At 39.6% G+C, this 72,089-nt stretch overlaps 1 protein-coding gene across 1 annotated transcript; it reads left to right on the forward strand.

Annotated features, from left to right (window-relative positions):
• Nucleotides 1-26,167: 26,167 nt before the first annotated feature.
• On the forward strand, nt 26,168-43,091 carry LOC308609919 (dual specificity protein kinase CLK4-like). Its single transcript, XM_081259195.1, has 9 exons — nt 26,168-26,221; nt 29,168-29,284; nt 29,377-29,543; nt 29,750-29,844; nt 30,095-30,224; nt 32,999-33,081; nt 41,968-42,047; nt 42,770-42,860; nt 42,941-43,091. Coding segments are annotated over exons 1-9 (906 nt in total). The 5' UTR covers nt 26,168-26,219; the 3' UTR covers nt 43,082-43,091.
• The last annotated feature ends 28,998 nt before the right edge of the window (nt 43,092-72,089 follow it).

Consider the following 72,089-nt stretch of genomic DNA (forward strand, 5'->3'; position numbering starts at 1 on the left):
AAATCTGAATGAGATCCTTGCTGGGTAGAGTAATCTTGGTTGCAGGTTTTTCTCCTTCTTCACTTGAATTATGTCCTGCCACTCCCTTCTGGCATGTAGAGTTTCTGCTGAGAGATCAGCTGTTATCCTGATGGGGATTCCCTTCTGTGTTATTTGTTGTTTTTGCCTTGCTGCTTTTAATATGATTTCTTTGTGTTTAATTTTTGACAGTTAATCAATGAATTTGGTAAAGTTGCAGGATACAAAATTAATGCACAGATATCTCTGGCATTCCTATATACTAATGATGAAAAATCTGAAAGTGAAATCAAGGAAACACTCCCATTTACCATTGCAACAAAAAGAATAAAGTATCTAGGAATAAGCCTACCTAAGGAGACAAAAGACCTGTATGCAGAAAATTATAAGACACTGATGAAAGAAATTAAAGATGATACAAATAGATGGAGAGATGTACCATGTTCTTGGATTGGAAGAATCAACATTGTGAAAATGACTCTACTACCCAAAGCAACCTACAGATTCAATGCAATGCCTATCATACTACCACTGGCATTTTTCACAGAACTAGAACAAAAAATTTCACAATTTGTATGGAAACACAAAAGACCCCGAATAGCCAAAGCAATCTTGAGAACGAAAAATGGAGCTGGAGGAATCAGGCTCCCTGACTTCAGACTATACTACAAAGCTACAGTAATCAAGACAGTGTGGTACTGGCACAAAAACAGAAAGATAGATCAATGGAACAAGATAGAAAGCCCAGAGTTAAACCCACGGACATATGGTCACCTTATCTTTGATAAAGGAGGCAGGAATGTACAGTGGAGAAAGGACAGTCTCTTCAATAAGTGGTGCTGGGAAAACTGGATAGGGACATGTAAAAGTATGAGATTAGATCACTCCCTAACACCATACATAAAAATAAGCTCAAAATGGATTAAAGACCTAAATGTAAGGCCAGACACTATGAAACTCTTAGAGGAAAACATAGGCAGAACACTCTATGACATAAATCACAGCAAGATCCTTTAATACCCACCTCCTAGAGAAAAGGAAATAAAGACAAAAATAAACACATGGGACCTAATGAAACTTAAAAGCTTTTGCACAGCAAAGGAAACCATAAACAAGACCAAAAGACAACCCTCAGAATGGGAGAAAATATTTGCAAATGAAGCAACTGACAAAGGATTAATCTCCAAAATTTATAAGCAGCTCATGCAGCTCAATAACAAAAAACAAACAACCCCATCCAAAAATGGGCAGAAGACCTAAATAGACATTTCTCCACAGAAGATATACAGACTGCCAACAAACACATGAAAGGATGCTCAACATCTTTACTCATTAGAGAAATGCAAATCAAAACTACAATGAGATATCATCTCACACCAGTCAGAATGGCCATCATCAAAAAATCTAGAAACAATAAATGCTGGAGAGGGTGTGGAAAAAAGGGAACACTCTTGCACTGCTGGTGGGAATGTGAATTGGTACAGCCGCTATGGAGAACGGTATGGAGGTTCCTTAAAAAACTACAAATAGAACTACCATATGACCCAGCAATCCCACTACTGGGCATATACCCTGAGAAGACCATAATTCAAAAGGAGACATGTACCAAAATGTTCATAGCAGCCCTATTTACAATAGCCCGGAGATGGAAACAACCTAAGTGTCCATCATCGGATGAATGGATAAAGAAGATGTGGCACATATATACAATGGAATATTACTCAGCCATATAAAGAAATGAAATTGAGCTAATTGTAATGAGGTGGATAGACCTAGAGTCTGTCATACAGAGTGAAGTAAGTCAGAAAGAGAAAGACAAATACTGTATGCTAACACATGTATATGGAATTTAAGAAAAAAAAATGTCATGAAGAACATAGGGGTAAGACAGGAATAAAGACACAGACCTACTAGAGAATGGACTTGAGGATATGGGGAGGGGGAAGGGTAAGCTGTGACAAAGTGAAAGCGCGGCATGGACATATATACACTACCAAACGTAAGGTATATAGCTAGTGGGAAGCAGCTGCATAGCACAGGGAGATCAGCTCGGTGCTTTGTGACCGCCTCGAGGCGTGGGATAGGGAGGGTGGGAGGGAGACACAAAAGGGAGGGGATATGGAAACATATGTATATGTATAACTGATTAAATTTGTTATTAAAAAAACTGATGAATTACTAGAAACAACCTTTTCAGAACTCTGGAAATTAACTAAAGGTATACAAGTTGAGAAACATTTATTCAAGAAAAACTACTGAGCCTCGGTAAGAACAATAGGTTCTGTGACATTTTAACTTGGAACTTGTTCCATCCTCACTTTCCCCGACTCAGCAACATGGTATTATAGGCCTTGCTGGTGCCAGAAGGGATTGATATGATTTGGAGTTCCAAGGAAAATCTCCATGTCCACAGCTCTGTTCAAAACAATAGTGCTTGGTAGCAAACAGTCAAAGGCCAACATGGAAGCTGCCTAAGGCTGTAATAACAATTGAGGCAAGCAAGAGACCAGCCAAACCTTTAAAATGGAGGGAATAAGACAGTTGAAATAAGGATATGAAAACTCTGACTTTTTCCTGCTGATTTGGAACGCTGTGCACATGGGTAGGCCCTACATTTACACACAGGAATCACCAGAGAGGACCCCAGTCTACTGTTCATATCTGACTGACATTTAGACCCTGTGCAAGCAAGAAGTGAAAGCCCAGGCAGACTTGTTAACTCCCTGAATTTTGAATGCATTTCCTAACCCATACATAGATCACCTTTGCACAGAATGGAAGCCTAACCAACTCAAAGTGATAGAGTAGGGTAATTAAATGGTTAATTTGAATATCCCACTGGAGGATTGAAGACAGAGAGAGAATTTTAAGGGAGTCTGCAAGACTGTTGTAAGCTAATGACCATGCAAGAAAAGAATCCAGTAACCTAGCAACAATCTACACTCCTTGAAGGAAGACCAGGCACATTCAAGCACCAGGCACATTCAAGCCACAAGTCCTGATAATTAAAAAGCAAGACAGTAGATATGGGTTCTGAATCTTGTTACATGAATTCAGGGAGTTAATGGTTCTTGAAGAGTAGCATTTCTGCATGTGGCCAAGGCAGGAATATAGGTGAAAGGGGAAAAAAATCTAGGTGAAAGGGGACATTATACTGAAACCTGATATGAAGTACCATATTTTAGTATATGTCACCACCCCTCTGCTAATATACATATGTTTAACTAGTACCATGACAGTCCCATTTAGACCATATAGGGCCAAAGGAGGAACTAATGATGTAAGCCTTGATAGCTACCACAAAATGAGGAAGAAGGTGGTCGTCTCCCCTCCCCACTTTTTCTTTGATTATAAAAACATAGCCTGCTTTGTTCTTGGGGCTGCTGTGCTCCCTTGCCTGCCCATTTGTCAAGCATCCTATGCTAATAAGCTCACTCTTTGCCAAACATTTTGCCTCACACTGAATTCTTTCTGCATTGAGAAAAAAGAACCTGAGCTTCAATAAGTCCTGACACCAGGTGAGCAGTTTCAATTAAAAGACAGTGGGTTTGAGTCCTCTCCTCATGGGTTCAAGTCCCTATCTGAGTTTTGGTTGAGTTCAAGTCACATTCAAGAAGGAGTGTGGTTTCAGCAGCATTCAATCTGACTGACTACTAAGCTATGCTGACCCAAGGTAATCCCTAGGAAGCCAGAAATGACAACAACCCCAGGAGGTGGTATCAGAACAATATATTATCTAAAATGTCCAGTTGTCAACAACAAAAATAAGACGTGCAGATAAACTGGAAAGTGTGGCTATACACAGGATAAAAAGGCAGTCAATAGAAACTGTCCCTAAGGAAGCCCAGATATTGGGTACAATTCATAGAGACATCAAATAAGTATTAGAAATATGTTTAAGTGAAACCATATTTAAAGAGTTAAATGAAAGCTTGACAAAAAATTCACACACACACACACGACCAAATAGAAATTCTGGAGTTGAGAAGTAAAATAACTGAAATGAAAATTTTACTAGAGGGGCTCAACAGCACAATTGAGGCTGCAGAAGAAAGGATCAGCTGAATTTGGTGTAGATCAATGTAGATTATTCAGTCTAAAGAACAGAAAGTTAAGGGATGAAAAAAAAATAATGAATGGAGTCTCAGAGACTTGTAGGATACCATTCAGCATATCAACCAACGTGTAATGAAAGTCCCAGAGGAGAAGCAAGAGAAAAAAGGGCAGAAAAAATATTTGAAGAAATAATGGTTGAAATTTCTCAATCTGATGAAAAACATTAATCTACACACCCAAGAGTCAATGAAATTCAAATAGGATATAATCAATGTTACAACACTTTGACACATCACTGTCAGACTGCCAAAGGACAAAGAGAGAATCTTGAAAGTGTGTGGAGTATCTTTTGATGTGCTTCTCAGTCATTTGTATATCTTCCTTGGAAAAAATGTCTATTCAGATCCTTCACCCATTTTTTAATTGGGTTATTTGCCTTTTTATTATTGAGTTGTAAGAGTTCTTTACATATTCTATATACAATGCCCTTATCAGATATATGATCTACCAATATCTTCTTCCATTCTGAGATTGCCTTTTCACTTTCTTGATGGTGTCCTTTGAAGCACAAATGCTTTTAGGTTTGATGAAGCCCAATTTATTTTCTTTTATTGCTTATTCTTTTGATATCATGTCTAAGGATATATTGCCAAATCTGAGATCCTGAAGATATACCCCCATGTTTTCTTTTAAGAGTGTTATAGATTTAGCTCTTAGCATTTAGGTCTTTGATACATTTTGTGTTAATTTTTGTATAAGTTATGAGGTAAAGGTCCAATTTTATTCTTTTACATGTGGTAATCTAGTTGTTCCAACATCACTTATTGAAAAAATTACTCTTTCTCTATTGAATGGCCTTGATGCCCTTGTCAAAAATCAGTTGAGTATGGACCTATGAGTTTCTGAATGCTCAGTTCTATTCTACTGTTTTAGATATCTACCTGTATGCCTTTACCCTTCCCCCATCTTCATTACCATTGCTTTGTAGTAAGTTTTATATGGAGAAATATGGATCCTCCAACTTTTTTTTCAGACTTGTTTTGGCTATTCAAGGTCCCTTGCAATTCTACATGAATTATAGGATCAGCCTGTCAGTTTCTACAAAGAAGCCAGCTGGGATTTTTATGCGGATTCCATTGCATCATTAGATTAATTTGGGGAGTACTGTCATCTTAACAATACTGTTCATCTTCTGATGAACATGGGATATTTTTCCATTTATTTAGACCCTCTAATTTCTTTCAATGATATTTTGTTATTTTCAGTATACAAGTCTTCCACAAAAACTGTGCAATTTGCACCTAAGAATTTGATTCCTTTCAATGTTATCATAAATTGAATTGTTTTCTTATTTTCATTGTTAGATTATTCATTTAAGGTGCATAGAAATACAATTGATTTTTATTTATTGATCTTGTATCCTATGACCTTGCTGGACTCATTTATTAGTTTTAATAATGCTTTATTGGATTCCTTGAGATTTTCTGTACATAATTTCATGTCATCTGTGAATGGATATAGTTCTACTTCTTCTTATTCAATACAGATGCCTTTTATAACTTTTCCCTGTCTAAATTGCCCTGACTAGAACATTCAGTACAATGTTGAAGGAAAATGATGTGCACAGACATCCTTGTCTTGTTCCTGACATTAGGTAGAAATCATCCAGTCATTTACCATTCAGGATCATGTTAACCATGAATTTTCATAGGTGCTCTTTATCAGGCTGAGGATGTTTCCCTGTATTCGTAGTTTCCTTCTATTTATTTATTTATTTATTTATTTATTTATTTATTTATTTATGGCTGCATTTGTTCTTCATTGCTGCTCATGGGCTTTCTCTAGTTGTGGCGAGTAGGGGCTACACTTCGCTGTGGTGTGCAGGCTTCTCATTGTGGTGTCTTCTCTTGTTGTGGAGCATGGGCTCTAGGCACATGACCTTCAGTAGTTGTGGCTCACGGGCTCTAGAACGCAGGCTCAATAGTTATGGTGCATGAGCTTAGTTGCTCCACAGCATGTGGGATCTTCCTGGACCAGGACTGGAACCCATATCTCCTGCATTGGCAGGCAGATTTTTAACCACTGCACCACAATGGAAGCTGTATTCATAGATTCTTGAGTGCTTTTATCACATTGAATTTTGTCAAATGCCTGTGTCTACTGAAATGATTAAGTGGTTTTTATCCTTTATTCTATTGATATGATGCATACCCTTTTCTCCTCAAATAATTTTAAAGACAACTGCATAAAACAATAATTATAGTGCTCACTTCAGCAGCACGTATCCTGAAACGATTATAAAACATTTTTGGGCTCATAATGTTAAAGATATACTTTACATGAAAATAGCACAAAGGGGGGAGTAGGAAGAGAAACATATTTGAACAGTTTCTGTGTAATATTGGAATTAAGTTAACATTAATCTGAAATTGTTTTTTAACTTAAAATGCATATTTTATTCCTCACTTGAAAATATCTGTTTAACACAAAAGAAGAAAGTAAAAGAGGACAGAGGCACAAAAAAAGATATGAGATATATCCAAAACAAATAACAGGAACACCCCACCCCCACCTCAGTCAAAGCCTCCGCCAGGCAGCACAGGTCCTGGTGACCTGCGTGCTGCCCCCGACAAAGCCTCCTTTGGCCATGCAGGCCCCAGTGGGCTGTGAGCCATCCCCCTCCAAAGCCTCCTTTGGCCATGCAGGTCCCAGTGGGTTGTGCCGTCCCCTGTGGCCATGCCCATGGGAGCCTGCACCCCAGATGGCTTACACTAGCACACATGCTCCAGGCCAGCTTCAGGAGCAGAAGCTGGTGAGAGGAACACACGCAGAGGTGGGTCCGACAAAGCAGGTCCAGAGACCTACCTAGAGGTCTTTCAGGGCCTCCTGGGGAGTCAGGGGTTGACTGTAGCTCTCTGTGGGGGCAAGGACAATAATAGCGGAGGCACCAGGGAAATTTTTACATTTTAATTTTTTTTTATCTTTTAATTTTATTTTTTAATTTTATTTAAAAAATATATTTATTTCTAATTTTTTGAACATAATCATATAACGCTTTTAATAAAGGCAAATAATATAAGACAACAGGAGCAAGATAATTCAAAGAAACATCTAGGAACAAGCTTCCCAATGTCCTTATTTGCCTGAAGACATGATTCATCATCTCTGAATGAAACTGCTGTTATTTGTGCTGATGTACATGTGCTTGTAGAAACTTGGTTTCAGGAGAGGTCAGGCAGAAGTTTCCTACAGAGTCTAGTCACCTAGTGAAGATAGGATATCTAACTGATTACCTCAAGTGAAAATTATCAATAAACAAATTAGGCATACGTTCCAATCAGGAATTCTTTTTTTTTTTTACAAATTTATTACAACTTTATTGGAGTATAATTGCTTCACAATGGTGCATTAGATTCTGCTTTATAACAAAGTGAATCAGTTATACATATACATATGTTCCCATATCCCTTCCCTCTTGCATCTCCCTCCCTCCCAACCTCCCTATCCCACCCCTCCAGGTGGTCACAAGGCACGGAGCTGATCTCCCTGTGCTATGTGGCTGCTTCCCACTAGCTATCTACCTTACGTTTGGTAGTGTATATATGTCCATGCCACTCTCTTGCTTTGTCCCAGCTTACACTTCCCCCTCCCCATATCCTCAAGTCAGTTCTCAAGTACGTCTGTGTCTTTATTCCTGTCTTACCCCTAGGTTCTTCATGACATTTTTTTCTTAAATTCCATATATATGTGTTAGCATACGGTATTTGTCTTTCTCTTTATGACTTACTTTACTCTGTATGACAGACTCTAGGTCTATCCACCTCATTACAAATAGCTCAATTTCATTTCTTTTTATGGCTGAGTAATATCCCATTGTATATATGTACCACATCTTCTTTATCCATTCATTGGATGATGGACCCTTAGGTTGTTTCCATCTCTGGGCTACTGTAAATAGAGCTGCAATGAACATTTTGGTGCATGACTCTTTTTGAATTATGGTTTTCTCAGGGTATATGCCCAGTAGTGGGATTGCTGGGTCATATGGTAGTTCTACTTGTAGTTTTTTAAGGAACCTCCATACTGTTCTCCATAGTGGCTTTACCAATTCACATTCCCACCAGCAGTGCAAGAGTGTTCCCTCTTCTCCACACCCTCTCCAGCATTTATTGTTTCTAGATGTTTTGATGATGGCCATTCTGACTGGTGTGAGATGATATCTCATTGTACTTTTGACTTGCATTTCTCTAATGATTAATGATGTAGAGCATTCTTTCATGTGTTTGTTGGCAGTCTGTATATCTTCTTTGGATAAATGTCTATTTAGGTCTTCTGCCCATTTTTGGATGGGGTTGTTTGTTTTTTTGTTATTGAGCTGCATGAGCTGCTTATAAATTTTGGAGATTAATCCTTTGTCAGTTGCTTCATTTGCAAATATTTTCTCCCATTCTGAGGGTTGTCTTTTGGTCTTGTTTATGGTTTCCTTTGCTCTGCAAAAGCTTTGAAGTTCCATTAGGTCCCATTTGTTTATTTTTGTTTTTATTTCCATTTCTCTAGGAGCTGGTTCAAAAAGGATCTTGCTGTGATTTATGTCTTAGAGTGTTCTGCCTATGTTTTCCTCTACGAGTTTGATAGTTTCTGGCCTTACATTTAGAACTTTAATCCATTTTGAGCTTACTTTTGTGTATGGTGTTAGAGAGTTAAGTGTCAAGACACTTTTTAAGAGGGACCTCATAAAAATGGAAAAGGATTTCTCATTTGACGTAGGTATTTTTTATGAAATTGCCATGACTATCTTTTGAAATGGATTTTATTACTTGAAAAACTTTATTTTTTTTTACCTAGAGTTTGATGAAGAGATGCTAAGTAATACTGAAGAATTTATAGATAGTATTATGCACTTCAACAAATCAAATTGGAAGGTCAATTCTCAGTTATCAATTTTATGCCAACACATGTTCAGTATAGTGGGTCATAATGCTGATTATGAGAGTCTTTTTTCACTATAGAATAGTAGTGGACAAAAGAATGAAATAAGGGACTTCCCTGGCCGTCCAGTGGTTAAGACTTCCCCTTGCTATTCAGGGGTTGCAAGTTCAATCCTTGGTCGGGGAGCTATGATCCCACATGCCTTGCAGCCAAAAAAAAAAAAAAAAAAAACAGAAGCAGTATTGTAACAAATTCAATAAAGACTTTAAAAATAGTCCACATTAAAAAAACTTTAAAAAAATGAAAGGTTATGTACAATTTAAATGGAACACAGATTATAACTGCATTAAATGTCTAAGCAAATTCTACAAAACCAGGAACTGTTGAGATCCAAACCATCAGGGAAACATAATTAAAGAGATGTAATTTAGATATGTAGAGTTTGTTTCAGATAAACAATAAATTATTTTGTAGTAGAAGTATGTCCCATGTAATGTTTCTTTTATTTTAATATATGTAGTTGATTCTCGTTATTTGCAGGAATTAGGTTTTATAATGTTGCTGAAAACACTGAATTGGTGACTAGTTACTCATCACTCCTAGGAGAAATAAGGTTGGGTTTCTGTGAGCCTCTGGTTCACAATACTTTCATCAGCCAATCAGCCCATAATTTTTGAAATGTGGTTTTCTGTTGACAAATACCTCATCTAGGGCTTCCCTGGTGGCGTAGTGGTTGAGAGTCCGCCTGCCGATGCTGGGGACACGGGTTCATGCCCCGGTCCAGGAGGATCCCACATGCTGTGGAGCGGCTGGGCCCGTGAGCCGTGGCCGCTGTGTCTGCGCGTCCGGAGCCTGTGCTCTGCAACGGGAGCGGCCACAACAGTGAGAGGCCGGCGTACCGCAAACACAAACAAACAAACAAACAAACCTTATCTAATAAACCTTGTTGATTCATTAACATTCACCTCATGACCAAAAGCACTATTACTCATGTCTGAATGAAGCTTATCTAACATTCATATTTTCTCCATAAGGTGCATGATAACTTTCTTGCTTTTAGAAACACTACATAGCACTTCAGCACCACACTTAGGGGCCATTTTAAACAGGGAAGTCACCAATAAAAAGCACAAAAATGTACTATTAAATAGACTGTGAAAAAGGCACTTCTTTTCAGTATGAGAACTGGAAAAGAAGGCAGAGCATTGCCTTGCTTGACTTCAGCTGGGAATGTACACATTGAGAAATTTTTTGCTGCTTTGCTCATGCCCATGAATAAGCATGAAGGCACTATGAGTATTGATTTGGGGGGTTACAAATAAATTTTAATGAGTAGCTGAATCCATCAATAATGAGGATTGGTTATATATAAGTATTAATTGGCATGACCTATTTCCACAATACATTTAGAAGAAAAGTTACAACATGAAACTTAACTAAAACTTTAGAAGCATTCCCTTTACAAACAGGAATAAGGCAAGGATGTCCCTTATTGTTGCTTCTAAGAGAGAGAAGGTGGTGAAACAGAATAAAGAACATAGCCCTTTGGGTCCAGGAAAAAACCCTCACTGGTGGTGAACTGGGATGAGGTTCAGATGGAAGTGAAACATCAGCTTATGCAATAGCTGGAGGCACTTGAATAGTATGGGGACAATTGCAGTTGTAAGAGTTATTGAGTTGTCTGCCTTTGGTCAGTTGTTTTAAAAGCTCTGAAAATGGAAACTGAGAAGATCAGGTCAGCCAGCTGTCAACTTAAGGCACACTATTGACTCAGCTGTCTCCTGTAGCCACAGGGAAGACTGTGTTGAAAATTAGACCCAGGGCAACAAAGCTACAAAGTAAACTGAGTGCATAGCCTAAATGGTCTCCTAGGCTAAAGTTCAGAACTCTGAGAAGCACGTCTCTAGTGTATTTAATATATTGTCTTTCCAATCCACTCTCTAACATTTATTTAAATATATACGTATCCTCGAAAACATGTGGTGTAGTTGCAGTTTTTAAATATCTGCCTAAATGATATTGTTTTATAAATCACATTTTCTTCTTCATTCAGCATTAACTCTTTAGGTCTATTTATATTGCTATATGTCAATTTAGCATAAATTTAGCAAAATTGTTCATTGCTTTTAACTAATGTGTAGTATATATCCATTTTACTTATATCCATTCCCCTAGTTGAGTCCTAAGGAGATGAAAGCCAGTAAGAAATTATCTGTGATAAGAAATGATTGGGACCTTCAGAATTGTGAATTCTGATACAAAATTTCAGTTCTTTTTGTTTCTGTGCTGTACCCACCCTCTGGTATTCTCAAAATTTTAAGCCTATTCCTCATAAAAGGTACCTAGTCTTTGGAGAATCAAGGAGAAGACTGTGTCAATACTTGGTACAAAATGTTATGAAGCAAGGACAGCAACTGCAGATGAGATGGTATAAGGGAACTGAGGGATAGAGCCAGGAATGGGAATTTAGAGTGAGAGGTGACAGGAAGCCACCAGAGAAGTTAACACCTCTATAGAAATCATCAGAATACTCTGAAGGATACTGTACTTCCTACAATTACATGAAATAGGAGCTTGATATTTATACATTAAAATAAAAGGTAACCCCAGAAGATTTGGAGACAAATATATATTACATGTTTTCATATGCTTATGTAGGATTCTACAATATTCATAGGAAATTTAGAACTTAGGAATTTACTTAGGCAAATATATTTTCCCTTCAGTGGTTTCACTGGATGGCTGGTAGTTGAGACTATTGGTAGCAGGTGTTGAGAAACTAATTTATTAACCTAGTTCCAAAGCCCTTTCACTAGAGGTAGTGAAAATTGACAAGGAGATTGGAAAGATCAGCTTATCCTATTCCCAAAAGAACCTCTGAATTAAATCACTCCTGGCACCCCTCCATTCCCCACCTTTGATACACTGCAAAGTGCACTGTGTATCAGGGAATGTTTCTGGCACTGTTTGATGATTAGATCCTGCTTCATGGTGTGCTGTGTGACTCTCCTCACAACCAGTCTCAGGAAATATTGGAGAAACCTGGGATGTTATCCATCTTAGGCAGCATGGGATGCATGGGAGACCCTTTGTGACTTGCTGTTGAACAGTGAATAAGGCACCCTGGGACCTTTGATGACCTTGGTGTGCTGGAGATAAACTGAGTCATTGTTTCATCATGAGGAGCCCTTGATGATATATCACCTTGAAAAGTGCTTTTTTTAAGACGAACTCCTTTGATCTTGCTGAAAGATGAACTCAGCCTGGTTTCCCTAATGACTAAGTAAAGTAAGTTGCTTTGTACTTTGCTGTATGAGTTGAAGCAGCCAGTAGAACGGGTTAAACACAAGAGCTTTGGAGCAAGTAAGTCCTGAGATTGAATCTCGGTTCTGGTACTTGATAACTTGACTGCAAGCAAGAAACCAATGATCACTTTACAGTGTTGTTTAGATTATTAAATGAGATCATGTATACAAAGTAGTTAGCACATCATGAGTATTTAATTGATAGCTAAAAACACAAAAAATCTAATTAAATACAGATTGGTAATTATCAGTAATAGCAACTTAGAAATTATAAACCCATAAAGGTTTATACCTTTGTAAAGATTTCTCCATATAGCTGACAGTCTTTTGTTAAACGTAATTTACACAACAATTTAGACTTTTACTCTGGAACTCTGCTTTCAGAGATGACTGTTTCCTATATCTGAAGTTAAACTTGTAGAATGTCTGTGCTAGAATATATGATAAGAATATTCCTCTGGTTGCTCTTCAAAGCTAAGATTTTCTTTATATATGGTTTAACTTAAGGATTTCTTAGACATACTTGTTCTTGTGTTAAGACAAAGTTACCAGATTAGACAGTTTTTAGGGTGTTAGTAGTAGATTCTGAGAAATTAGACAGACTTTTTATTAAATCCTCTGATACAAGGTATTCATTTTCCAGGTAACTGACTTAATAGAAAGGGTTAAGGTGCCAGGTAAGATTATTAAGCCAACTGGCCCAGGGATTCTGGGAGTAAATTTCAACCTTTGATTTAATCCAACTTAACCCAACTGAGCAAAACAACCAAAAGCAGCTTCCATAAACAACCTACAAATATGTACTGGGTTGTACCACTGAGATACCAAAGAGAGTATAAATCAGGTCCTTGTCTCCAGTCAAAGCACATAAGCCACAGAGAGTAAATAGGAGCACCATACATGTCGACCTCCTCCTGATCATGACACACTTTCAAATATTAGACCTTAATATTTAAGTGGCAGACAAACTTGAATATTCAAAATGACACTAAAATAAGATAGCAGCAACTACAAAGCAGACTCCACTACTGGGTAACGTTGTTTTGTGATGTCTATAAATCCCTCTGTAGGGGGCCTTTCCACTTGGCTGTCTTTTAACTTTATATTGTTGTTTGAGCAAAACTGTGCACTGTCCTGACCACATTCTCTTTTAGCCTCACAAGACAAAGATCCTTCATGTGCCAGGAAAAAAGGGGAACTTTTCTTTGCTGCCAGCTTAATTTATGCCTCTATATGCCTCAAGCTGAGTCCCACTTTACCTCGCAAGATGGCCCAGTCTACTCAGATAAACATTCCAACTGATAGATGTCCCTGAAATAGTAGGTGTAATCAACTGTAGAACCAATACATTTCACACTATGGGCAAAATTGGTCATCATATTTTGGTGGTTCCAGGCACACCAGTGTGCCTTGGCCAACTGATTAAGGACCTCATCTCTAACCAGAGTAGTCAAGAGCAGGGAGATGGGTGGGAACTCATGTAGTCAGAGATAGCATCTTAGAGACAGACCTCAAAGGATGGGTAAGATTTACAATTGTAGATGCATAAATGGTGGCTATTCCAGGTGAGGAGAATAACGTCTGTTTCATTTACAGCATAAAGGATTTTCACTTCCAATTTTCCAATTATCTTTTCAACTTCACTTCTTCACTTCTTAACATGGGGTACAATCTCCATAACAATTCAATTTATCCAAAGTAGGTGGCACAAGTTTTCTACAATATTAGATCATGAAATGACAGGGCCCTCCTTTCACCTAACAAGGTACAAGGTACAAACCCACATGCTATTGGATTTATGCCTGCAAGAGTCCAACCGTGCCCTCCCAAATCTGATTTCTGACTTTCTCTTTTATCCATTGAATGTTTGTCAGAACACAAAATCCCCTTGACACTTTTCAGGACCAACCCTACCTGACTCCTTCCCAGTATTTGTCACTGTTAGCCTTTCCCTCATTTAAACCCTTCTCTCGCTTACTCTGACACCAAACTCTTGGTTCTCCTCTCCTTCTGATCATTCCTTCTCAGGCTCTTTTCCTCTGTCCCTTAAGTGCTCCCCAGGGCTCAGATTTTGGCCCTCTTCTCTCTTCTCACTCTACACGCTCACAAAGGGAAACTGTCTGGGGATCCTTAGAACTGTGAAATACCTTATTTGAGGTAAGCAAGCCCCTTAACGGGGCTCACTAGCTCTCAGACATTACTCTGCATTGGTTAAATAAAACTGACTCACAGGAATAAATAATGGGGAAAAGTTTGTTAGGGAAACTTCCAGCTACCGAATCTGCCCAGGAGGCAGGGACCACAACAGGAAAAATTTTGTAAGGAGTCTCAACTGAAACTTATTTTTTTGTTTTTATCAGGAACACAGGCCTTAAAAAGATAAGCACCTCTGAGCTTGTTTCCTAAGACATCTTATTTATCAGAATCCATTTTTAGACAGGACGTTCCAAGCGGGCTGGACTACACAATCGCGTTCACTGAGCTAACCCCAGCACCAGCCTGGGCCTAGCACCGAGCCGGTTAGGGGTTTGTCTATTGCACGGTGGCTCTGCCTGACAGTTCAGCCGTGCTGCGGCCCACTGGGGCGGGAGAGCAGGGAACGGAGCTAAGGTTGGCTCTGCTGAGAGGTGCTGCATTCAGAATAACTCCTCGAGTAGCAGCAGACACCTGCCACAGGCTTAAGTCGTCTCCTCCTGACTTCACCCAGGTTCTCCCGCAACGAAAACAATCTAAGGAGTCGCCTCAGCCACAGCACATCTCGGGGCCGGGACTGCTCTGCCCACGCAGCAGCGCGGTGGAGGGCCGGGTGCAGCCCTGACGTCACGCTTGACCCCGCCCCTTAGGGGAGGGGCGTGAGCGCGGGAGCTCTGTTACATAGGCGCCTTCGTCCTATATAAGTGGCGCTAGAGGCCGACGGTGGGGTTTTGGGGAGATGGTTTTGCCGCCATTTTGTAGGGTGTTTGTTGCAGCGACAGGGAGAGAAGACGGCGGTTTGGTGACAGTTTACCAAAGGGCCTTTTGCTTTTGAGGAGGTAAGGTTTCGGATAGGGTGTTCTGGGCTGGGCGGTTTCCCAGTCTTTTAGGTCTCGAAAGCTAGGTGTCAGAAAAACGACGGGATTCGGGGCCTCGGCGACCGGGGTTTCTTCGGGGCACAGCTCTGCTCGTGGCATTTGAAACCTAAAGTTGCCCCGGTGTCATGGTAGATTTAAAATCCAAGGGCGGAAAGGCCTCGGCTCTGCCATTGACTCGTCTCAGAGAGGCCAGGCCACTCATATCACGGCTCCTTAGGCCCGTGACCCGTCCCGCCGATCAGAGTGATACCCTGCAAGAGCCTCCTGGGGCAAGTGTTGTCCTAGATCAAGCCTTACTCTGGGTCCCTGGCCTCGGCCGTTTGTAGTATTCTGGGATTTTCCGAGGTCAGACTTCTGCCTCTGAGTGCGCCAAAGGCCCTGGCCAGGTGCCCTGGTGGAGAGGCAGGGGGTGGGGACTGGGCGTCTGAGGAACTGCTAGTTTGCAAGTCCAGGTGGTGGAATTTAGCTCATGCTTGTGAGAGGTCAATACGGAGAGGCTCATCCTTTGTGCAAACTGTTTTTTTCCTAAAGTGGAGCATAGTATTGTTGCATCAGATGTGCATTTCTGATACTTTTGGATCACCCTGTCCTTGATTACTTAAGTAACCATGAAATGCTTATACTATTCTTAGGAAACAGCGCTCCAAACTGACCACGTCAACCACCTGGTCTTATTTTATAGGTATCTTTGTATGATTGTGCTCCATACATACACCCACAGGCTTCTTGTTATCCATTACATACAGTACTCTTGGAGCCATCTAATCATAACTTTAACCTATATAGATATTTTTATATAGATAACGTCAAATTGTCGGGTAATATAGGGTGTTAAAGGGCAGTAGAGAATCAGGTTTCTAAGATGGATATAAACATCTGATGTTTATTGTATCTGATGTTTTTATTGAAGGACGTCCAATGATTCTAACATGTAGGATTCTTTGTTAATAAGAAATAGTGTGATAATTCTAGATAGTTTTTCTTTTTTTTTGTATGCGAAGGAACCTAATCTGTATAACCTGGATCTGGGATTCTTCTCTTGGCCCCCTGAGAAAATATCTCTGAACAGTAGTGGTGGTGGTGGGGGGGACAGCTTCCTAACAGCTGAATTAAATTTAAAGTAATGAACTTGGCTAGAGAAATAAAAACCTTTGGCTCTCCCAAGATGCTTATTTTAATACTTGCATATTGATAACTGTGGTTATTTAAGAATTCTGCCTTGGTGAGCTAGTTATGGCCTACTGATAGTAGAAGGAAAAAAACAAAACTGAAGCAGGCACACGTGTTTTGCAAAAAATGCATTATAATAATCATAGTAATAAACCTCAGTCATCAGATGTTGTAATTTTGCTTGCTATGATTTAAGAATGCTTAACTAAACATTTTTAAAGAGTTCCTATGTGGTTAAAATATAATTTGGGTAATTGAAGGGTTAGAAGAATTCCACTAGAAATATAATTTTTTTGATGGCTTTTCTGATGGTCTTTTGGCTCAGGTTAATTTGTAATGTCATTTATTTCAGTTTCCCATATTCAAATGACTATGTAAATCAGAATGCTCACTTATCAATTTCCAGTGAGAACCCTGACTAGAGTTTTAGGATTTTTGTTGGACCTAAGAATCAACAAGAGAAGTGAGTTAAAAGATCTAAATATTTGGTGGCTTCGGTCCCTGATGGCATGATACCTACATTTTCTTAGGGAATACCTCCCAGGAGATGCCTCATTTTAAAGTCTTTTAATTCATTTGAAATCTTTTAAATTTTTTACTTGAATTTGTTTGCTTGTTACTGAGTCATTTGGGCTAACTGAAGGAGGTTAACTAAGTTGGTTTTGCTCCATTTTACCTGTTTTCAGCTCCTTGCTGAGTTGTGAACCTCACCCTCTTCAACAGTTTGGACATCACTGTTAAAAACTTAACTGCTTTGTGAAAGAATTAAGATTTGAAGAGGCAGAATGGGATGACATTGTTAGAACACAGATCCTGATCCTGAATGGAACCTGTGAGGATGTAGTTGGAGCCAAGGAATTGTCACAATTATCTGATTTCAGTGTGACCATATTCATCCTTATAGGTTCATTTCTTTAGTCACCCCAGATCTACAACAAATATGTTTAATTTTAAGAATGGTTGCAGGATGATCTGAAAATAAACAGTCATCTCCCATATTCTATCCCTAAGTGTTTCTCTGACTTCAGTTATTTGTATCACAGTATTTCAACAAAGCTGCATGACACTTGTGATATTTGTTTTAAATTAGTTCACATTTAAAGTTAACATCAATAACTTAATAATTTGACTATATCAATAACTTAAGAGATTAGTAATAATTTACCATAGAAAGAAGGTAATGATAAAAATAAAACCAAAAAAGTTATTAATTTCTAGCTAGATATTGTTGTCTACTGAAGGCTGTAAGCCTGAATCCTGACTCTTTTTTAAAAAATGGCAGTTAGCCAGTGTTAGTTGAAGATATGCACCAAGCTGAGAATTTATCCAGAAGAATGGAAAGAAAATGCATTAAGGTCTCACAATGTTATCATTTAGTTCTAGGTGTGTATGCCACTTAGAATCATCTGACATACCAGTGGGATAGTGCCTCCATGCCTTGGGAACCATTACCTATGAAGATTTTAGAACCTGTATGACCCCATGTGCTGGTTTTTTTCTATTTAATTAATATTAATGTGAAATATTTTATTTACTAAATATAACCATCTGTAAATTCCACAACTCACTTTTCATTTCCATTAACAGATGAGGCATTCCAGAAGAACTCACTGCCCTGACTGGGATAACAGAGAAAGCTGGGGACATGAAAGCTACAGTGGAAGTCACAAACGGAAAAGGAGATCCCACAGTAGTACACAAGAGAACAGACATTGTAAACCACATCACCAGCTTAAAGAATCTTATTGGTAAATTACGCTTGAACTAGTACCATTTTAACACTAATAGTTGTAATGACTTGTCATTAGCTTATATAGCTTTCATCTGTCAGATTGTTTTATAAATCAGTCAACAAATACTCATTCAGAAAATATTTACTGAGTGCCTCTTATATGCTAGACACTGCTGTGAATAGAACAGAGTTCCTACTCTCACATATCTGTGTACATTTGGGAGCTGTAGGAAACAGTTGCTGGAGTCCCAGCTGTCAGTAATATAGTTGTGGGAAATGAGACACACGAAAGTTAAGTAAGTGATTAAAGGACCAGTGAGTGCCTTTAACTTGTATGTAGTAGGGAGAGCTGTACATTGGGGCACTTATTTAGGGTTCCACAAATGAGAGCTAATGAAGGGTCGGGAGGAGTTCATCCAGATGGAAAAATAGCATGTGGTGTGTGAGAATGTTAAAGTGTGTTGGGGATTAGTTGCTTATACTGTATTCTACAGGTTATATTTGTAGATAAGGCCAGTGGATATGTTTGGGACTTTTAGAAGCTTGGCTGTTGTAAGAAGGACCTCATTAAAAATTTCCAATGGCATGTGTCCTGTTCTGTTGTATTCTTACCAGTGTAAAATTTGGAGGTACTACGTTTATATAGAATTGAAGGAATTTTTCAAGTTCCTAAATGATTAAACAAAGCCTAGGTGAATAGAGTTTCTTTCATTCTGTCCTCCGTTAATTTCCCTTTCTCATTTGTTTTTGGTGGTTCTATGTTTTCTCCTTGTTTTGTGCAGATGTTCCACTGGGACTGTTTGCCAGATTGCTTTCTAAATTAGCCAACTGGCGTTATTTAAAAAACAGTATGCAATTTTTTTCCTTCTCCATGCCAAAACAGACTTGTTCTGTAGAACAGTGAGCTTGTTGTTAATCAGTGCAGACTAATCATTCTTCACACACTATCATATGGAGGGAAGAGGGAGAATCTATGCCAGGATTTCAATGACCTGAGCTAATTAATGTATTATACAAGAATATCTGTACCCTATATTATGATAACTACAAAATACTCTGTAAGCCTTAACATATAGTACTAACCATTCATGGATTTATTATGCATTGTATGTGTCGCAAGGAAGTGATATGAATGATGAACAGTTATTCATATTCACAATTAACCACATCAAGATGATACTGAGTCAGTGCAATAACCACTAGGCCAATAGTTTCTTCTTTGATACTGGCACCAGAGATGTCTGGTGGTAATTGCTCTCCGTAATCTGGAGTAATCTAATAGTCTTTTTCAAGATTCAAATCTTCATAAGAGTTTTTCTTTTGTAAAATTATTGGAAAAAAAATGAAAAATACAGAAGCATATAAAGAAGGTACTCTTGGTAGGATGCTAGTCCCTCATTTGGATGTAAAGTTATTTCTTCTGAAAAATATCTTTGTATACAAATCTTTGCCTCTGAATATTTCCTGAAAATAGGTTCTAAGAAGGGACAGTTTCAAGTGAAAGGGTGTGACCTCTTATAAGGCTCTTGCTACATATTCACATATTTTTCCACATATTTTTCTAGAAAGTTTGTACCAAGTTACACTCCCTACGACATGCTGTCACTAGTCTTGTGTATTTTGAAATGCCAAGAATAGTGTTTTCTTTTCATTTGAATGTTTAAATTTCTGCTGAATTTGTCCTCTGTCATGTGCTTATTGAACACTTGAATATTTTTTTAATTGAAGTCTAGTTGATTGTGAACATTATTTTTGTATTCTTAGCCTATTTTTTCTATTAAAGCATATTTTTCTTACGATTTATCAGCGCTTTTATTGTATATCAATTATCTTACCTTTTTTCCTATATATTTCAGAGTGTCTTTTCTTTCTGATTTGTAAGTAGCCTTGAATTGCTCCCTTCCTACAAGCTTAATCAATTAATTCTACACAGGAAGACTGATGTGGCTGTGAACACTGTGAACACATTTTATATCCTTAAATGTCTTGTTGTAACATAGAGTATCAAGCCTTAAACCAGTGATTCTCAAACTTTAGTGTGAATAGAATCACTTTGAAGGTATGTTTAAAATGCATATTACCAGATTATTCAGTGAGTCTGACCTGGGGTCCAGGGATCTTCATTTTTAAAAATTCAGTATTTCGATATTGTTAATAAACAGACCACCCTTTGAGAAACACTGTTTTAAGCCCTTTAGCCTGGCATGCAAGATTTTGGATGATCTGTTCCCAGCTTATTTATTTGCCTATGTTCCCCTATGTGAAAATTGCTCTTGCTGAAATTGTCTACTTACTATTTCCTAAGTAACATGTAGACAAACTCATCTCTAAACCATTCTGGCTAAAAGTACTCTATAAATGTAAGATGGTCATATGCCATTTTTCTTTCCTGGCACTTCTTCTACTTCCTACTTTATCCAAATCCTGATGTCCCTATAAGATGCAACTCTTCCCTTCTTTTTCACGAAATCTTCCCTGACCATTTTAAGCATTATGAGCTTTTTCTCCTAAGCACTCATATCCAGGCTTTCGGCATTTCCTGCATGGTTGAGTTTTGTTTTATTTTTGTGTGAGTAATCTCAAATTGAACAGTTATTTGTTGGCAGGGATTTTGCCTCATATATTTTTTATCTTCCACAGGACCTGTGTGGAAATAGAAACGAATGCCCATAGCCTCATTAGTCTTGGCTGTTTTAAAGAACTACAGTGAAATATTCACTGGACATTCAGTGACTATTTTTAGAAATTCAATCAGTCTGTTCATCCTATTCACTCTGTCCATATAGCCTTTATAATTCTGTAGACTTTGTTTATATAATCTCTAAGGCTCGGTTGTTGTAGGCTGAAGAGGTCCTCATCTTTTTAGTTTATCCTCATAGTATTACTTCACTCCATGTTTGTTATTCTATAGATTATTTATGGATTATCAGCAGCTCTAATTTCATGCACTAGTCCCGCTAAGGATTATTAGTGTTAGAGTTTTCCGATACATTTTAGACTTTTATGGGAAGGATGTCTTACAGAATTAAACAGATGCCCTTTAGAGTATGGTAATTTCTAGTTTGACGTATTGTAGGTCTCTCCCTTAACGGTTCCAAGCAACTGATCAGATCCCTGACTTAGACCCAGATTTAGACCCTAATATCCTGAGTTGTTTCTCCAATGGCTAGAACTTAAGGCTGACACTGGGGAAAGGGGGTTTCTGCATCTCCCCAGCCTGGATTTGATGCCAGCCCTGTTGAGTAGCAGTTTTAGAGATGCTTCTCCTTTATTTTTGCATAAACCAGCCTCCTGAGAAAAAAGAATGACAACATATTCTGGGAAAAAGAACGAGGTTAGTGAGGGCAGTCTAGTTAACATCTGTCACTCCATTACTTGTCAGGATTATTTTAGCTGGTGTGTCTGACTGGGCAGGTGTCCCCTCTCTCCCTCAGTGCTCCACGTGCATCCCTCTTGAAGCTTCCCACTGTTGGAAAGGATACTCATCCCAGGTAGAGAGGGGGACAGGAAACTGGGTCAGTTGACTCTGTCTTTTTCTTTCCATCAAATCAAGGCTGCTTAACTGGAATCCATTGACTTCCTGAGGTCCATGATCTCTGAAATTCCTTGCCAAGTTTTGTTTACGCATTTGTGTGTTTCTTAGGGAAGAGGGTCCATACCTCTCAATTAGATTTTCAAAGGGATCTGTAGATTCAGCAGTTAAGCACTATGGGGCTTACCTGGTGGTGCAGTGGTTGACAGTCCGCCTGCTGATGCAGGGGACACAGGTTCGTGTCCCGGTCCGGGAGGATCCCACATGCCACGGAGCGGCTAGGCCCATGAGCCATGGATGCTGGGCCTGTGCATCCGGAGCCTGTGCTCCACAACGGGAGAGGCCACAACTGTGAGAGGCCTGCGTACCGCAAAAAAATTAAAAAAAATAAAAAAAGAAGGTAAGCACTATGGCACCAGATGATGCTGTTTTCCCTGAATTCTTGTTTATTTCACAAGCAGGAGTGACAGGAAATTCAAAATGCAAAGGGAAGTAGGGGGTTGGGAAATCCTAAGCAAGCAATGACAAGAACCTTTTCTCATTTGAGGGGCATATATTTTGGATATTTTTGGCACATGAAGCAGCCTTCAAAAACTGTGTTGCCTATTTCTCAGAAAGATACAGGAAGCTCGAAATAGAGGAGAGGAGATGGAATAGGTGGTGTGTATAATAATACTGGCACATACAATAGGATTTAGAATGTGCTCTACAACCATGGCAAATCGTTTTCCTTCTAGGGATCTCAGTGTAGTCATCTGTAAAATGAAAGGCCTGAAATATATTTAAGATTCCTTTTAGCTCTAATACACCTTTTGTGAAAGAACTCTGTGTGCCAGAGATACCTAACTTACATTAAGAAGGAAAGGAATCCTGTTTTGCCTGCCTCATGTTGTGTGTGGCTCTGCAAAAAGGAAGAGAGCTTAGTTACAGATGCATATATCATAAGATTGATGAATTTCAGAAGAGCAGTTTTGTGAATTTTTGGTTTTAACTTTCACCAGAAGGTAAAGGGACACTTAATCAAGTAAACACTGAATATGTTGAATGATTTGACCCAAGGTTTGTTCCTTCATAGCAGTATATATTAATAGAGATATATGTACCCATTTGCTTGTTGGTTAAAGTAAAATTATTTAAGTTTTGTGAGTTAAGTATAAATTCTAATACATCAATTTGTATTTTTTTCTTTTATTGAGTTAGCTGTTGAAACCAGGAATTCTTGAGAGAATGTTTTATTTTAACCACATTAAAATGTGGTTAAACGTTAAAGCATTCTAGAATGAAAAGAGTAATTTTAAATCCTTTAATGTGTTTGCAGTCATTATTTAGAAGCAAGGTTCTTGATTGAGAGATATTATCGGGACCTGAGATACATTGATGAATACAGAAGTGACTGCTGCAAAAGATATGTTCTTAACATTGATGAATACAGAAGTGACTGCTGCAAAGGATACGTTCCTAACATTGATGAATACAGAAGTGACTGCTGCAAAGGATACGTTCCTAACATTGATGAATACAGAAGTGACTGCTGCAAAGGATACGTTCCTAACATTGATGAATACAGAAGTGACTGCTGCAAAGGATACGTTCCTAACATTGATGAATACAGAAGTGACTGCTGCAAAGGATACGTTCCTAACATTGATGAATACAGAAGTGACTGCTGCAAAGGATACGTTCCTAACATTGATGAATACAGAAGTGACTGCTGCAAAGGATACGTTCCTAACATTGATGAATACAGAAGTGACTGCTGCAAAGGATACGTTCCTAACATTGATGAATACAGAAGTGACTGCTGCAAAGGATACGTTCCTAACATTGATGAATACAGAAGTGACTGCTGCAAAGGATACGTTCCTAACATTGATGAATACAGAAGTGACTGCTGCAAAGGATACGTTCCTAACATTGATGAATACAGAAGTGACTGCTGCAAAGGATACGTTCCTAACATTGATGAATACAGAAGTGACTGCTGCAAAGGATACGTTCCTAACATTGATGAATACAGAAGTGACTGCTGCAAAGGATACGTTCCTAACATTGATGAATACAGAAGTGACTGCTGCAAAGGATACGTTCCTAACATTGATGAATACAGAAGTGACTGCTGCAAAGGATACGTTCCTAACATTGATGAATACAGAAGTGACTGCTGCAAAGGATACGTTCCTAACATTGATGAATACAGAAGTGACTGCTGCAAAGGATACGTTCCTAACATTGATGAATACAGAAGTGACTGCTGCAAAGGATACGTTCCTAACATTGATGAATACAGAAGTGACTGCTGCAAAGGATACGTTCCTAACATTGATGAATACAGAAGTGACTGCTGCAAAGGATACGTTCCTAACATTGATGAATACAGAAGTGACTGCTGCAAAGGATACGTTCCTAACATTGATGAATACAGAAGTGACTGCTGCAAAGGATACGTTCCTAACATTGATGAATACAGAAGTGACTGCTGCAAAGGATACGTTCCTAACATTGATGAATACAGAAGTGACTGCTGCAAAGGATACGTTCCTAACATTGATGAATACAGAAGTGACTGCTGCAAAGGATACGTTCCTAACATTGATGAATACAGAAGTGACTGCTGCAAAGGATACGTTCCTAACATTGATGAATACAGAAATGACTACTGCAAAGGATATGTTCCTAGACGTTATCACACAGATGTTGAAAGCAGTTATCGAATTCACTGCAGTAAATCTTCAGTCCGAAGCTGGAGAAGCAGTCCTAAAAGGAAGTGTAATAGACACTGTTCAAGTAATCAGTCACTTTCGGTATGATTGATTTTGTTTTTATTTTGGGTGGATACTTATTTGTGTGTAAAAGCTCTTACTGAGCCAATAAGTTTGAAAAAGTTTATAATACTATATGAATATAATTGTGTTTATATTACTTGAATCCTTAAAGGAAACTTCCAAATTCTTACAACTTATCTGCATTTATTAGTAAGTCCTCATTTGCCCACATTTACTCATTTTCTGCAGACCAGATCATGAGGTTCTTGATTTTAATGTTAAAAATATTTTTATCTTTTATAACATAATCATATGAAAAGATGAAGCACCCATCTTTTCTTTCATCTTAAACATTTTTTACTTTAAAAGAAACCCCTTTTCTAGTACTTGGAGACAAATGTAGAAAGTTGCACTGGTGGATACTTACCCTGTGTATAGCACAATCTGCAATTAGTTCCATTGGAGTTCTGAAAGTGGGTGCTGAAGGGGAAATTATTGTCCAGAAAGCCTGCCCTTTTTTTTTACACTCATGAATCTTCACTTGTTTGCAGTAAACTATGAATTATTATTTTCCTCCCCAAGTTTTCTTCACTAGAACGATCATTGATTAGATCAAACATTGACATTAGCCTTTATTTTCCCCTTTTATTTTAATAAGTATGTTTAAAAATATTGCTCAGTATCAATTTGTACTAATCTTGACATTTTAAAACATTTTCCTGCCAAACTAGACATTTCAACTCACAGCATAGGCTATTTTATAACGAGATTAATAGATCATGACATTGCATTCTTTAAATTTCAGACTTCAATTAAGTCAGTATTTTAGAGACAATTGTGTTGTTTTTTCTATTGCCACTTTAAGTAACTTATCTGAAAATCTTGCCATGTTTTTCTTCTGTAACATAAACTGTGTCCTGTGAATTTCTGGGGACTGAATTTGAAATTGCTCCTGCCAACTGTTCGTGGCCTGGTTCTTATCTGAATGCCTGAATATCTGCCCGCTGAATGAATTGCGTATTCTGCCCTGAATTCACTCTGCTATATTGATTGGCAGGACGATCTTGGTGCTGCCCACTTGCCATTCCAGAAGAGCCACCAAAGGAAAAGATCCAGGAGTATAGAAGATGATGAAGAGGGTTACCTTATCTGTCAAAGTGGAGACGTTCTAAAAGCAAGATGTATAGAATATTTTTCAACACTTTTTAAACTTTGCAGACAGAATAATCTTTTTATGAATAGTTTGTCAGCGGGGGGCTAAAGAACTCTTCATTGTTTTTTTGTTTTTTTTTTTGTGGGTTTGTTTGTTGTTCTTTTGTATTTCTTCTTTTCTATAGAGTTTAAATATTTCTACTCTAAAGTTCCAAAATAATCAGTGGAATTTGAGATTAGAGCAAGAAAGATAGCTCTATCTAAATTATTTTTGTAGCAGCTGAAAATAAAATAATTTGAGTGCTGGAACCTTAATTATGCTTTAATAGAGAGCATTTGAAAAAATTCCACACTTAAGCATTCATTATTTGAATAACTGATAATTTGTACTCATGTACTTACACTTCTTTCTCCCCCCTCACTTTAGATGAAATCGTGAACACTTTGGGAGAAGGGACCTTTGGCAGAGTTGTAGAGTGCATTGATCATGGCATGTAAGTTTGTTGTTTTTCTTTTTTGAACATTCTGATATTTTTGGTGGAGAAGGATCCATAATTTAGATGAAATGGAATTTAAGTGGTAGCTATGTGTTTTCCTGGGAGGTATAAGTATTCAAAAGTTCTTGGACTGTGTATGATTTATTTACCATAAGTATGGATTTTGACCAAGAATGTTGAAAATTTTTATCAGATGGAGTTCATTGAAATTAATGTCTGTGTTCAAGTGAAGACTTTCCCAGAACTTAGGTCCTTAGCTTTCTATAAGAGATTTGGAGTGCTTTACCCTACTTTTGAATTGCAGAGACAATAAATTAGCATGTCTAATCTTCTTGGTTCAAAAACTTTTATTTCCAAAGGATAATATTTGCACGTTAGGGTTAGCTTCTCAAACTATAAATAAATTATATTACTTGAAGCCTACAGAATAAAGTCCAGATTCTTTAACGAGTTATACTAAACTTTTTGTTATTTGACCCTCTCTGCTTCATTTTCACGTTTTCCTCTAGGATCTCTATTCTGCAGTTGCAAATTTTTTTGTAAGTGAACGTCTTACAACAGTTTAGTGGAAACTGCACTTTTCTAAATTGACATCTCAACTTTTCATCATAAAATAGTTGAGGATGTAATTTCCAGCTTATTGTAAATGGAGATTTTTTTAAAAAAAAACATAACTCTCTTTCTAAATATGTTTGGGGGACTCTAAATACAGTAGCTTGATACCTCCTGTCATCCATGAACAAACTTTTCTTGAATACTTAGAAATGCTTTATCTTGAACTTAAATTTTACTTCTCTTTTCATAAAGAATATTATCCTAAGTGTCTTTTATTATCACCCTTTCCTCTCTATGACAAAAATGTGACCATAAAGTAAAATTTTAAGATATTTTGAAATACTTTGACTTAGGAAAGTTGCTAAGAATTCCCATATATTCTTCACCCAGATTCCACAAATGTTAACATTTTACAGTGTTTAATCATTCTCTATATTTACATGTTATATGCATTTTCAAGTTTTGCCAGCTTATCTACAACCTGGTTCACATTTCACTAGTTGTCCCATTTAGGTCTTTTAAAAATTTCTTGAAGTTCCAAGACTTGAGTATTTGAGATATTCCAATGAATAGTATTCAATTGATCAAGTAAAAATCTGTTACAAATTTTGATACTTATTAGACCTAAAATATACAATGTAATTGAAAATATATCTTTTATTGAGATGGTTGGGGCCTTTGAAAAATGAGTTCCTGTGTCCATAGATAAATCTTACTGTTTTAACATTAAGTTTCCATTTTTCTTTTTTTTAATTGACAAGTAATATGAAAGCTTATATGTTTAAGGTGTATAAGGTTGGTTTGAACATTTATATACTGCAATATGATTACTATAGTAGCATTAGCTAACACCATTATCCATTTTTCATTTTTATAGTTATTAGCACTGTTCATTTTTATAGCTTATTAGCAGTTAGAAAACTTGTCCATATGATGAAATAGATGAGACTAGAAGAAGTTTTGTCACAGCAGTTTTATATAATTCTTTTAAGTCTGGACATATATGCTATACATCATAGGGAGATAAATCATTAAAAATTTATTTTGATGATTATATATCAGCCCACAACTTCATTGGGACCTTGTCAAAAGAAATGAGTTTGGAATCGGTTTGCTATCCAGCAACTAGAAAAATTTTTGCCTCAAAGAATTTTTTCTTTCTTTTTTATAAACAGCCTGGTGCACAAACCTTGCCATATTAATTTCACGTGCATGGGGTTCTCTTTTGTAATGTGGGAAGGCCATAGTGAAAAATGCAGGGTTGACTGCTGGCTTGTATTCAAGAAGATCAGGTTTAGAAAAGAGGACCGAAGGAAGCTGAAGATTTGGAAATCCTTTTCCTCAAAATCATTTACGGCTTTTTTTTTTTGGCCGCGCCACATGGCTTGCGGGATCTCAGCTCCTCGACCAGGGATTGAACCTGGGCCCACGGCAGTGAAAGCTCATGTCTTAAGCCACTGGACCACCAGGGAATTCCCTCTGTACTTTTTAGGAAGTACTACAGATGCCCCGGTCTAAAACACGCTACCCTACATTGTTGCTATTTATACCTATTCGCATCCGTGAATTCACTAAACATTTTTTTGGCTTGATGACTTATTGCTGGTGTCTCCTTTGCCAGAATTATCTAACAAACTGATAGTTGTCTTTCTTCTCTGAAGAAGTCTGAGCTCCCCTAACTCTGATGGTTAGGTTCTTTCTTCTCTCTATTCCTTATACCAGGCACTTCTAACCTAATGATAAGTTGTTCAAGTGTCTGTCTTTTCCATTAGACTGTGAGGTACATGGAACAAGCTCTTTCTAACAGTGATTCCAATGCAATATCTGGCACATTCGGTGCAGCCTGGCGAATGAGTGAATGTTTTCAGCAGTAGTATGTTCAAGGTTTATATTTTTATCCTTTTTTTAAAAAAAACTACTTATAATATCTAGGTAAATTTTAACTTTTGGAAACAAACATTAACGTTCATAAGTATTAAGAGAAATCATCACTCTGTATAATGTATATTTTGTCAAAATGTTTTGAAAAAAATGTTTATAGATCTGCTATAATATACCCTGAAAGATTATTTTAGGAAAATAGCATAGAGTGATTGGTACTTAACAAGATGATGCTTTAGAGCAGGGGTCCCCAACCCCTGGGCCGTGGACTGGTAGGAACTGGGCCTAACAGCAGGAGGTGAGCAGTGGGCGAGAGAGTGAAACTTCATCTGCTGCTCACCATAGCTTGCATTACCACCTGAACCATCACACCCTCCCCTCAACCATGGAAAAATTGTCTTCCATGTAACCGGTCCCTGGTGCCAAAAAGGTTGGTGACAGCTGCTCTAGAGGATACATGTCTTCAACGCACTTCTGTACATTTACCATTTTCATTTTGTTTTTAAGGGGTGGCATACATGTCGCAATGAAAATCATAAAAAATGTGGGACAATATCGTGAAGCAGCTCATTCAGAAATCGAAGTATTGGAACATTTAAATAGTACTGATCCCAATAATGTCTTGTAAGTAAGAAACTTGGAACTGTGATCCATTATGTTACATGAAATAATCAGAATTCTGTGAACTGAATTATTTGTATTCTGATCTGTTTCAGCCGATGTGTCCAGATGCTAGAATGGTTTGATCATCATGGTCATATTTGTATTGTGTTCGAACTCCTGGGACTTAGTACCTATGATTTCATTAAAGAAAATAGCTTTCTGCCATTTCAAATTGACCATATCAGGCAAATGGCATATCAGATCTGTCAGTCAATAAATTGTAAGTATACTTGTTAAATTTTTAAATACCAGTAAATTAAAGGTTTTATTGGACAAGCAACATATCAAACCATTGTCACTAAAAATGCACGTTGCAAGTAAAGATGAAACCACTTTTGATCCCTACCTCTACTACTAATTCTCCTTTCCCCCGGTACAGATTAAATTTGTAAGTGAAACTAATAATGTCTTTTTGTTCTTTTGTAGTTTTGCATCATAATAAATTAACCCATACAGATCTGAAGCCTGAAAATATTTTATTTGTGGAGTCTGACTATGTAGTCAAGTATAATTCAAAAATGGTAAGTTACACTTGTTTTAATTTTGGTAGTTGTCTTTAAAATTAATTTAACTTGGTGATCCTTGGATGAGGAATTTTACCTTTGAGGCTTATTATATCCTGACGTTTAACCCAAAAAGGGTAATCTTTTGCCTTTCTCATGGGGTTATTTTGAAAATCAAAAAGAGAATTCATGTGCAAGCCTTTTGGATAGTGCTATAAAATATTTCATATCTTTATTGATCTTTCTGTTTACTTAACTGTATCTCTAGAAACGTGATGAACGCACACTGCAAAACACAGATATCAAAATTATTGACTTAGGAAGTGCAACGTACGATGATGAACATCATAGCACTTTGGTATCTACATGGCATTACAGAGCTCCAGAGGTCATTTTGGGTTAGTAGATACCAGACTTCCTGATATTTTAATTGAAAAAGAGATTTTTTGTTCTCTATAGCTTTTATTGGGGGGCAGGTAGTTGGGAGATAGCTGTAATTTTCTCAGCAGTGTACAGAAAATGTTTTCTGTTTTCATAAAAGCTGTCTGGACATTGCTATAAATATTTTTCCTGAGTGGGAAAAATGTGATATCATCTGTAAGGATATTCCAGGTGGTGGTTCTTTTTGAACAAGTCAGTCTTACAAGATCATAAGAGAACAAGCTGTATTGGCTAAGTCCATGACAGCAGTGTGATTTTGAAGCGATGTGGGCACCTCTTTTCGTCTCATCACAAAGCATGGTGCTGGGGAAAATGCTAAAGATTTGGCTGGCAGACGTCTAGATGTAGGGTGGATGGAGGTTAAGAGGAGAAGAAAGAGGGGCTAGTCTATGAGGAGAGCTTCTTTGATCATCTTTGACATGGGACAGCATGGAAAGGAAAATTAGTTAAGGTGCAGCATTTTTCAATATTAATAAAAGGGAACTCAGTGAGGGAGAGCACATCTTATGCCTCAAAATTTAAAAGTTCGAGACCGAGTCATGTTGATAGAGCAAGGAAGTCAGGGATGGATTTGGGGGCTTGGAGACAGTGGGAAAAATTCAGATCAGGTGATATTGGGAGATAGTTAAATGGTATAAGCATATTACTTTGCCAAAAGTAAGTTTCAACCGAGGTTGATAGTAAAACATCTTTGTGGAATCAGTCTTTTCCACTTTTTACCTTTTGTCTAAGAGGACTTGGTAGTTGAGAATATGAGTGTGAGAGCAAACTAATGATGTTTACCTAGAGTAAAGAATTAGTAAAAGGGACAGGAAATTAAGAATAGTTTGTAGTGCTGGCTAGTAGAACTTTCCATGATGATAGAAATGTTGAATATCTGCACTATCCAACATGGTAGCCATTAGTAGCCACACGTAGACTACTGTGTACTTTCAGTATAGCCAGTGTGACTGAGGAACTGAATTTTAAATTAATTAAACTTTTCGATTTAAATAACCACATGTGGCTAGTGGCTACCACATAGGATAGCACAGGTTTGGAGCTCATCTTTGAGAGTGATGTTACTAGGATTTCTGCTTAGTATGGTCTGAAAGAAGCTGCTGTGTTGCAGTAGTTTAGAAAGTGTATTCATGGTTGAGGACTGAAGCCTGCAATGAAGGTAAAAGAAAAGAGTGTGGGAGGAGATTGTGGACAGATAGGTATTTTCAGAGCTTAAAAAGAGATAACTTGCTGTGTTTTATCAATTTTAAGAAGAAGATTTTTCTCCACATTTTAACATGTGAGGAAACATAAGACAAAACGGCATTTTTTCTTGGTTATTGGTTCATAAAACAGTAGTGTATCTTACAGTTAGTTAATGGCCTCCTCCTAGATTGTGTAAGATACAGTGATTCCTAGTAATAATACAGTCCCATGTGTGGCCAGGCTGGGGATAGTTGATATAAATCTGAAATTGGGGTTATTGGTGTTTAGGAAAAGAAATGAACAGATGGGAAGATTAGAAGGGTTCTTTGTGTGTTTGTGAAGTGTTACTCCTGAGGATTAAGGCAGAATTAGGTTGAAGAGGAAGATGTTGTCAGGTGCCACCACTGAGGAGGGCAGTTGGTCTCATGTCTTGGGTGTTGGTAGTAAACAGAAGTTGGTAAAAGTGAATGATGTGAAATTCCAAAGAGTATGAGAGCTGAGCCATAAGAGAATGAGGTAGTTTACAGTCACTTGGGAGAAAGCTGGACTGGGAGACAGGAGTGGCTGGAAAAGAAAACTTTCATCTTAGATCCAAGCTCTATCATTTGCAGATTTTGTATGTGTTACTGTAAGTAGAAACCATGCTCCATTATCCTTTTGTTCAAGTGATAAGTACCATGAGGGTTAACAAAAATGGCTAAATCATAGTCAAGTTCCTTGAATATATTGTTTCTTCCTTTGTCTTTAAATTCAGTAATGTTACTGAAAGTAATTGAAATGTCTTTTAAAGTAGGTTTTATTTGTACATTATTTTTTTATTAAAAACTTAATCTATAAAAGGTTAAAACATCTGTATGGTTTAGGTTTACTCTTTTCCTTTCTAATTAGATAGAGACTTAAGGCTAGGTGTTTTTTTCTTTTCTGAATAATGTTACTATTGAGAATTCTGAAGGAGAAAATATATGATCATGTATAGACAACCTGCAAGTACATATATAGATACCTCTCTATGTGAACTTTAAATATCTGTATAATTCTGCTTATGGGTGACACTGCTTATAATATCCATTATAATTCTTACATAATTTATGTGACACTACTATTTCTTTTAATGGAAGAAATAAACTCAGATATCAAGCTGATGGTAATTGATAAGGGGTTAGTAATTACACTCTGAGGATAATTATTGACCTATGTTTGCACTAATAAAATGTAAAATTTCATAGAACAACCGTTAAGTGGGTATAACAGTGCTCCTCATTGCACAAGCAATTCAGAGACTATGGAATATTTGCTAACCCCTCTTACTTTCCATAAAATGCCTCCTCCCCCAGGTTAAAATACTGTAAGTTGATACAAGGATATGGAGGACTCTGAAAGCATACTGAATAATGTTTGGTAGAAAACTAAAAATGTAAACCCTGAATTTACTATCATATTCTCCTAAATGGGCTATATAAAGAGAGCACCCACATAGGAAAAGATATTGTGTATTGGCAATTAAAAATGGTTGCATAATAAAATGTTTGGTTTTGTTTTTAAATAGCTTTAGGTTGGTCTCAGCCATGTGATGTTTGGAGCATAGGTTGCATTCTTATTGAATATTACCTTGGTTTCACAGTCTTTCAGGTATGTATTTAGTAAATGTTACTTACTGATTCATAATGAGCTTTAATGTTAAAGGCATGTTAAAGTTTTTGTTTCCATATTGGAAAGTTGCCATAGTGTCATTATTCTTAAGATGTAAACTTCCATGTGCAAAATAGTCATCCTTCTCTAAAACCATAGTCGAATGAAATACTCTCAGTGAATGGTCATAATTCATTCTGCATGTGGAGCTTTTAAACACGTGGTTCATATTGACTTCATATGATCCATTTTATTGTGATGCTCTTTCATAAATTTACATTAGTGTTACTATGGTCAGTTTTAATTCAGCTCTGGTTATGTTGCACTTTTATTAAAAGAATTCAGAAACAGTAAGTTGTATTAAGCATGTATGACACCCTAGGCACATTTCTAAGCACTGTGTGTATAAAAATGAAAAGACAGCATCTCTCTCCTCAAGGAAGACATACACAGGATAGACATGGGAAAACGTACAGTACAATGTGATACTTGCTATAATGGAACAATGTAGAAGGGAACCCAGAAAAGGTGAACGGTTAAGTTTCCTTCGAGAAGGCATCACTGAGGAATAGGGAGTTTAATCCAAGCTATAAGGAAGAGTAAGAGTTTGTCAGAAAACTAGAGTGTGTGATGGCCATATCAGGAAGAAATGGTATTCATAAATGCAAGAGGCATAAAGGAAGCTACTCTAGTTGAGGAAGGATGAATAGTGCTGCCGGAGTGTCTTGGATAAATAGGAAAATGGTGTCAGTAGGCAAGTACTGATTCATAGTGGACTTGTTTGCCATAGAAAGGTATTTGTTTTATCCTAGGAGTCAGTGGTTTCCAAATGTAGACCGGTCTAAAATGAAAATGATTTTGTAGGGTTGCCGTTCTGGCTTTCATTTAGAAATTATCTCTCCTCTTTTTTTTGGTATTAAAATGTTCTTTCTATGAAATGATAATAGTTATTGGCTTACTTGGCAGAACAAAAAGGAGAAAATATTATTTAGGTCTCTACTTGTTTTCCTCATAATTTTGCTTATGTCGGAAAACTAAAAGTCTTGAAAGCTTCAAGTGGTGTAACCATTGGAGAACTTTAAGAGGGTTGTGATTTGATCAAGGTGTGTTGTTGGATGGGGTGAGGGTGGTAAGGAAGTTCCTGGCTAATACTGTCAAGGTTGCTTTGAGGTTATGGCAATGCAGGATGAGGAGGGAGGAAGCTGTGATGAATTATAAGTCACTTAGGTGGCTGTTGCAGAATATATGTGTTCACTGCTATGGGGCACCTCACCAAACTTCTGTCTACTCCGTAGAGATCTGTTAAAAGTACTCTGAGTTTGTAGACAAGTTTGATATCTAGAACGTAGCTGTCGGACATTTCTCGGGGGTGGTGTCTGGTTTTGTGGTAGTAAGCTATAGGGTCAAGGAAAAAGTTGAGCACAGTGCATGCTTTCTTCATTCTGACACATATAAAATCCTTCAGATGGTTTTATGATTGTAAATCATTCTGAGATCTTAAGCGTCGATTATTAACTTTGGTGTGAGATGTGGTTTATATTTTAATTCCACCCTCCAAAATAGTCTTCAACTAAGGAACTTTTTGAAGATAATGGAGCTTGTATTATTTATTCCTGTCATGACTTAAGAACATTTTGAAAGCAGTGTGCTAGGCACAGTAGTTAATGGATTTAAAAAGCATTGCACATAGACTCTGCTCTTCAGAGCAAGGATTGGCAAACTATATCCTATCTGATGCCTGCTTTAAAAAATGAAAAAGGGACGCGGAGATCACCTTCCTCCCCACGGATACACCAGAAATACAGCTACACGTGGAACAACTCCTACAGAACACCTACTGAACGCTGGTAGAAGACCCCAGACCTCCCAAAAGGCAAGAAACTCCCCACATACCTGGGTAGGGCAAAGCGGAGAGATTCCCGCATAGAGGATCGGTGCCGAGTGGCACTCACCCGCCCGAGAGGCTTGTCTGCTCGGCCGCCAGGGCGGGCGGTGCTGGAAGCTGAGGCTCGGGCTTCGGTCAGAGCGCAGGGAGAGGACTGCGGCTGGCGGCGAGAACTCAGCCTGAAGGGGGCTAATGTGCCACAGCTAGCCGGCAGGGAGTCCGGGAAAACTCTGGAGCTGCCGAAGAGGTAAGAGACTTTTTCTTCCCTCTTGGTTTCCTGGTGCGCGAGGAGAGGAGCGCTGCTTAAAGGGGCTCCACAGACGGGCGCGAGTCACGACTGAAAGCGCGGAGCCCAGTGACGGGCGTGGGACGCTGGGGCTGCTGCTGCCGCCGCCAAGAAGCCTGTGTGCGAGCGCAGGTCACTGTCCACAACGCCCTTCCGGTAGCCTGTGCAGCCCGCCACTGCCGGGGTCCCGGGATCCAGGGGCAGCTTCCCTGGGAGAACGCACGGCGCGCCTCGGGCTGGTGCAACGTCACGCCGAACTCTGCCGCTGCAGGCTCGCCCCGCACTCCGTGCCCCTCCCTCCCGCCCGGCCTGAGTGAGCCAGAGTCCCCGAAGAGGCTGCTCCTTTAACCCTGTCCTGTCTGAGCGAAGAACAGACGCCCTCCGGCGACCTACACGCAGAGGCGGGGCCAAATCCAAAGCTGAGACCCAGGAGCTGTGAGAACAAAGAAGAGAAAGGGAAAACTCTCCCAGCAGCCTCAGAAGCAGCGGATTAAAGCTCCACAATCAACTTGATGTACCCTGCATCTGTGGAATACATGAATAGACAACACATCATCCCAAATTGAGGAGCCAGGAGTCAGTGCTGTGCCTCTGAGGTGGGAGAGCCAACTTCAGGACACTGGTCCACAAGAGACCTCCCAGCTCCACATAATATCAAACGGCGAAAATCTTCCAGAGATCTCCATCTCAACACCAGCACCCAGCTTCACTCAACGACCAGCAAGCTACAGTTCTGGACACCCTATGCCAAACAACTAGCAAGACAGGAACACAACGCCACCCATTAGCAGAGAGGTGGCCTAAAATCATAAAAAGTCCGCAGACACCCCAAAACACACCACCAGACGTGGACCTGCCCACAAGAAAGACAAGATCCAGCCTCATTCACCAAAACACAGGCACTACTACCTTCCACCAGGAAGCCTACACAACCCACTAAACCAACCTTAGCCACTGGGGACAGACACCAAAAACAACGGGAACTACGAACCTGCAGCCTGCAAAAAGGAGACCCCAAACACAGTAACATAAGCAAAATGAGAAGACAGAAAAACACACAGCAGGAGAAGGAACAAGATAAAAACCCACCAGACCTAACAAATGAAGACGTAATAGGCAGTCTACCTGAAAAAGAATTCAGAATAATGATGGTAAAGATGATCCAAGATTCTATTTCCCAGATCCAAAATCTTGGAAATAGAATAGACAAAATGCAAGAAACAGTTAACAAGGACCTAGAAGAACTAAAGATGAATCAAGCATCGATTAAAAACACAATACATGAAATAAAAAATACTCTAGAGGGGATCACTAGCAGAATAACTGAGGCAGAAGAATGGATAAGTGAGGTGGAAGATAAAATAGTGGAAATAACTGCTGCAGAGCAAAATAAAGAAAAAAGAATGAAAAGAACAGAGGACAGTCTCAGAGACCTCTGGGACAACATTAAACGCACCAACATTCGAATTATAGGTGTTCCAGAAGAAGAAGAGAAAAAGAAAGGGACTGAGAAAATATTTGAAGAGATTATAGTTGAAAACTTCCCTAATATGGGAAAGGAAATAGTTAATCAAGTCCAGGAGGCACAGAGAGCCCCATACAGAATATATCCAAGGAGAAATACGCCAAGACACATTTTAATCAAACTGTCAAAAATGAAACACAAAGAAATCATATTAAAAGCAGCAAGGCAAAAACAACAAATAACACACAAGGGAATCCCCATCAGGATAACAGCTGATCTCTCAGCAGAAACTCTACAAGCCAGAAGGGAGTGGCAGGACATAATTAAAGTGATGAAGGAGAAAAACCTGCAACCAAGATTACTCTACGCAGCAAGGATCTCATTCAGATTTGATGGAGAAATTAAAACGTTTACAGACAAGCAAAAGCTGAGAGAGTTCAGCACCACCAAACCAGCTTTACAACAAATGCTAAAGGAACTTCTCTAGGCAAGAAACACAAGAGAAGGAAAAGACCTACAATAACGAACCCAAAACAATTAAGAAAATGGGAATAGGAACATACATATCGATAATTACCTTAAATGTAAATGGACTAAATGCTCCCACCAAAAGACACAGATTGGCTGAATGGATACAAAAACAAGACCCATATATATGCTGTCTACAAGAGACCCACTTCAGACCTAGAGACACATACAGACTGAAAGTAAGGGGATGGAAAAAGATATTCCATGCAAATGGAAACCAAAATAAAGCTGGAGTAGCAATTCTCATATCAGACAAAATAGACTTTAAAATAAAGACTACTAGAAGAGACAAAGAAGGACACTACTTAATGATCAAGGGATCGATCCAAGAAGAAGATATAACAATTGTAAATATTTATGCACCAAACATAGGAGCACCTCAATACATAAGGCAAATACTAACAGCCATAAAAGGAGAAATCGACAGTAACACAATCATAGTAGGGGACTTTAACACCCCACTTTCACCAATGGACAGATCTTCCAAAATGAAAATAAATAAGGAAACACAAGCTTTAAATGATACATTAAAAAAGATGGACTTAATTGATATTTATAGGACATTCCATCCAAAAACAACAGAATACACATTTTTCTCAAGTGCTCATGGAACATTCTCCAGGATAGATCATATCTTGGGTCACAAATCAAGCCTTGGTAAATTGAAGAAAATTGAAATTGTATCAAGTGTCTTTTCTGACCACAATGCTATGAGGCTAGATATCAATTACAGGAAAAGAGCTGTAAAAAATACAAACACATGGAGGCTAAACAATACACTACTTAATAACGAAGTGATCACTGAAGAAATCAAAGAGGAAATTAAAAAATACCTAGAAACAAATGACAATGGAGACACGACGACCCAAAACCTATGGGATGCAGCAAAAGCAGTTCTAAGAGGGAAGTTTATAGCAATACAATCCCACCTTAAGAAACAGGAAACATCTCGAATAAACAACCTAACCTTGCACCTAAAGCAATTAGAGAAAGAAGAACAAAAACACCGCAAAGTTAGCAGAAGGAAAGAAATCATAAAAATCAGATCAGAAATAAATGAAAAAGAAATGAAGGAAACCATAGCAAAGATCAATAAAACTAAAAGCTGATTCTTTGAGAAGATAAACAAAATTGATAAACCATTAGCCAGACTCATCAAGAAAAGAAGGGAGAAGACTCAAATCAATAGAATTAGAAATGAAAAGGGAGAAGTAACAACTGACATTGCAGAAATACAAAAGATCATGAGAGATTACTACAAGCAACTCTATGCCCATAAAATGGACAACCTGGCAGAGATGGACAAATTCTTAGAAATGCACAACCTGCCAAGACTGACTCAGGAAGAAATAGAAAATATGTATAGACCAATCACAAGCACTGAAATTGAAACTGTGATTAAAAATCTTCCATCAAACAAAAGCCCAGGACAAGATGGCTTCACAGGCGAATTCTATCAAACATTTAGAGAAGAGCTAACACCCATCCTTCTCAAACTCTTCCAAACAATATCAGAGGAAGGAACACTCCCAAACTCATTCTACGAGGCCACCATCACGTTGATACCAAAACCAGGCAAGGATGTCACAAAGAAAGAAAACTACAGGCCAATATCACTGATGAACATAGATGCAAAAATCCTCAACAAAATACTAGCAAACAGAATCCAACAGCACATTAAAAGGATCATACACCATGATCAAGTGGGGTTTATTCCAGGAATGCAAGGATTCTTCAATATACGCAAATCAATCAATGTGATACACCATATTAACAAGTTGAAGGAGAATAACCATATGATCATCTCAATAGATGCAGAGAAAGCTTTCGACAAAATTCAACACCCGTTTATGATAAAAACCCTGCAGAAAGTAGGCATAGAGGGAACTTTCCTCAACATCATAAAGGCCATATATGACAAACCCACAGCCAACATTGTCCTCAATGGTTAAAAACTGAAACCATTTCCACTAAGATCAGGAACAAGACAAGGCTGCCCACTCTCACCACTCTTATTCAACATAGTTTTGGAAGTTTTAGCCACAGCAATCAGAGAAGAAAAGGAAATAAAAGGAATCCAAATTGGAAAAGAAGAAGTAAAGCTGTCACTGTTTGCAGATGACATGATACTATACATAGAGAATCCTAAAGATGCTACCGAAAAACTACTAGAACTAATCAATGAATTTGGTAAAGTAGCAGGATACAAAATTAATGTACAGAAATCTCTGGCATTCCTGTACACTAATGATGAAAAATATGAAAATGAAATCAAGAAAACACTCCCATTTACCATTGCAACAAAAAGAATAAAATATCTAGGAATAAACCTACCTAAGGAGACAAAAGACCTGTATGCAGAAAATTATAAGACACTGATGAAAGAAATTAAAGATGATACAAATAGATGGAGAGATATACCATGCTCCTGGATTGGAAGAATCAATATTGTGAAAATGACTCTACTACCCAAAGCAATCTACAGATTCAATGCAATCCCTATCAAACTACCACTGGCATTTTTCACAGAACTAGAACAAAAAATTTCAAAATTTGTTTGGAAAAACAAAAGACCCCGAATAGCCAAAGCAATCTTGAGAACGAAAAACTGAGCTGGAGGAATCAGGCTCCCTGACTTCAGACTATACTACAAAGCTACAGTAATCAAGACAGTGTGGTACTGGCATAAAAACAGAAAGATCGATCAGTGGATCAGGATAGAAAGCCCAGAGATAAACCCACGCACATATGGCCAACTTATCTTTGATAAAGGAGGCAGGAATGTACAGTGGAGAAAGGACAGCCTCTTCAATAAGTGGTGCTGGGAAAACTGGACAGGGACATGTAAAAGTTTGAGATTAGATCATTCCCTAACACCATACACAAAAATAAGCTCAAAATGGATTAAAGACTTAAATGTAAGGCCAGAAACTATCAAAGTCTTAGAGGAAAACATAGGTAGAACACTCTATGACATAAATCACAGCAAGATCCTTTTGGACCCACCTCCTAGAGAAATGGAAATAAAAACAAAGATAAACAAATGGGACCTAATGAAACTTCAAAGCTTTTGCACAGCAAAGGAAACCATAAACAAGACCAAAAGACAACCCTCAGAATGTGAGAAAATATTTGCAAATGAAGCAACTGACAAAGGATTAATCTCCAAAATTTATAAACAGCTCATGCAGCTCAATAGCAAAAAAACAAACAACCCAATCCAAAAATGGGCAGAAGACTTAAATAGGCATTTCTCCAAAGAAGATATACAGACTGCCAACAAACACATGAAAGAATGCTCAACATCATTAATCATTAGAGAAATGCAAATCAAAACTACAATGAGATATCATCTCACACCAGTCAGAATGGCCATCATCAAGAAATCTAGAAACAATAAATGCTGGAGAGGGTGTGGAGAAAAGGGAACACTCTTGCACTGCTGGTGGGAATGTGAATTGGTACAGGCACTATGGAGAGCAGTATGGAGGTTCCTTAAAAAACTAAAAATAGAACTACCATATGACCCAGCAATCCCACTACTAGGCATATACCCTGAGAAAACCATAATTCCAAAAGAGACATGTACCAAAATGTTCATTGCAGCTCTATTCACAATAGCCCGGAGCTGGAAACAACCTAAGTGTCCATCATCGGATGAATGGATAAAGAAGATATGGCACATATATACAATGGAATATTACTCAGCCATAAAAAGAAACGAAGCTGAGCTATTTGTAATGAGGTGGATAGACCTAGAGTCTGTCATACAGAGTGAAGTTAGTCAGAAAGAGAAAGACAAATACCGTATGCTAACACATATATACGGAATTTAAAAAAAAATGTCATGAAGAACCTAGGGGCAAAACGGGAATGAAGACGCAGACCTACTTGAGAATGGACTTGAGGATATGGGGAGGGGGAAGGGTGGGCTGTGACAAGGCGAAAGAGAGGCATGGACGTGTATACACTACCAAACGTAAGGTAGATAGATAGTGGGAAGCAGCCGCAGAGCACAGGGAGATCAGCTCGGTGCTTTGTGACCGCCTGGAGGGGTGGGATGGGGAGGGTGGGAGGGAGGGAGATGCATGAGGGAAGGGATGTGGGAACAGATGTATATGTATGACTGATTCACTTTGTTATAAAGCAGAAACTAATTAAAAAAAAAATCTAGAAACAAAAAAAAAAAAAAAAAAAGTTGTTCCTCAATCAGCTATACAAACCTTACCAATTCATTTCAGAAATCAGACAGTGTAGCTCATTCAGTTTTATTCCATCTTTGAAGTAGAGTGTAATATAAATTGTACAGATGTCTAATCTAGTCCTTTTATGGAAACACTATTTTCTTTTTTTTTTCTTAACATTTATTTATTTACTTTTTTGGGGGGTTTACATTGGGTCTTCATTCCAGCACGTGGGCTTCTCTCTTGTTGCGGTACATTGGTTTTCTCTCTCCACTTGTGGTGTGTGGGTTCCAGAGTGTGTGGACTCTGTAGTTTGTGGCTCGTGGGCTCTCTTGTGGTGGGCAGGCTTAGTTGCCCCGCAGCGTGTGGGATCTTAGTTCCCCGACCAGGGAGCGAACCCACGTCCCCCGCATTGGAAGGTGTATTCTCTACCACTGGACCACCAGGGAAGTCCCGGACACACTGTTTTCTTGTGTTATCCTTTTATGTGCATGTAGGGAAATGGAAAGTGCTAAGTTTCTTTTTCCTATTTTTTTAGACTAATGATGATAAAGAACACCTGGTAATGATGGAACGTATATTAGGACCCATACCAACACACATGATTCAGAAAACAAGGTATGCTTTTTAAGATTAAAGTCCTTATTGTGTACATGCAGTGGCCTATATTCAAACTATAGAAAACCCATCTTTGTTGTTATTGCTTATTCCAAAGACTGTAGATTTTGAATTATTTTTCATGAAGTCAAGTTTTTGAAAAGTAATGCAATATTTACTTTGTGATCCAGTAAATAAAGTGGTGTTTTTATACTCAGGTTAACCTTTGCATAAATGTTTTCCTAGGTTGATTTAAAAATAATACATAGAGTAGTAAAACGAGCTTGATTTTGGAGTCTTATCTAAATTTGAATTCCAGACTGTTGCAAACCACATGTACGTCTTTGGACAAGAATACTATAAGTGGTTTCAAAACATAGCTTCACCGCAGAAGTCATCCAGGGAATTGTTAACGATTTCTAGCCCCATTCCAGATCTAGTGAAATCAGAATTTACAGGAATGGATCTAGGAACCTCTGTTTTTGAAGCTGGCATTGTTTCACATATGGTACAACTTAGGTGGGATACTAAAACTTCAGAGGGTACAAGATTAGGAAAAATACCATATAAGGTATCCAATATAATTATTGCTGAGATTTTTAGAAATTGTATGTTTATGTATATATAGAGAGATGTCTATGGTTCCATATTTTCCCCCAATCCCCTGTTTGGGGCAGGGTAAGAATGTGGGTTTGGGGTTTCTTTTTTTCTTAAAATTTAATCCAGACTTCTCTTTCCTATAGGAAACAGAAGTATTTTCATCATAATCAGCTAGATTGGGAGGAACATAGTTCTGCTGGTAGATATGTTACGAGACACTGCAAACCATTAAAGGTAAAACAAAAAAAACCCAAAAAAACCTGTTTTAACTATTTTTTATTGTCTTTCTTAAACAAAGTCATTTCTCCCCTCAGGAATTTATGCTCTGTCATGATGAAGAACATGAGAAACTGTTTGACCTGATTCAAAGAATGTTAGAATATGATCCAGTGAAAAGAATTACCTTGGATGAAGCATTGCAGCATCCTTTCTTTGACTTATTAAAAAAGAAATAAAATGGAAATCAGTGGTTTTACTATACTTCTCTAGAAGAGATTATTTAAGACTGTGTCAGTCAACTCTAAACATTCTAATATTTTTATAAACCTTAAATTATTTTGTACAGTTAAGTGTAAATGCTGTATGTTTTGTATCAATTGCATAATTATCTTGTTAAGCAAATATGGTCTTGATAATGAATGAAATATAAAAGCTAAAATTAATTTTCCTTTTTTGAGATTAATTACCATTTTTAAAGACCTTTGGAATATCCTTTGTGTCTAGTGATTGATCTTGCTTTTTTGTACATGGAGGTTGACTCTTGGAAGTGATTTTTGTGTTTTGTTTTTTGTTTTTTTTGAGTAAAAGGAAATCTTGACTACTTCATTCTTAAATGAATATTCTTTATTTACCTCAAACTTTCCTTAACTTTAAAAGATTTTTCTGTAATTGTTGAACAGGTAATAAGTATTATTAACTTTAGGTAGGCAGGTATTAGAAACCAAAACCCATAGGAACTGTTTGCTGTTGGAATTTCATTAAATTGTAAGTATTGTGTTCTGTTTCATTGGTTGATGTCAGTGGTGGTAAGTAGCATTCATGGAAAGACATCCAACTTGTGCATCGTAATAGATTAATAAAACCACATACACACTTCGTTTAAGATTAAAGTCTACCTGGAAAGTTAGCTTGGAAAGTCCTGTTTTCCAATGGTTATTTATGTAGTTAGTCACAAACGTAGAAATAGGAATTCTGATGACTGAGGTTTTTGTTTTTAATGCCAAATCTTCAGGAGTCTAGAAATTGTCCAATATCTGTCTCCTTACCATATGAAGTATAAATACTTAAACCTCAGCCTATGAGACTTTATGGCTATTATTAAACAATTTGTATTTATGTTACTGTTTTCTGGAAAAAAAAAAAAAAGATGATTTGATCGGAGAACACTTGGGAAGAAAACTGCAGAAGTTTCCAGGCCCTGATTGGTTAACATAATGAACTTTTTGTTTGTCTGTAGGTATTTTTTTCTGCTTACCTATTTACACATGAAAAACTAAGTGGTAGGGGCTTCCCTAGTGGCACAGTGGTTGAGAGTCCGCCTGCCGATGCAGGGGACACGGGTTCGTGCGCCGGTCCAGGAAGATCCCATATGCCGCGGAGCGGCTAGTCCTGTGAGCCATGACCTCTGAGCCTGCGCGTCTGAAGCCTGTGCTCCGCAACGGGAGAGGCCACAACAGTGAGAGGCCCGTGTACCACAAAAAACAAAAAACAAACAAACAAACAAAACTACATGGTAAATGTTAATTTAGTAAAAAAACCCCCAAAACTATTGATCAGTCTGCCAGGTAAAAATATTTTTTGTTGTAGAATTCATGATTGCTTATCCAGATAAAGTTTTTTGTTAAAAGTATTCCCATTTCTGAAGTGCATTACCAAAAATTTGAGTTTCATCTGCATTCTGAACATAAGATGCATGTAATTTTTTAGTATGACAAATGGTGATACCAAGTGGGTTTCTCTACATGATCCACTGGTAGCATTTGCACATATAGTAAAGCTATGTTCCTGACGTTGACTAGGAATTTAAGAAAGCTGAAATAAGTTTTGCCATAGAATCACTGCCTAAATTATTCTTAGGCCTCTGATGCAGTCCACATATAGTTCAACTATGTTATATGTTATAAGGTTTTTTTTTAAAGGAGCATTTGATGTAAAGGAAAGGTTTTTCCTTAACACAGCAATCTCGTTATAGAGATTAAGAAGTCAGCCATCCTTTATTTTCCTCTCCATTTCCATACTGCTAGTGCCACTGTACTACCGAAGCCTCCTGACCTTTCCCTACAAGTGCTCCAGGTTCCCAAATTAATGTTTACTTTCTCCCCCATCAGAAACTCATTCCTTTGGAGTAGCTGATCTCAGGATATAGGAGGAAAGAAAACTATCCACACTCTTTCTTACTAAGAAGTTAATGATTGCTAACCCCTTTCCCTGCTGAAAAGTATTTACATTCTTCACTAAGGGCATTTGCTAGTTCCCAGGCCCAATTCATGGAAGTTTAGGAATTAAAGTGAAACTTCAGTGAATTAGGTAGGATAGAAGAAAAGTTTAGTGGTGAGGATGGTACCTCTGGTATCATATGAGTGTCTCCTGCTAAACTTCCTTCCCATCTTCTGTGAACTCTCAGGTTCCTACTCTTATTTGCCTTTTTCCTTGTACTTCTGGACTCAATTTCTGAAAGCACCAGGTTTTTATTTGACAGTGTTGGGAGCTACAGCACTAACAGGAAAGGTTTAGAATGGCCAGTGTATAAATATGGATCATTTGTAACTGGGTATTTTCCCTCATGATTTGATGTCTCATAGTTTACTATTTCTAGAAATTCCATTGACGTCAAACCTAGTTTTAAAAGTGCAGCTAAATAGGTTATTTCCAGTGTTTCCTGCTACTGCTTATTTGCTCAGGTGTTCTCATCCATGCATTCATCAAAATTTTTGGAGTAGACGAATAAAATTCACTTATGCAGTTGACAGTAGAAAAATACGCAGTGGAGTTTTGTAGTTCGTACAGCTGAAAACTATTCCTCTGAATAATCTTGAAGGGCTTGATGCTAGAGAAATTAGAAATGACTCAGCCACGACTCCTAATAATTGCGGCTGAATTGTGACTTAAACTCAGGTATCCTAGATTCTAGCATTGTGCCTTCTTGTGATAATACACCTTACTGAGTTAAAAACTTCAGTTTGATTCTTGTTCATGGTTCTGTGAAATGGGATGAAATGAATGTAATGGCTAATAGTTTAATTACTTGGATTCCATTTTTCTCACGTTTTTCTTTAGTAGTTGATACATAGCTTCAACCATCAAAATGGTTAAAATGGTATGATAATTTGAAAATATACTCTGTTTTAAGTAGATAGGCAGATAACCTATATTTAAACTTACCTTGACATCCTGGAATGAAGAAACACTTTGTCAGTTAGTGGCCTGGCTTTTTAACTCATTTCCAGTTTGAAATTTCTGATTCCCACAAAATTTGGTGCAAGTAAGGTATTTTAAATTTAAACATCCAGGGACTTCCAGGGTGGTGCAGTGGTTAAGAATCCACCTGCCAATGCAGATGACGCAGGTTTGAGCCCCAGTCCACGAAGATTCCACATGGCAGAAGAACCTAAGTTAGTGTGCCACAACTGCTGAGCCTGAGCTCTAGAGCCCGAGAGCCACAACTACTGAGCCTATGTGCTGCAAGTACTGAAGACCGCATGCCCATGTGCTGCAAGTCCTGAAGACCGCATGCCTAGAGCCTGTGCTCCTCAAGAGGAGCCACCGCAATGAGAATCCTGCGCACCACAACGAAGAGTAGCCCCCACTCACCGCAACTAGAGAAAGCCCACACGCAGCAATGAAGACCCAACACAGCCAAAAATAAATAAGTTTTAAAAAATTTGTAAATGTGAACATCTAGTACATTGTTTAACAAGCTGCATTTTCAGGGAATTCCCTAGTGGTCCAGTGATTATGACTCTGCTTCCACTGCAGGGGGCACTTGTTCAATCACTGGTCAGGGAACTAAGATCCCACATGCCAAGCAGCCAACAACAAAAAAAGGCAACCTTTCCAAATAGAACAGAAAAATTCATGAGTCATTAACAGTATTAATAGCATCAGTAATTGTTGGCTTAGTAGATTGCACGTTTGCAAATATATAGGTAGAAACAATTTTAATTTTTAAAAGAGTTGATCCAATTAGTTGGTTAATTGGTTTTATTTTTTCAATATTTTCATAGAGGGAAGGTAAAGTTTTAAGTCGGGTTGGCTTTACAACTCCTTGGCCAGTCTAGCCTTTGTGGCCAGTTTTATGTTAGTGATTTTTAAAAATAAAATGCAAAAGTTGAATAATGAACCTCTAAATATATATTGCCCAGCTTAAAAAATCAAAAGCATTTTGCAAATTTTGTTTCATCAGTTCCCCAACTTATTTTCCTGTTGCATTTAAGTACAAATGTCATTTACCATTTCATTCATATTTCTGTACTGTATAACTTTTACCATGAGTTTCTAATGCGAGTATCACACCTAACAAAATAATTCCTTATCTGGTAGGGTCTATAAAGTTTTATGATTGTCTAAAGAGTTATTTTAAGTTAGTTTGAATCAGTACCGAGTCAGGGTCCACACATAGCTAATTTGTCTCAGATCTCTTAACCACTATGTGCCTTTTTCTCCTCTTTTTATTTCTTTGCTAATTGAAACTTGGTCATTTGTCTTTAGAGAATTTCCCATATTCAATATTTCATTGCAGTGGTGTCCTTTCCTCTAGTCCCCACTTATCCTGTAAACTGATAGTGAAGTTTTTTTATAGTATTCCTTCTGATAAATACAGAAGGGATGTTAGAAATACACTGTGTTGCTACTCTTTATGAAATACTATATTTGGGCACCAATCATCAGTGGATGCTAAAACCATGAGGGGAAAACTGATGGAGAACTTTAAAATGAAGGGATCAGGCTGAACCTCAGGTTGGCAACCAGATAGATGTGTTGATATGCGTCTGAGGTGGTGCAATAGGAAATACACAGCACCTGTGGGGTATCACTGCCTTTAAAACAAAAAAAAAATGAACTTGGATCTAGTCAAGCCTGTAGATTGAAATTGAAATACAAAGAAGCATCCCGATTCTTTTTGTTCATTTCTTACCTGTCTGTAAATTCTTTGCGGTAGCAGGTCAATGAATTAAAAGAGCTCAGACTTCTTACTAGCATGGTTTCAACTTTAGTCCTAGGTCTTCTCTGTTTTCGGAGGAGTAAGTTACTTTAAAGTAACTGTACTTCCTTACTTGGAATTACTGAGGGATAATATCTGTTATCTAATAGCCAATGCAGGGGACACAGTTTCAATCCCTGGTCTGGGAAAATCCCACATGCCACGGAGCAACTAAGCCCGTACGCCACAACTACTGAGCCCACGCACTGCAACTACTGAAGCCCATGCACCTAGAGGCCGTGCTGTGCAACAAGAGAAGCCACAACAGTGAGAAGCCGGTGCACCACAACTAGAGAAAGCACGCACTCAGCAACAAAGACCCAACACAGCCAAAAATTTAAATTTTTTTTAATCTAGCAGATTACCTGGCTTTTAGTTGACCCACTAGTAAATAGCAGTTATGTACTTTGTTTTCTATAAATGCTTTAACCCCTAGTAAATAGCAGTTACTTTGCTTTCTATAAATGCTTTAACCCAGGTGACTTCATGTTGTTTTAATTTTCCCAGTAATGTTGGTTGTTCCTCTTTAGGGCACCAGGAATTACAAAACTATCAAGAATTCTACTTTTTTTTTCTCTTTTTTTTTTTGTGGTACGCGGGCCTCTCACTGTTGTGGCCTCTCCCGTTGCAGAGCACAGGCTCCGGACACACAGGCTCAGTGGCCATGGCTCACGGGCCTAGCCGCTCCACGGCATGTGGGATCTTCCTGGACTGGGGCACAAACCCACGTCCCCTGCATCGACAGGTGGACTCTCAACCACTGCACCGCCAGGGAAGCCCAAGAATTCTACTTTTGACTCTCTATCATAGCAGTTTTTATTGTGACATTTCACTGAAACTGGAAGGGGGAATAGAATTTTCAAAGAATTTTCAAAGAATTTTTCTTTTTTTAACCAATCAAGAATGGTCAACTATTCAGATATATTTTCTTATATTCACTCCTTTCCTGGTTTTAGTTTGTTTTTAAATGTTGCAAGTCTGGGGAGAAGTTATATATAATTAAAAGACTTTAGCATAGATTTAATTGTAAAGGGACACTTTGTTGTCCCTTTGGGATATTTAATCCTAAATCCTAAATATCCCAAAGGAGCAGACACCTCATAGGTCCAGTTCTTTAGATACTATCAACAGCAGTTACATGTAATGAGATTAAAGATTAATTGTAGATTTGGAGGAGTTCCCATGCACCCCTTCCTCCCAGTGGCTTAAAATGTTTCCCATTACAAATATAAATGAAAATTAAGGTTTTTTAACTTAAAAAAAACAGTGCTCCTTTTTTTATCATGAGGTTTGAATTTTATTTTTATTGAAGTATTAGTTTCAAGTATACAGCAAAGTGATTCAGTAATATATATGCATATATGTGTATATATATATATATATATATATTCCTTTTCAGATTCTTTTCCATTATAGGTTACTACAAGATATTGAATATAGTTCACAGTGCTATACAGTAGGTCTTTGTCATTTATTTTATATATAGTAGTGTGTATCTGTGAATCCCAAACTCCTAATTTATCCCTACCCCACTTACCCTTTGGTAACCATTTATTTTCTATGTCTGTAAGTCTATTTCTGTTTTGTACATAAGTTCATTTGTATCATCTTTTTAGATTCCACATATAAGTGATATCAAGATATTTTTCTTTGACTTATTCACTGAGTATGATAACCTCTAGGTCCATCCATGTTGCTGCAAATGCCATTTTTCATTCCTTTTTCATGGCTGAGTAATATTCTAGTGTGTGTGTGTGTGTGTGTGTGTGTGTGTGTGTGTCTGTGTGTATCCACTCATCTGTCGATGGACACTTTGGTTGCTTCCATGTCTTGGCTATTGTAAATAGTGATGCTATGAACATTGGGGTGCATGTATCCTTTCAAAGTAGAATTCATTTTCATCTTTTCTGGGTATATGCCCAGGAGTGGGATTGCTGGATCATATGGTAGTTCTAGTTTAGTTTTTTGAGAAACCTCCATGCTGATTTCCATAGTGGTTGCACCAAATTATGTTCCCACCAACAGTGTAGGAGGGTTCCCTTTTCTCCACACCCTCTCCAGCATTTATTTTTTGTAAACTTTTTGATGATGGCAATTCTGACTGGTGGAGGTGATACCTCAGTAGTTTTGATTTGCGTTTCTCTAATAATTAGCAATGCTGAGCATCTTTGTGTGTGTCTGTTGGCCATCTGGATGTCTTCTTTGGAGAAATGTCTATGTAGGTCCATTTTTTGATTGGGTAGTTGGGTTTTTTGTTATTGAGTTGTACGAGCTGTTTGTATATTTTGAAAATTAAGCCCTTGTTGGTCACATCATTTGCAAATATTTTCTCCTAGTCCATAGGTTGTAGTTTTGTTTTGTTTATGGTTTCCTTTGCTGTGCAAAAGCTTATAAGTTTGATTAGGTCCCATTTGTTTATTTTTGCTTTTATTTCTTTTGCCTTGGGAGGCTGTCCTAAGAAAACATTGCTATGATTTATGTCAGAGAATGTTTTGCCTATGTTCTCTTGTAGGAGTTTTATGGTGTCATGTCTTATATTTAAGTCTTTAAGCTATTTTGAGTTTATTTTTTTGTATAGTGTGAGGGAGTGTTCTAACTTCATTGATTTACATGCAGCTGACTGTCCAGCTTTCCCAACACCACTTGCTGAAGAGACTGCCTTTTCTCCATTGTATATTCTTGCCTCCTTTGTCGAAGATTAATTGACCATAAGAGGGTGGGTTTATTTCTGGGCTCTGTATTCTGTTCCACCGATCCATGTCGTTTTTTGTGCCCATACCACACTGTTTGGATTGCTGTAGCTTTTGTAGTATTGTCTGAATTCTGGGAGGGTTATGCCTCCAGCTTTGTTCTTTTCCTTCAGGATTGCTTTGGCAAATCTGGGTCTTTTGTGGTTCTGTATAAATTGTAGGATTATTTATTCTAATTCTGTGAAAACTGTCATGGGTAATTTGATAGGGCTCACATTAAATCTGTAGATTGGTTTGGGTAGTATGGACATTTGAACAATGTTAATTCTTCCACTTTGAGAACATGGGATATCTTTCCATTTCTTTGAGTCATCTTCAGTTTCTTTTATCAATGTTTCACAGTTCTCAGCAAATACGTTTTTCACCTCCTTGGTCAGGTTTATTCCTAGGTTTTTTGTTTTTTGTTTTTGATGTGATTATAAAATGAATTGTTTTTTTACTTACTCTTTCTGATATGTCATTATTACTGTAAAGAAGTGCAACAGGTTTCTGTATGTTAATCTTATATCCTGCTACCTTGCTGAATTCATTTATCAGTTCTAATAGCATTTGTGTGGAGTCTTTATGGTTTTCTATATAGAGTATCATTGTCATCTGCATATAATGACAGTTTTCCCTCTTCCCTTCCAATTTAGATACCTTATAAAAAAAAACCCAGTGCTTTTCAACACTGCTGGATTTACTCTTAACTAAAAGCAACATGAGTAGGTACAGTTTTGAGAATGATTGATAATAACAGGCCTAAATGATTAGAGTATGTCATTAATAGAGGAGTTTAATTTTTAAAGATCTTGCTATTAATTTTTAATATTTTTTCAAATTATTTTCAGGAACATTTAAGTTATGTTGTGTGTCCTCACAATAATTGCACACGTGAGAACAATATGACTTGTGTGACAATGCTTACCTGCAGAGTCAGATTGAATTTAGACCCTGGGATTCCCTGTATAGGTAGACAAATTAGGTATTCTCTGTAGTCTCATCTATGAGTTGAAATACTAATACCTAACTTCCCAAGAGTGGTTGTGAGGATTAAATAAGGTAATTTATATAAAGTAGCTGTTATTTTCACCATTTCTTGATTTATACCCTATATTCTTGATTTATACAGTATTCTATAGTCTATAAATGATTTTCTTATCCTTTTGGTTTTAGTCCTATTGGAGCTATATGAAATGACCACAAATAGATACTATTTCCATTTTTATGTTACCATGGTACATCTTTTTTCCATCCATTTATTTATTTATTTATCTATGAAGTGTTTTATGTAGGAAGTATATATTTGGGTCTTGCATTTTTATCTAATCTGACAATCTTTTTTTTAAAAAACATCTTTATTGGAGTATAATTGCTTTACAATGGTGTGTTAGTTTCTGCTGTATAACAAAGTGAATCAGTTATACATATACATACATCCCCATACCTCTTCCCTCTTGCGTCTCCCTCCCTCCCAACCTCCCTATCCCACCCCTCTAGGTGGTCACAAAGCACTGATCTGATCTCCCTGTGCTATGTGGCTGTTTCCCACTAGCTATCTATTTTACATTTGGTAGTGTATATATGTCCATGCCACTCTCTCACTCTGTCCCAGCTTACCCTTCCCCCTCCCCATATCCTCAAGTCCATTCTCAAGTAGGTCTGCATCTTTATTCCCATCTTGCCAATAGGTTCTTCATGATCATTTTTTATGTTTTTTTAGATTCCATATATATGTGTTAGCATATGGTATTTGTTTTATCCTTCTGACTTACTTCACTCTGTATGACAGACTCTATGTCCATCCACCTCACTACAAATAACTCAATTTCGTTTCTTTTTATGGCTAAGTAATATTCCATTGTATATATGTGCCACAATCTTTGCCTGTTAGTTGTGTTTAGACCATTTATATTTAATGGGATTTTTGATATTTTGGGGTTTAGATTACCATCTTCCTATTTTTTTATTTTTCCCATTTCTTCACATTTTCCTTTTTCTGCTTTATTTTGAACTGAGTATTTTTCATAATTCTACTTTATTAGCTGGTTTATTAGCTAAACCGTGTGTATGTGTTTGTGTGTGTGCGTGTGTGTGTGTGTTTAGCATGTGCTTTAGAGTTTGTAGTATACATCCTTATCACAGTATGCTTGTAATTGACATCATACTATGTCACATACAGTAAAAGAATCTTGTAACAGTAAACTACCATTTTCCCCTCCTGGGCTTTATACCATTTTGCCATACATTTTACTTAGCCATATGTTAAAACCCTGCAATACATTGTTATTTTTGCCTTAAGCCATCTAATATCTTTTAAAGAGATAATACATGTTCTTTTTTTTCTTTTTTTTCAAGCTTTTTCCTTCTGTTACATTTTAGATAGTTTCTACTGCTATATTTTCCTTTTTTAAAAAATATATTTATTTATTTATTTGGCTGTGTTGGATCTCCATTGCTGTGCATGGGCTTTCTCTATTTGCCATGAGCGGGGGTTACTCTTCGTTGCAGTGTGCGGGCTTCTCATTGCGGTGGCTTCTCTTGTTGCAGAGCATGGGCTCTAGGTGCACGGGCTTCAGTAGTTGTGGCTCATGGGCTCTAGAGCGCAGGCTCAGGAGTTGTGATGCACGGGTTTAGTTGCTCCATGGCATGTGGGATCTTCCCGGACTAGGGCTTGAACCTGTGTCCCCTGCATTGGCAGGTGGATTCTTAGTCACTGAGCCACCAGGGAAGTCCCATCTACTGCAACTTTGTTAACCTCCTGCCGTGTCTAACCTACCTTTAATCCCATAGAGTTTAATTTTCATCTCAACATTGTCATTTTAGCCTCTAGATTAGACTTTTAACAAAAATCTTGTGTCTCTACTTAACATGTTCAGTCTCTCCTCTTAGTTCCTTGAACATATAGAATACAGGTATAACCTTTAATATCCTTATCTGCTAATGCTATCATCTCTTTCATTTCTGAGGTGGTTTTGATTGATTGCTGTCTCTCCTATCATGGGTCATATTTTCTTGCTGTTTTGTGTGCCTGGTAATTTTGGCTTTTTGTTTTACCTTGTTGGTTATTGGGTATTTTTATATTCACTTGAGCTTTATTATGGAACATGATTAAATTACTTGAATCATTTTGATCTTTTCAGGTTTGGGGTTTAAGCTTTATTAGGCAGGACGAGAGCAGCATTTAGTCTAGGGCTAGTTTATGCCCACTATTGATGCAAAATCTTTTGAGTACTCTACCCAATGCCCTCTGAATTATAAGGTTTTCCATGCTGGCTGGTGGGAAGAAGAGCTCTCCCTGGCCTGTGGGCTGTGGGGATTGCTTCCTCTCTAATTAGAGTCTCATCCTTTTGAGTGGTTCTGTCCTGGCCCCAGTAGTTTCCTCACAAATGTGATGACCTCAGGCGGAGACTTCTCTTTCTGTGTGCAGCTCTGCTCTCCAGTCCTCTACCCTGCAAATTCTAACTGCCTCATCTTCTTTGGACTTGCAGCTCCTTCACCTTAGGGTGGCTCTGCCTGGGTCCCCCTTCCTGCACTGTGGCCTGAAAACATCTCTCCATAGAGTAAGGTGGGACAATCCTTGGACTCACTTCATTTTTCCCCCATCTCCCAAGGGTCACTGTCCCTCATTGCCTGATGTCCAGTATCTTGAAAACTGCCGTTTCATATAGTTTGTTTAGTTTTCTAGTTTCAGATTGAGTAAGTCTAGTCCCTGTTGGTATATCCATTTTGCAAACTAGAAAACTGGGGGTCTGAAATAGTAAGTAGCTGTGAGCTATTAGTGGAACCAGAACTGGAATTTACGAATTATACATCAATACCTGATGCTTTTTCCACAATATCATACTGCCTTTTCTAAGTAACAATTTCCTCATGTATTTGAAACTTATCCTTTTAAGACTTAAATCTTAATTTCAACCATTTTGTTGGAAATTTAAAAAAAAATGTTTAAGTACCCCTGCTTTCTTAAACAGAGCATTTTGAATATATCTGAACCTCTTCATTATCAACATTATTTATAATCTTATACAGTGCTTATCAACCCTATCTGACCCAAGTAATCCCTTTTGAATAAAATATTTTATAATGCCCTTTTATTCTGAAGAGTCTGAGCCCTTGACAATCATCAGGCTGGGTTGCTGCACTTGCTATTTACAGTTAGGAAGGGCAAAGGAGTGCCAGAAGGTGCCTGGCATATTCCTCCCTGTCCCCACTGTGTAAAACTTGGCTCCTCTCCCTACTGTTGGGGGTCAGTTACTCCTGCCAAAATGGTGACTCTTAGACTTCAGGTCCCTGGACACAGAGTTCAAAGTGCCCTGGGGGGCAGCCATAGCTTGTAGTTGAAAGGATCCTTGTTGTGTGCCCATGCAAGTGTAACACTCTTGAGAAGTAGGACCTCCAATCCTGCAGGGCCCAACTTTGTGAGGACAGCAAGCACAAAATCCCCCAGTGAGTCACGGGACGTGATGGTGAGTGAAGCTACACTTGCTTCTACCCGTTGGTTCCTGGACCCATGCATTATTGGAAAAAAAGGGTCATGTAGAGGTCCCTCTTTTTTTTTTTGTGGTTCGCGGGCCTCTCACTGCTTTGGCCTCTCCCACTGTGGAGCACAGGCTCCGGACGCGCAGGCTCAGTGGCCATGGCTCAGGGGCCCAGCCGCTCTGCGGCATGTGAGATCTTTCCAGAGCGGGGCACGAACCTGTGTCCCCTGGATCGGCAGGCAGTCTCTCAACCACTGCACCACGAGGGAAGCCCGGGGTCCCTCATTTAATGCGTATTCCACATCCTGAAAGATGGCACTGCAGTCTTTTAGCATATTGTCTCTGAATACTCTGAGTTGGTGCTTCACTTGTGCCTTCAAAAGGCAGTTCCAGTGTTCTGTGAGGCTGGCTGCTTCTGGCTGGTGCAGGATGTAATACAACCAGTGGATTCCATGGTCATGGGCTCACTGCCCCTCTTCCTCTGCTGTAAAGTGGGTTCCCTGGTCAGATGCTCTGTTATATAGGACTCCACACCTGTGGAATGGGGAATCTGTATGGATAGTGGTGCTGCCTGAGGCTCTGCAAACAGGGAAGACAATCTCATACCTAGTATAGCTATCCACCCCTGTGAGGGACAAATTGCTGGCCCTTCTGGGATGAAGGGAGTCCAAAGTAGTTGATTTGCCACCAAGTAGCCAGTTGGTCTCCCTGAGGACTAGTGCCTATCGCTGACAGGTTAGCCATTTCAGAAGCAGCAGTAGCTAGATTGACCTTGGTAATCTATATGCATCTTAGGGATGGCAGTGGACTCCTGCCGACCCCCCAGATCTGCTCTCCACCACTCTGACTCAGCTCTCTGCCCTTAGGAGGCTGACCTCTTTGCATTGCATCATCTGGGCTCCCTTGCCCTGTAGGTTTGGTCAGTGGGAGGCCCAGCAGATCAGAGAGTAAGAGGAGAGAGAGATTATCCCCCAGCTCCTTACCTTCCAAGCCATGGTTTTGCAGAGGTGGTATCACTTGACCAAAGGCCACAGCTCCTGTTGAGCTGACCTTTGTTGAGCTCCGAGCATTCACAGGGTTCCCACACACTTCCTTCTTCTCCCCCCTGTAGCTAGAGATGGTAATGGCCTCCCACTGTTTATACTCCAGAGTGCTTCTTCAACATCCCCTGTTGGCTTCCCTTTATCTGCCCCACCATGTAGACAGTCTCTACAATCAGACTGTCTTCAGTCTGAGGATGCCATCTGTTCCTTCCAGGACCCCAGCTTACAAAATAGAGTATTTTCTGCCTTGTCTTTTAAATTAAGCTGTAGACAGTAAACATATTTTCGCCTTTCCTTAATTCACTTGACAAATATTTGCCAGATCCTGTACTGCTCTTTGAGAAAACAGGGGTGAACAAGACAAATGGATAACTTTGTCTTGTTAATAAAAAGGTAACTTCAAACAGTCTTAAATGATCTTCCTGAGTAATCCTTCTGAGGACTGCGAGTGAAGCCTCCTTAGATTGGACAGTCTGGGTAGGTCTTTTGGAGATAGTGAGGTTTAAGGACCTGAGGACCTTGACCTAAAGGAGGAACTTGCTCAAAGATCGAGAGCAGGATATTCCAGATAGTGAGGCTGTAGGCAAGGGCAGAGGTCAAAGGGACCAGTGAGCTTGGCTTGTTTAATACACAGAAGCTTCTGGAATATGGTGAACAATACATGCAGGTGATGGGCAATTTGCCTATGTGTTTGTAGCAAGAATGATGTGCCCACTTGTAACATGGTGTTGGCCTCTTTTCAAAGAAGACAATCCAGTTTGCTGAGCAAGTACTTTTCAGACAATTTATTGGGCATACGCTAGATCTTAGCAAGATCTATCTCTGTATAACTACTTAACTGTGACCCCAAGTTACCTAAGGTCACAGCTACAAAGTTGCAGAGGTGAGATGCCAGCCATTTGTTTTATTCCAATCTTGGAGGTAACTTTCCCCTCCAAATTCAGGAGTTAACTAGGAATATGTCAGCTGAATGTCCTCAACAGCGTTAAGTGATAAGTAATCTATCCAAAGACGCTAATAAATCCAAAGATACCCAGAGAGTGGGAAGATATAACAGGTCTTGTTTTCCAAAACGGCTGTGGATTTGCCCAAATTACAAAGGTCCAAGCAAGTCTGTTGTTTTTATTTGATTATTACTGGAGTTAGTGGGAGAGTTATGTGGGACCCATTTTAGGATACAATATGCCTGGTAGGAATCTGAGCCAGCAGAGAATGTGCTTGACTTCCAGCCTTGCCCCCCTTTCTTGAAAAAGACAGTTCCGGCCATTTGATTCTCATTCAGGCTTTCCTACTTTACCCCTGGGGTGTGCTTTTGCATCAGAATCGCAGTATAGGTTAAATGTGGTGCATACTAGATGATTATTTTTGGCCAAGTGGTGTTTCCACTACAGAATTAAGCCATCAGCTCATCAAAAGTTGGAGTTCTTTTCCCCTATCTTTTGCATTTGTTAAAGCCTAAATTTTCTCAAATGAAAGACTTCTCTAGGTCAGGAACAAGGTCTTACAATTTGTTTCCAGCACCGCATGTCTGGCACATAAAAAATGGTGAGAGTATTAAATATTCTAAGAGGCATCCTTCCACTGGGCTCAATCCCGACCCTGACTGTGTCTGTAAATATGAATGCACAAGAGGTCGCTTTACACCACCAAGCGGCGCTAGGGCACCATCTAGAAAGGATTCACTAAGTTTTCCACAGGGTTTGAAGTTTCGTACTTCAAAACTTCTGACACTTCAAAGTGTCAGGTTAATTCACAAGTCGAGGGGAATTTTCCCAACAAATGAATGATGTCGCAGCCAGGGGTAGGCTGCAGAAGGCGCTCTGAGTCTCTGGGTGCACCACAGACCTTTGGGATCACAGCTGGAACTCGGGCTGTGGAGTCGCAGAGGTGCATGTGCGGGAGTGGGTGCAGCCCGACGTCCAGGTGAGGGCGGAGGTGCGTGCTGCGCGCGGGGTCAGCCAGGTACGCGCTGTGGGTCTCCGAGGAGCCAGCTCCGTTTCCAACCCCGCCCCCTCGCCGCACAGTGCCGGCCTGGCCGCTCCTCCCCTGGGTGGGTCCCGGCTCCTCTTCTGGCAGGGTCTATTTGCATAGAGGAAACTGCCCAAAGAGGCCGCTGTGGAGGAGCTGGCGGCAGGGAAGGGGGCGTGCGCCGAAGTCCGCTGCTGCCCAGAGGCCAAGCCCCGTGCCGGGCCGACCTCATGCCTCAGGCTCTCCAGCACGCTCAGACAGCGTCCCCGGCTCTGTGCACCGTCCTCTCTGAGAGTCCACCCGCGATGAGCACACCGTGAGTCCAGGCCAGGGCGCCGGCGGCAACGCGCAGAAGGGCTGCCAGATGGGCAGCGGCGGTGCGTGGCTCCCCGCGACAGCAGCCGGGACCTGGGCGGTGAGCGCGCTTTGCCTGCTGCTCTCCACCGGCTCGGCGGTCGCCTGCCTGCTGCTGGGTGTCCAGGCTGCCGCGCTGCAGGGCCGGGTGGCGGCACTCGAGGAAGAGCGGGAGCTGCTGTGGCGCGCGGGGTCGCCGGACACACAGGTCGCCTGGGCCGAGCCACAACTGGAGCACCTGCTGCGCAAGGTAAGTCGCCGAGCCCGGGGATGGGAGTGTCCGTGGGCTGGGAGCTGTCGCGGTGAGGAGCGGTCGCCCGCCAGCCGTGAGCGCCCAAGTCCGTCCGAACAGCCTGCGCGGGGTTGGGGGTGGGGTGGGGTGGGGAGGGAGGCTGGGATGCTAGTGGCCGAGGGGTCCTGCTGTTCCCGCTCCAGCCTCAGGGTCGGCCTGCGTGAAAAACGACCTAGAAGGGCTGTTTCGTGGACGAGCAGAGGGAGGAAGAGGAAAGACTGCGGGCTTTGAAATAACTGATTTGGGGGCGAGTCTCCACGGGTGTGTGAGCTCGGACCGGTGGCTTCCCGCCTGCATTAAGGGCCTGCCTTCCTACCTGTGCCGGGATAATGAAGAAGCTCTTGAGGGAAGTGTGTGGTGACTTCTGTCACTGGTAGCAGCTACTGTTCCCAACGCTTATATACCTGCAGAGGTGTGGGGCCCCCAGCAGACCGGAGGTTTCCTGGTGGCAGGAAACCTCAGTCAGAACCTGGACGGGGCCCTTGGAGGGACATGGTCAATCCAACCTGCCCTGTCCACCCTACGGCCCCTCAGGAAAGTGTTTCAGAACAGCTCCATCTTGGAGATGCTGTGCTGTGCCTGGGGTTGCTTGGGCTCAGTGCTCACCCAGGGCAACCCAGACCTGAGGGGGTGCCAACATCAGCTTGGCAGGGTGAGGGGAATAAAAAACAGTCCGGGCCAAAAAATACAGACTCTGGATTCGGTCGAAGCCACCTAGGCGATGCCACCTGGGCATTGTGGACCCAGCAGATGCTGAGTTTCCTTGCTGGAAGCATCATATGAGACTCTCTGACACTTCTGTTAAGGTTGCTGCTATGTGTCTTCAAAGCAGGAGCCACATTTGGGACTTCAAATCTCTCACCCATCATGCTGATCAAAACCTCCAGCAGGGCACCTCCCCATAGAACAGTGGTGGTAGACTGGCCAGAGTGCCCCTGTTTGTGCTGGCCTCCCTTGCCTGAGCCATCCTCTTCTTCCTAGGAAAGGCAGCTACCCCAAGGTCGCAAGCATACTCCCCAAAGGTGTATCCTCAACTGTAGTATGAATAGCACCACAGTGTTTCAAGGTAGAGGAGAGGATGGGCAGGGCTGTTACTACCATTTCCCCTGAACTGTGCCCAGCTGTGATCTTTATTAATGTAGCTGTGTATCCATTTTTGAGTTAATTTGGATTCTTTAAGGTGAACGGGAGAAGACTGTACCATGCCTTTGTGTTCACCATACCTATTTCTTAGTCACTTTAATTTAAGCCAGTATTACATCTCTTCTAACTTGGTTTTGGGCAAAATTGCTGCTTCATGAAATGATTTCCTATGTTCCTCTTGAAAGTGCCTGCAGACTTTAGAAATCTCTCTGCAGCCCTGCTGGCAACTCCTGGTGATGTTTTCATAATTGCAGCCCATTACCTTTTTGCAGATCCTTAGAGACAAGGATGTTGAATTGATTTATGGAGGGCCAGTAAAATTTCTCCCTGTTAGTGCTATAACTGTGGCTGTTCTTTCGAATGGGGGTCCCCCTTTTACTTAATAAAAAATAAACTGCAAGCTTTGATTGAGTAAATCAGAAATCGCAGTAAAACCTTTTAGAAGGAACTTGCAAATTGTGTCCATTCTAATAGGGAGGGCAGTCCTGGGAAAGCAGCCACTGATGAGATTTTCAAGTCCTGAACTATGCAGATCATAGGAGGCTTCATCCTGCTTTCAAGGAGTTACTGGGCAGAGTATTCCCCCTCTCTCTCCCTCTCTGTTTCTCTCTCACCCTCTCTGTTTCTCTCTCTCTCTCTCTCTCTCGCTCCATACCACCCTCCCCCCCCCACTTTCCTCTTCATTAGTGAGGGGTAGGGAAAATTTGAAATACTGGGATTTCCACTTGAAATTTGCTATAGCATTCTGCAGGCTATACCATTAGCATAGGACACATCTTAACACTTCGTGCTACTAGCTAACCAAATTTGGTGTTGAGGAGTCTCTACTTGGAGCATCTGAGATGCCACACTATGAATGCAGTTGGGGTTCAGCTTCTGGCTGTTTGAGTGTCCCTCTGAAAAGGCATCTCTTTCCCAGGGCACCAGTCTGTTCCTGCTCCTAGCCATTCTTCTTACAAATGTCACTGGATGCGAAATGTACATGGCCTGGCCAGGGACCCTGAGAGTCCCTGGCTGAGATGAGGGGACACATGGCAGGTGCATAGTGGGAGTCGGTAATTGGGTTTAAATAGATGTGAAGATAATTTAGAAAAACTCCTCGATATGAAGGACAAATAAATAATGAACTGAAAATCTCTTAAAGAAAGAACCTTTGTACTTGAACATGTTTTTCAGTTCTAATTTGTTCTCAGTGAAGCATCCTTTCAGCCTGTGCTGAAGTAGTTGTGTATGTGAGGATGCCTGCAGCTTGTCCTTTACCAACAAGCTTGTTTTCAGAGAATAGAAATCCTTACCAACCATACACAACTTTAATGTCAGAAAAAAATAAGGAAACAATAAGCCAACAGAAGCCACTGTTAATATGGGACCCACTGTCTTTGTTCCCTTGGGAACAGAACTGTGAAATAACTTCTTTGGGACTGGCTGATGTGCCTGATAATGTAGATATAGAAGCTACAAAAAAGGGATATTCATGATAACTCATCATTATTAAAGACCCTTCCCATGGTACAAAATAAAGAAATGGTTTTCAGAAAATAAAGCAAGATTATTGAGCAAGAGTCATTAACAATAGTATCTTCAGTATGACCCCAAAATATAAATGCAAAACAAGCATATGATATTATGCTTTTAAAGTGCTTTAAAGAGCTTGCCTCGGTAATCAACCCCCCCATTAGTTATACCTATAGTTACAGTATTATAAAGCTTAAATTTTAGAGTATATAAAATAGCTGCTATACTACAGCAAAAATTTTAATGCAAGAATTAAAGAAATATTTAGTTGTATTCAGAGGAAACTATTTTCAGCTTACGAGTGATTTATTGTTGGCTGTTGGTCTTCCATTCTCCAGACCAATCAGTTTGAAAACAAGAAAAACCCAGAGACTCAGGGTAAAATTCAAGCCCTTTCCTTCCCTACCATCAACTATATATATTGGTTAAGTTACCATAAAACCCAGAATCAAATGTAGCTTTTTTTGGCCTCTGTGGCAGCTTTTCACTTATCAGGACTGCTCTAAGGTGTATGCTTTAATAAAAATGCCAATTTTTGAATCCCATGGCACAATTGGAGATGGAGTATAAATCATAGCTACATTTGTTTCCTTGACATTTCCTAGCTGCCAAACCAAAGAAGTTTATAGTTACTTCCTGGCATGCTCACTTTATCTCTCCACTCTTTTTTTTTCTTGTTTTTTTTGCAGAAGTTTAGGAGAACTTTATAATAATAGCAGCACATTTAGAATGAGCCAACTGTTGGGACATTCCTTTCACAGATATATTTTGGAATTGTTGAATTGGACTTTTACACATTAGCTTTGAAGATTTGCAACATCGCTCCTGAAGTTCGGGGATCTGAAAGCTGAATGAATTTACACCAGCAGGCAGAGAGGGGTAGATGATAAATGGGGTTTCAGTCCCACTATTTACTAGTCCTGGCATCTAACCTCTTCAACTTCCTGAGCTCCTGCTTCCTCTTCCCTAATACGATGGTCGCAACTACCTGTGTACTGATGAGCAAATAAGATAATGTAGAGGAAAGTGGTGGTCAGTAAGTCTTTGATGGTCAGTACCAAAATCCCCAAGTGTGATTCCTTAAACAGTACAGTCATTGAATTATCTTGCATAACCTGAGAATCCTGGAAGTCAGGCTGCAGATCCTGGGTTAGTTCAATAACTTGGCCATGACTGGGTGCCAGGTGATTCTCTGCCATTCTCTCTCTTTTTTTTTTTTTTTTGGTTTGGTTTTGTTTACCCTGTCACTTTATTTTTATTTCTTTTTGGTTTTTTTTCCTCTCAACTTTACATATAATTTCTTTTTTCTTAACATCTTTATTGGAGTATAATTGCTTTACAATGGTGTGCTAGTTTCTGCTTTATAACAAAGTGAATCAGTTATACATATACATATGTTCCGATATCTTCTCCCTCTTGCATCTCCCTCCCAATCCCACCCATCCAGGTGGTCACAAAGCACCGAGCTGATCTCTCTGTGCCATGCGGCTGCTTCCCAGTAGCTATCTATTTTACATTTGGTAGTGCATATATGTCCATGCCACTCTCTCATTTTCTTACAGCTTACCCTTCCCCCTCCCCATATCCTCAAGTCCATTCTCTAGTAGGTCTGTGTCTTTATTCCCATCTTACCCCTAGGTATTTCATGACATGTTTTTTTCTTATATTCCATTATATATGTGTTAGCATATGGTATTTTTCTTTCTCTTTCTGACTTACTTCACTCTGTATGACAGACTCTAGGTCCATCCACCTCACAACAAATAACTCAATTTCACTTCTTTTTATGGCTGAGTAATATTCCATTGTAAATATGTGCCACATCTTCTTTATCCATTCCTCCGATGATGAACACTTAGGTTGCTTCCATCTCTGGGCTATTGTAAATAGAAATTCAGTGAACATTTTGGTACATGACTCTCTTTGAATTATGGTTTTCTCAGGTTATATGCCCAGTAGTGGGATTGCTGGGTCATATGGTAGTTCTATTTGTAGTTTTTAAAGGAACCTCCATACTGTTCTCCATAGTGGCTGTACCAAATTACATTCCCACCAGCTGTGCAAGAGTGTTCCCTTTTCTGCACACCCTCTCCAGCATTTATTGTTTGTAGATGTTTTGATGATGGCCATTCTGAGTGGTGTGAGATGATATCTCATTGTAGTTTTGATTTGCATTTCTCTAATGATTAATGATGTTGAGCATTCTTTCATGTGTTTGTTGGCAGTCTGTGTATCTTCCTTGGAGAAATGTCTATTTAGGTCTTTTGCCCATTTTTGGATTGTGTTGCATGAGCTGCTGGTAAATTTTGGAGACTAATCCTTTGTCAGTTGCTTCATTTGCAAATATTTTCTCCCATTCTGAGGGTTGTCTTTTGGTCTTGTTTATGGTTTCCTTTGCTGTGCAAAAGCTTTTAAGTTTCATTAGGTCACATTTGTTTATTTTTGTTTTTTTATCCATTTCTCTATGAGGTGGGTCCAAAAGGATCTTGCTGTGATTTATGTCATAGAGTGTTCTACCTATGTTTTCCTCTAAGAGTTTGATAGTTTCTGGCCTTACATTTAGGTCTTTAATCCATTTTGAGCTTATTTTACTGTATGGTGTTAGGGAGTGATCTAATCTCATACTTATACATGTACCTGTCCAGTTTTCCCAGCACCAATTATTGAAGAGGCTGTCCTTTCTCCACTGTACATTCCTGCCTCCTTTACCAAAGATAAGGTGACCATTTGTGCGTGTGTTTATCTCTGGGCTTTCTATCCTTTTCCATTGATCTCTCTTTCTGTTTTTGTGCCAGTACCATACTGTCTTGATTACTGTAGCTTTGTCGTATAGTCTGAAGTCAGGGAGCCTGGTTCCTCCAGTTCCTTTTTCTTTCTCAAGATTGCTTTGGCTATTCGGGGTCTTTTGTGTTTCCATACAAATTGTGAAATTTTTTGTTCTAGTTCTGTGAAAAATGCCAGTGGTAGTTTGAAAGGGATTGCATTGAATCTGTAGATTGCTTTGGGTAGAAGAGTCATTTTCACAATGTTGATTCTCCCAATCCAAGAACATGGTATATCTCTCCATCTATTTGTATCATCTTTAATTTCTTTCATCAGTCTTATAATTTTCTGCTTACAGGTCTTTTGTCTCCTTAGGTAGGTTTATTCCTACCTATTTTATTCTTTTTCTTGCAGCGGTAGTTGGGAGTGTTTTGTTGATTTCACTTTCAGCTTTTTCATCATTAGTGTACAGGAATGCCAGATATTTCTGTGCATTAATTTTGTATCCTGCTACTTTACCAAATTCATTGATTAGCTCTAGTAGTTTTCTGGTAGCGTCTTTAGGATTCTCTATGTATAGTATCATGTCATCTGCAAACAGTGACAGCTTTACTTCTTCTTTTCCAATTTGGATTCCTTATATTTCCTTTTCTTCTCTGATTGCTGTGGCTAAAACTTCCAAAACTATGTTGAATAAGAGCGGTGAGTGTGGGCAACCTAGTTTTGTTCCTGATCTTAGTGGAAATGCTTTCAGTTATTCACCATTGAGGATGATGTTGGCTGTGGATTTGTCATATATGCCCTTTATTATATTGAGGAAAGTTCCCTCTATGCCTACTTTCTGCAGGGTTATTATCATAAATAGGTGTTGCGTTTTGTCGAAAGCTTTCTCTGCATCTATTGAGATGATCATATGGTTTTTCTCCTTCAATTGGTAAATATGGTTTATCATGTTGATTGTTTTGCATATATTGAAGAATCCTTGCATTCCTGGAATGAACCCCACTTGATCATGGTGTATGATCCTTTTAATGTGCTGTTGGATTCTGTTTGCTAGTATTTTGTTGAGGATTTTGGCATCAATATTCATCGGTGATATTGGCCTGTAACTCTTTCTTTGTGACATCCTTGTCTGGTCTTGGTATCAGGGTGATTGTGGCCTCGTAGAATGAGTTTGGGAGTTTTCCTCCCTCTGCTATATTTTGAAAGAGTTTGAGAAGCATCACTGTTACCTCTTCTCTAAATGTTAGATAGAATTCCCCTGTGAAGCCATCTGGTCCTGGGCTTTTGATTGTTGGAAGATTTTAATCACATTTTTAATTTCTGTGCTTGTGATTGGTCTGTTTATATTTTCTATTTCTTCCTGATTCAGTCTCGGAAGGTTGTGCATTTCTAAGAATTTGTACATTTCTTCCAGGTTGTCCATTTTATTGACGTAGAGTTGCTTGTAGTAATCTCTCATGATCTTTTGTATTTCTGCAGTGTCAGTTGTTACTTCTCCTTTTTCATTTCTAATTCTATTGATTTGAGTCTTCTCCCTTTTTTTCTTGATGAGTCTGGCTAATGGTTTTTCAATTTTGTTTATCTTCTCAAAGAACCAGCTTTTAGTTTTATTGATCTTTGCTATGGTTTCCTTCATTTCTTTTTCATTTATTTCTGATCTGATCTTTATGATTTATTTCCTTCCGCTAACTTTGGGGGTTTTTGTTCTTCTTGCTCTAATTGCTTTAGGTGCAAGTTTCGGTTGTTTATTTGAGATGTTTCCTGTTTCTTAAGGTAGGATTGTGTTGCTATAAACTTCCCTCTTAGAACTGCTTTTGCTGCATCCCATAGGTTTTGGGTCGCCCTGTCTCCATTGTCATTTGTTTCTAGGTATTTTTTGATTTCCTCTTTGACTTCTTCAGTGATCACTTCGTTATTAAATAGTGTATTGTTTAGCCTCCATGTGTTTGTATTTTTTACAGAGCTTTTCCTGTAATTGATATCTAGTCTTATAGCATTGTGGTCAGAAAAGATACTTGATACAATTTCAATTTTCTTCAATTTACCAAGGCTTGATTTGTGACCCAAGATATGATCTATCCTGGAGAATGTTCCATGAGCACTTGAGGAAAATGTGTATTCTGTTGTTTTTGCATGGAATGTCCTCTAAATATCCATTAAGTCCATCTTGTTTAATGTATCATTTCAAGCTTGTGTTTCCTTATTTATTTTCATTTTGGATTATCTGTCCATTGGTGAAAGTGTGGTGTTAAAGTCCCCTACTATGAATGTGTTACTGTTGACTTCCCCTTTTATGGCTGTTAGTATTTGCCTTATGTATTGAGGTGCTTCTATGTTGGGTGCATAAATATTTTCAATTGTTAGATCTTCTTCTTGGATCGATCCCTTGATCATTATGTAGTGTCCTTCTTTGTCTCTTCTAATAGTCTTTATTTTAAAGTCTATTTTGTCTGATATGAGAATTGCTACTCCAGCTTTCTTTTGATTTCCATTTGCATGGGATATCATTTTTCCATTCTCTCACTTTCAGTCTGTATGTGTCTCTGGATCTGAAGTGGGTCTCTTGTAGACAGCATATATATGGGTCTTGTTTTTGTATCCATTCAGCCAGTCTGTGTCTTTTGGTGGGAGCATTTAATCCATTTACATTTAAGGTAATTATCGATATGTATGTTCCTATTCCCATTTTCTTAATTTTTTTGTGTTTGTTATTATAGGTATATTCCTTCTCTTGTGTTTCTTGCCTAGAGAAGATCCTTTAGCATGTGTTGTGAAGCTGGTTTTGTGGTGCTGAGCTCTCTCAGCTTTTGCTTGCCTGTAAAGATTTTAATTTCTCCATCAAATCTGAATGAGATCCTTGCTAGGTAGAGTAATCTTGGTTGCACTTTTTTCTCCTTCATCACTTTAAATATGTCCTGCCAGTCCCTTCTGGCTTGCAGAGTTTCTGCTGAAAGATCAGCTGTTAACCTGATGGGGATTCCCTTGTGTGTTATTTGTTGTTTTTCCCTTGCTGCTTTTAATATGTTTTCTTTGCATGTAATTTTTGACAGTTTGATTAATATATGTCTTGGCAGGGTTTCTCCTTGGATTTATCCTGTATGGGACTCTGTGCTTCCTGGACTTGATTAACTATTTCCTTCCCCATATTAGGGAAGTTTTCAACTATAAGCTCTTCAAATATTTTCTCAGTCCCTTTCTTTTTCTCTTCTTCTTCTGGAACCCCTAAAATTCGGATGTTGGTGCCTTTAATGTTGTCCTAGAGGTTTTTTTCTTTATTCTGCTCTGAAGTAGTTATTTCCACTATTTTATCTTCCAGCTCACTTATCCGTTCTTCTGCCTCAGTTATTCTGCTGTTGATCCCATCTAGAGTATTTTTAATTTCATTTATTTTGTTTTTCATCATTGCTTGTTTCATCTTTAGTTCTTCTAGGTCCTTGTTAAATGCTTCTTGCATTTTCTCTATTCTGTTTCCAAGATTTGGGACCTTATATACTATCATTATTCTGAATTATTTTCCAGGTAGACTGCCTATTTCCTCTTCATTTGTTAGGTCTGGTGGGTTTTTATCTTGCTCCTTCATCTGCTGTGTGATTTTCTGTCTTCTCATTTTGCTTATCTTACTGTGTTTGGGGTCTCCTTTTCTCAGGCTGCAGGTTCATACTTCCCTTTGGTTTTGGTGTCTGTCCCCAGTGGCTAAAGTTTGTTCAGCGGGTTGTGTAAGCTTCCTGGTGGAGGGGACTAGTGCCTGTGTTCTGGTGGATGAAGCTGGATCTTGTCTTTGTGGTGGGCAGGTCCACGTCTGGTGGTTTGTTTTGGGGTGTCTGTGGACTTACTATGATTTTAGGCAGCCTCTCTGCTAATGGGTGGGGTTGTGTTCCTGTCTTTCTAGTTGTTTGGCATAGGGTGTCCAGCACTGTAGCTTGCTGGTCGTTGAGTGAAGCTGGGTGCTGGTGTTGAGATGGAGAACTCTGTGAGATTTTCGCCATTTGATATTATGTGGAGCTGGGAGGTCTCTTGTGGACCCGTGTCCTGAGGTTGGCTCTACCACCTCAGAGGCACAGCACTGACTCCTGGCTGCAGCACCAAGAGCCTTTCATCCACACGGCTCAGAATAAAAGGGAGAAAAAGTAGAATGAAATAAATAAATAATTAATTAAAGAAACAAAGAAAGAAAAGAGGAAGGACGAAAGAAAGAAAGAAAGAAAGATGATAAAATAAAACAAAATAATATAAAATAAAATAGAGTTATTAAAATAAAAATAATTACTAAGAAAAAGAATTTTTTTAAGTAAAAAAAAAAGGACGGATAGAACCCTAGGACAAATGGTGAAAGCAAAGCTATACAGACAAAATCTCACACAGAAGCATACACATACACACTCTCAAAAAGAGGAAAGGTGGAAAAAATAATAAATCTTGCACTCAAAGTCCACCTCCTCAATTTGGGATGATTTGTTGTCTATTCATGTGTTCCACAGATGCAGGGTACATCAAGTTGATTGTGGAGTTTTAATCCACTTCTCCTGAGGCTGCTGGGAGAGATTTCCCTTTGTCTTCTTTGTTCTAACATCTCCCAGGGCTCCCCTTTGTATTTGGCCCCGCCTCTGTGTGTAGGTCGCCAGAGGGCGTCTGTTCTTCGCTCAGACAGGATGTGGTTAAAGGAGCAGCTGCCTGGGGGGCTCTGCCTCACTCAGCCCTGGGGAGGGAGGGGTGCGGATGCAGAGTGAGCCTGCGGTGGCAGAGGCCAGCGGGACGTTGCAGCAGCCTGAGGCGCAACGTGCGTTCTCCCAGGTAAGTTGTCCTTGGATCCCGGGACCCTGGCAGTGGCAGGCTGCCTAGGCTCCCAGGAGGGGAGGTGTGGATAGTGCCCTGTGCTCACTCACAGGCTTCTTGTTGGTGGCAGCAGTAGCCTTAGCATCTCATGCCCATCTCTGTGGTCCACGCTGTTAGCCGTGACTCACGCCCGTCTCTGGAGCTCCTTTAAGCAGCACTTTTAATCTCGTCTCCTCACACACCAAAGAGGCCAGAAAAAGTCTCATGCCTCTTCGGCAGGTCCAGAATTTTCCCCGGACTCCCTCCCAGGTAGCAGTGGTGCACTAAGCCCTGCAGGCTGTGTTCACGCCGCCAACCCCAGTCCTCTCCCTGAGCTCCAACCAAAGCCAGAGCCTCGGCTCCCAGCCCCGCCCACCCCGGCGGGTGAGCAGACAAGCCTCTCGGGCTGGTGAGTGCTGGTCGGCACCGATCCTCTGTGCGGGAATCTCTGCGCTTTGCCCTCTGCACCCCTGGTGCTGTGCTCTCCTCCACAGCTCCGAAGCTTCCCCCCTCTGCCACCCGCAGTCTCCGACCACGAAGGGGCTTCCTGGTGTGTGGAAACTTTTCCTCCTTCACAGCTCCCTCCCACTGGTTTAAGTCCCATCCCTATCTTTTTGTCTCTGTTTATTATTTTTTCTTTTGCCTACCCAGGTACGTTTGGAGTTTCTTGCCTTTTGGGAGGTCTGAGGTCTTCTGCCAGTGTTCAGTAGGTGTTCTGTAGGAGTTGTTCCACGTGTAGATGTATTTCTGGTGTATCGTGAGCCCCAGGAGTGGCTTAGGGGGTGCTGGGCGATCAAGGGGAACTGACTCTGTGTCTCAGGCTGGCCCAAGGGTGCCGCACATGGATCTAGGTCCTCCTGACGCCTCGACACAGACAAAATGCTGCCACTCACTTGGTCTTTCCTCATGGTCACAAGATGGCTGCTGCAGCTCCAAGCACATGTCTTCACACAAAAATAGCCAAGGTAGAAGGGAAGAGGGCAGGAAAAAGCTATCTTCTCGAGAGGCTTTCTTTTTTATTTGAGTTAGGGAACTTTCCTTTATAGCCACCAGCCAGAACCAGGGCCAGTGATCACCATCATCCTGTCAAGGGTGATGGGGTTGCCACAGGAGACTTTGGCCAAGCTTGGTGAATCCTCTGAGTCTGGGCATGTTGCCAGAGGAACAAAATTGTAGTTTTGTGAGAAAGGGAGCCTAGGAATGGCTATTGTGGAGCAACCAACAGTGTCAGATAGGTGCCCTAGAACATTACCCTAGAGGAGGACAGGGCGGGGGTGGAGGGAGGGGGAAGTCATCCAAACTGCTGCAGTTTTCATGACCATGCCCCCTTCACTGCTCTGCACTTTGGGAACACTCTCCAGCTGCAAAATTTCTGTTTCTCTCAGGGTCCTGCTCTCCAGCCCTGCATCTAGCCATAGTAGTCAAAGGCAAGGTTGATGCATTTGGGGTTCTCTCTGGCTCAGTCCCATGCTTTGTAGTTTGTGGTCTTTAACCCTTAAGTGCATGCTGTTCTGATCCCAAAGTGACTGACTGGAGGGGCCTCCTCACTGGTGATGGCACTGTAGGGTCTTGCTTTCCAGCTCTTTCCAAATCGTGGCATACACAAAAAATGAGGACACCTGCATATCACCCTTCAGTAAGTGGAAGAGGCTGCTCGGGCTGGAGGGAACTGGCTCAGCCACTCCGAGGACCAAGGAGATCAGTGTACCTGAAAAGGTGTGTGGTGCCCTATACACATCAGGTGTGCCTAGGCAGCTCTGCTTCCCCTCCTCACCCCAATCCCAGCCATAGGTCCCCTTGGCTTTTTCAACAGCCATATCTCACTGTGGCCTCCAAATCCCCTTCCAGAGATCATGGAAGAATTATGGTCCCCAGAGCAGGGTGTCTCTTTTACCTTCATTGAGCATCATCTCCTTAGATTCCACCTTTCTAGTTGTCTTTGGATCCTTATACTTTCAAATAACAACGTGACAGGACCCCAGCTCAGACTGACTTAATTAAAAAGGGAATTTAACTGTAATGTCCAGGGAAATGTCTGCTCAGGCACAGCTAGAGGTGCCTTGATTTTGTGTTTCCTTGTGTTGGCTCCATATTTGTCAAGGATGCCCTCACTCTTTCCCATGAAGTGGGAAGGCAACTGTCAGCAGCTCCAGGTCCATATACTCAGCATTAGAGTTTCTCTTTCCCAATAGTCCCACTGATTCACACCAAATGTCAATATGGATAACCTGCACCAGTCACTGAGATGAGCCAGGCAGCATCTCTGATCTGTGTGTGTGTGGCGGGGGTTGTGTGCAACTGTGCACATCTGTGCGTACCCCACTGGAGATGAAAGGACCAGGAGTGGAGGATGGTCCCCAAAGGACAATTTGGAGTGTTGTTATTAGGACGGGAAGAAGACAGGGGCCTGGTAAAATCAAGTAGATGACCATCCAAGGAATAACAAGAGAGAGGCTTGGGCAACAAGCTGGAGCCACATTCTGGAGAAATTCTTCCTCAATGGCTTGAAATCCAGCTAAAGGATTTTTGATCTAATGGGCTAGGCAGTAGGTTGGTAGGTGTTTGTTCTGCAGGTGTTTATGTATATTGATAAATTTTAATTTATCTGTAGGATCAAAATCTGTATTTCTCTCTGACTATAATGCAATCACAAAATGTGAGCTTAACAAGTTATAGGATAACTTAAAATCTTAAAACTTTCCCACAACAGCATGATGAATTGTGGAAGACAGAGGTTATTGTCATTGTTTTACAAGGGAGAAATGTCATTAAGAGGGAGGCCATGACCTGTTCCAGGCACAGAGGCCAGGCCTGAGCTCCCTCAGGTCAGCAGGAGGCCTTGGAAAGAGGAGTGATAAGGACGGGTGTGTTCTCTCCACCCTTTAAATGAGTTTCATGTCCAGCCGAGGGCAGTCAGGGCCGCCTGCTGCTGGGGTCCACCTTCCTTGGCCCACTTTCTTTTCTTTTCTTTTTTAAGTCTTTATTGAATTTGTTACAATATTGCTTCTACTTTATGTTTTGGTTTTTTGGCTGTGGGGCATGTGGTATCTTAGCTCCCCCAGCAGGGATAGAACCCATACCCCCTGCATTGGAAGGTGAAGTGTTAACCACTGGACCACCAGGGAAATCCCCCTTCAGCCCATTTTCATCTCCTTCCCAG

Source organism: Mesoplodon bidens (genome assembly GCF_964165515.1).
Source record: "Mesoplodon bidens genome assembly, contig: HAP1_SCAFFOLD_92, whole genome shotgun sequence".
Taxonomy (NCBI): Eukaryota; Metazoa; Chordata; class Mammalia; order Artiodactyla; family Ziphiidae; genus Mesoplodon; species Mesoplodon bidens.

Excerpts from the sequence above, each read along its gene's own strand:
- LOC308609919 (XM_081259195.1), top strand. Across the intron at positions 29,285-29,376 it reads ACTGATCCCAATAATGTCTT|CCGATGTGTCCAGATGCTAG; the intron begins GTAAGTAAGAAA and ends GATCTGTTTCAG. Across the intron at positions 42,861-42,940 it reads GACACTGCAAACCATTAAAG|GAATTTATGCTCTGTCATGA; the intron begins GTAAAACAAAAA and ends TTCTCCCCTCAG.